At 40.8% G+C, this 72,089-nt stretch overlaps 3 protein-coding genes, 1 long non-coding RNA gene and 1 other non-coding gene across 5 annotated transcripts in view; 4 read left to right on the top strand and 1 right to left on the bottom strand.

The window, feature by feature from the left end:
• The first annotated feature begins 17,022 nt into the window (after positions 1–17,022).
• LOC141640708 (uncharacterized) lies at positions 17,023–17,949 on the top strand. Its single transcript, XM_074449392.1, has one exon. It carries the CDS (start codon positions 17,023–17,025, stop codon positions 17,947–17,949), a length of 927 nt encoding a protein of 308 aa, XP_074305493.1.
• Positions 17,950–31,936: 13,987 nt separating this feature from the next.
• On the bottom strand, positions 31,937–35,269 carry LOC141640707 (uncharacterized). Its single transcript, XM_074449390.1, has 5 exons — positions 34,698–35,269; positions 34,289–34,580; positions 33,832–34,057; positions 32,555–33,201; positions 31,937–32,440 (listed from the first exon to the last, which is right to left on the bottom strand). Exons 1-5 carry the CDS (start codon positions 35,267–35,269, stop codon positions 31,937–31,939), a joined length of 2,241 nt encoding a protein of 746 aa, XP_074305491.1.
• Positions 35,270–36,308: 1,039 nt separating this feature from the next.
• On the top strand, positions 36,309–36,415 carry LOC141645033 (small nucleolar RNA R71). The gene has a single exon (XR_012544628.1). It is a non-coding gene; the product is annotated as a small nucleolar RNA R71 (small nucleolar RNA).
• Positions 36,416–42,086: 5,671 nt separating this feature from the next.
• On the top strand, positions 42,087–50,020 carry LOC141642668 (glutamine-dependent NAD(+) synthetase-like). Its single transcript, XM_074451529.1, has 14 exons — positions 42,087–42,326; positions 42,740–42,992; positions 43,133–43,438; positions 43,734–43,957; positions 44,102–44,205; positions 44,295–44,429; positions 44,905–45,073; positions 45,621–45,756; positions 46,333–46,471; positions 46,972–47,148; positions 47,450–47,623; positions 48,439–48,534; positions 49,301–49,429; positions 49,526–50,020. The coding sequence occupies exons 2-14, from the start codon at positions 42,799–42,801 to the stop codon at positions 49,748–49,750; spliced, it is 2,208 nt and encodes a 735-aa protein (XP_074307630.1). The 5' UTR covers positions 42,087–42,326; positions 42,740–42,798; the 3' UTR covers positions 49,751–50,020.
• Positions 50,021–71,895: 21,875 nt separating this feature from the next.
• The window catches only part of LOC141629458 (uncharacterized), a 1,598-nt gene continuing 1,404 nt past the window's right edge, over positions 71,896–72,089 (top strand). Inside the window, exon 1 of the long non-coding RNA XR_012537287.1 lies at positions 71,896–72,000. This is a non-coding gene — a long non-coding RNA (uncharacterized LOC141629458). The remainder of the gene's footprint in view (positions 72,001–72,089) is intronic.

Here is a 72,089-nt window from a genome sequence, read left to right as displayed (position 1 = left end):
AACCATCAAACCCGAAGTCTGTGGAGAGGCTCGTGCCAAACAAGAGTAAGGCCGATTCCTAGTCCATTTCCTCAAGTAGTGAAGGCCCTTGATACAAACAAGAGTAAGCATCATGGTATGGATGACGTCAATCGCTATCCATCCTTAGGCCCAAATAAGAATTGGGACCGTTTAGACGGGACGATTGGTCGAATGGGTTGGGTTGGGCCTAGGAAGGCCGAATTTAAACGGTCTAGGAAGACCGAGTTATGAAAATCGACAATTGTCTTGTACAAACTTATTCCCTAACCTTGTTCGAGTTTCACCCTAGCTACACGTAAGTGTATGATCCCCAGCGGAGTCGCCAAACTGTGGACAGCGGGCCGCCCACGGGGGCGCTTGGTGCGAAGGGGCTCGAAAACAAGCGTTTGCATTTTGTAAGGAGTCGCCACCAATTTTTATGGGAAATTGGAACCGTTCGAATACCTCGTGTCATGTCAAGACACAAAGTAGTGACATGAACACTAAGCAATCGTTACCCTTAGCATTCTATGTCTAGAATGACTCTCGTGGATGCCAATGAACACGGGTGCTCACGGAGATCTGGAGTAAGGGGTGAGGGTACGTATTAGGAAGCTCTTTTGATCGAACACCTAATCCCGCCCGCCTCGATAGCGGCCTCTACTAATGATTAGGGAGTTTATTCGCACTTGATATATTGTCGGCTATATGCATGCTATGCAACATCCATAAATTAATCCTAACATGTGAGAATTAGACTAAGTTGGTGAACAATTAGTTTATCATGCAATTTGGTCGAAGTAGGATTTAATGTTGATTTACATGTGGAAACATACAAACAATAAATGAAACAAAATAACGATAAATTGCAATAAAGGAAATTACATTAATTACAACGGATTAGGCGATTTATGTCGAAAATACCTTTAAAACGGATGATTTGAGAAAAAAAGAATAAAAGAAAGAACTAAAAGAAATTACGAACAGGAATTAGCGATATTACGAATATTAGTAGATTAATACGTAAACTAATTAATTACGTCAAGGCAGAAAGGGGTTCAGGGACAGAAATCACCCTGGAACAGGCGCAGCAGACACTGCGCCCTTTGGAAGAGGCGCAGCAGTTGCTGCGTCTGTTCCAAGGGTGAGTTCTTTGTAAGTGGCTTAACCGCAAACCGTTAATGTTAATGGGTAATTTTAATGGATTGATTGCGATATTTGACTCGGATGAAAGTTATTAGCATATTAATTACATATGATTAAAGTCGTAAAAACAAGAAACATGAATGAGACGGAAATAAACGGATTAATTATGTGAAGGGCCGATGTTAATAAATGATTAATAATTACAAACTAAACGAATTATTAACTAAACGTGACGAATGATGACGAACATGGATGCAAATATATCAATGACGAACCTCAGAAACCCAATATGAACAGATTGAACTTCTAAAATCCGGGTTTGAATATTAATGACGAAAACCCGTAAATATTGATTATTTAGGATTTAAGTCGGAATAATGATGAATTAAAACATGTGAATGAATGATATACGACATACATGTGAATAATATACTATCATGATGAACGAATTAACAGACGAAGCAAAACAAAAGAAATATTTTGATACGAATTACAGAGGACGGAGGAAGAAGAAAAGAAGCAGGAACTGCGGCAGCCTCACGAAGAGGCGCGGCAGTGCTGCGCTCCTTCAAGAGGCGCAGCATTCTTTCGCGTCTTTTCTCTTTGTCTCTCACTGGAAATCCGTAAAAGGGTTTTAAAGACGGTTTTTAGAAATCGGTTTTAATGGTGTGTTCGACATAAATCTTACAATTGTTATGCGATAAACAAAATACAATAAATAAAGGGAATTATACACCCTCAGACTTACATGTTGACGAAACGAGAAGAACTAAGAAGATCGATTAGTGATGCTCGACGCGAATGCAAGGAAAGAGTGCCCTCGTAAGAGGAAAACGATTGAACAAATTGATTAATTAGGTTGATTAAGTGTAGTGGTCAAATTGGTCGGTCATGCAACGGAGAGGCTGGTACCGGAAAGATCCGAGCTTACGTGGTCGAATGTTCAAGCACGTAGGCGCCAATTAGTAAGAACAAAGTCTAGAATGCAAAGGGAGAAGAGAAGGGCGGACACTCGCGTGAGAAATATGAGGAACGAAGGCTCCTATTTATACTAATCACACGAAGGAATAGGGTTTCGGAGACTCTTTGGAAGTGAATCTCGGAAAGATATAAAAAAGATACGTAAATCATGCAAAGAAGGGCCTGGGAAGAGGCGCAGCAGCCCATCGCGTCTCTTGGAAGAGGCGCAAAGACTGCTTTGCGTCTATTCCCAGGAGGTTTCCTCCCGTTTAAGAAAGATTTCCGTGTTTTAGTTATGGTAGGACGGATTTAATTCGATTATCTTTTGAATATTACGGGATATTATTTGCCAAAAGATAAAATTTGAGAAATATGGAATAGAAATATCCGAACATTCCGAACATTCTCGACTCGGGATTTTACAAATCGAAAAATGGAGACGGTTTTTGACCGGACTCGAATGTACTCTAATTATCACAAACGACCGTATCGGGACGTGGATGACAACTAAGAGGCTGACATTAATTTTTGAGCAATCACTTGACGATAATCTTACGAACTGTCACTAATCGTTCCGCGAACCAAACATGCGGCCCAATCATCACCGGGTGGCTTGCGAGGGGTGCAGAAACGAGGTGTCTACAACGTGGAAGCAGATGCCTTAGCAACTCTGGGGGCAACATTCAAACCAACAGAACTATCCAGCATTCCAATAGCACACATGCTAGAGCCTTCCATCCATAAGGCAGAAGAAATAGATAAGGGAGAACTGGAGGATTCACAGAACGGGGAAGGAGTCCAGGCAGTTATAGAGGAAGGCAAGAACTCTCACCCAATCGGACAGCCGCTTGACCAAACAGCCGAACAGGCAGGTGACAGGGATTAGCGCACACCTTACCTAGACTGGCTGCGTCATAGCAAGCTACCGGATGACAAGAAAGAAGTGAGAGCTTTCAGAGTGAAGGCCTCGAGGTTTATACTTATTAACGATATACTATTCAGAAAATCACTGGCAGGACCCTACTTACGGTGCCTGGAAAAGAAAGAAGCATAGTCTGTGTTGCATGCTCTCCAGAGTGGTGAATGTGGAAACCATGCAGGGGGCAGGAGTCTGGCAAATAAAGCCCTCAGGCAGGGATACTACTGGCCTACAATGAAGGCAGATGCAGCAGAGTACGCACGCAAATGTGACGCCTGCCGACGCTCAGGACCAATGATCCAGCAGCCAGCAGAACCCTTGCATCATATCATTTCTCCCTGGCCATTCATGGCATGGGGCATGGACATAGTAGGACCTCTGCCAAGAGCCACATGAAACAGGACGTGGATGTTAGCAATGACAGATTACTTCTCCAAATGGATAGAGGCAGAAGCATTCACAGAAGTAAAGGACAAACAAGTCATTTAGTTTATAAAACAAAACATCATTTGCAGGTTTGGTATCCCATCAGAAATCATATATGACAATGGCTCACAATTCATTTGCAACGACACCGAGGGATACTGTGGCAGGTGGAACATCGCCCTAAAAAAGTCAGCACCCAGGACCCCAAAATCCAACGGGCAAGCTGAATCCAGCAACAAAATCATCATGGACAATCTGAGAAGGAGGTTACAGGAGTTAGGAGGAAAGTGGGCAGATGAATTGTCACTGGTGTTATGGTCAGACAGAACGACACCAAAGATAGCAATAGGCCAAACACCCTTCAACCTGGTGTTTGGCGCAGAAGCAGTCATCCCATCAGAGGTTCTAGTTCCCACTCACAGGTATGAAAATATGACAGGGGAACTGAACAATTCAGAGATGGTCAGAAGCCTGGACACAATTGACGAGCTGCGAGCAAGCGCAAAAATACGTCTGGCTGCCTACAAACAGTCAGTGGCCAGGAGTTATAACAAGAATGTGAAAGTCAGGCTCCTGGAGGTAGGAGACCTGGTTCTCCGAGAAGTGTTTCAAAACACTAAGAATCGAAAAGCAGGCAAATTCGCCTACAAATGGGAAGGACCCTACCAGGTAGAAGGAGTTGTTGGCCATGGTGCATATAGACTGATGACTATGGACGGTCAAATCATACAACGCCCATGGAACATACTTCACCTGAAGAGATATTACTTTTAATAATAAGTAGACTTTAGCCTTCGGAATAATGTACTATGAAAAGCCAAATCATTTTGAAATTAAAATAAAAATCCGGTAGTAGGCATACTGCCAATTTCACTCCTATTTCTGGTACCTCTAACTATTTTAATATTTTAAATTGCTATTAGATAGTGTGGTCTGGCAGCGTCCTGGGACCACAATTGCTCTGGTACCCCATGAGATGGCGACAGGTACTTCACATCATTTTAGTAGATTTTTCTATTTTTCGACTTCTCTAGGTACATCACTCTGAATCCTAGTGCCTATGGTACTTTGAAAGGATATCTAGCAGGACTGTCAACTGCCAACCCGGGGTGACAAGGCACATGGCACTACAACATGCCTAACCTATTTTCTCCATAAGGAGCACCCTCACCAGGCGGACTGTGGAACATACGAAAGGGAGCCTGGTTGACAGCTAAACACACTTACCCAGCTACCCCTGATACCACCCCCTGGACGTAGCTCGCTCTAATCACAATTAATAAGGGCCCCAGCATGTATGCACAAACATGGAATGTGTAGGGATCTCTGCGCTACCAGAATCCTGCAGCGTTCCATCGGTCCTAGAATGACGATAAACTTGCCTAAATTACCCCCTGTTGGCTTTAAACGTGATGCACACACCTTGCGTCATGAACAAGGTTAAGTAGCCCAAAACTGCGGCATACGCCTAAATCAGCCATCAGCCTGACACGGCAGCTAGATTAGTCTGGATCAGTCTCTTCAGGCTAACTAGGCTGGTCTAAATCAGCCTCTTAGGTTGACACGGCCACTCCTCCTTACATTGCGGCATATGCCTAAATCAGCCATCAGGCTGAAACGACAGCTAGCTGAGTCAGAAAGTCAGCCTTTTCAGGATGACGGGACTCGCCTAAATCAGCGAGCAGGCTGACACGACAACTTCCTAAACTAAGGAAACTAAAAAACGAGCACACAAAATATAAGCTGAACTTACCAGAAATTAAGGCAAGGGGCATTCCAAAATATGGCCAAGATACGGCCCCCGAGTTTAACCGCCACTTTGGCGGAGCAACCAAAAGAGAGTTTTAAAACTTACAGGTCTGCCACCTCTGGGCCAGACTGCCAAAAAAGTTCATTAGAACATAAAAATACTTAATTATCGGTCACACTAATAACCTCCACCTCTGGCACATCCTCTGCCTGTTAACCTCCTGTTTCCGGTACCGCACCATCTTGCACACCCCCAGCCGCCATAGCATCCAAAGCTCCGTCAGCAACATCCTGGGACATTCCAGTATCTCCACCAGCAGCTTGCTCAACCAATGCAGGAGAATTTATCTCCCCAACTTCAGGCATCAGCGCACTCAGATCAGGTTGGGTGGGATCGAGCATCTCCTGCTGTTTCTCCTCCTCCTCTATAGCTTGCTGGGTGGGAGCCTCGTTAAGAGCAGCATGCATCCCGCTGATGTTTCCCCGCCAGGTAGCATAAGCAACAACATTGGTGGCCAGGGAGATCAGCTCGCTGATCTTCTCATCAGAGCGCTTGAGGGAGTCAGAGAAAGTGCTGCACACCTCTTGAGTGCGAGCCAGCTGATCAGCCCCTTCCTTCAGCTTCTTCTTTGTGACAACAAGCTCAGTCTTCAACTCCACCACGCGCTCCTTCAGATCAGACCGCTGCTGCGCCAAATCGGCAATGTCCCTTTCAGCTTATGGTTTTTGGCGTTGGTGGCACGACTGGTGGTCTGCACTATATTGATCATCTTCCTATTATAGAGTGCGGACTGGAGGGTCTAGGGCAGGAAAAATCAGAAGTCAGAAAGGAAGTCAAAGGGCAGAATCTAAATAAAAGCAAACAAACAGGTAGAAGATGAAGAGCATTCACCATGAAGGCATTGTGCACGTCATTCTTAGCCATCTCCTCTGGGGAGAACTCTGAGAATGTCTCCTTCAGAGGAGGGAAGAGCAGATGGTCGATCTCCGGCCAGTATGGTACCTTATTCACATTCCCAAAACCCTCTGGAAAATGAGTAGTAATGCCTCCGCTAGCTGAGGCACGAGGACTGACAGGAGGAGTAGGCGGATAACGAGACAACGGATCAACCTCCAAGGGCTCGGGTACAGCAGAACTGGAATGCGTAGGAGGGGTCTGGAAGGAAGCAGTAGGAGCACTCCTCTTGGAGGCGGATGCCACGTCAAGGCTGGTAGAAGGTCTCTTCCTTTTTGCGCTTTGGAGGATGATTTCTAAAGGATCAACTTTTGAGCTTGCAAGCAGATGTAATCTCAGGCGTCAGGACGACTATAATATTAATAAAGTTGCAAACTGAAACGATTGTGGTAAGCTCACTAGAAGACATGCTGTGAGCTGACTAAAGAGGGTTGGCAGAGGAAGCGGGTGAAAAACCAGGAAGCAGGTCAGGGAACTTTCTCTCAGATTCAGAGATACTGAACAATTTGCTGCAGGCGGGGATCTTGGCACCAATGCGAGTCAGGTCACAGGGGCCTGCACGAGGACGATAAAGTAAGCTAGTAAGAAGTGAGATAAATAAATCAGGTGACAGGGAGGCTACTTACTCGAAGTTATAACCCATTTCTCGAAGATGTAATCGGCAGGCGGCCATGCGAAGTTATTCGTAAAAATGAAATCCTGGATGAGTTTGGGAAAAGGAAAACGGATGGCATATTTAAATGGGTACAGATAAAAACAAACCCATCTGGGACGAAGGGCATCGGCTTTCTGACCCGGTTCAGGGATGACAATATCCACCCCGTCACCAAGACCAAACAAACCCTTGACTGTGGGAATGTCAGCAGCAGTCAAAGCAGTCGCAGTCGTGAGGATAATTAAAGAGTCCCCGAGAAGGAAAGTTTGGGTCAAGATTGCGGTCGGCGGGTACAGGGGTTGATGAAGATTGTCGGGTTTTACCCATGGTGAAGAAAGAAAAAATGGAAATTAAAGAAGAAAAGGGGAAGAATACCTGCTGAAAGTGGCAATGGGGAGCGGAACAGTGAAAGCCGGCGAGGAAAGAAGAGGAAAGATTGAGGGTTTAGAGAGGGTGAGAGATTTTAGAAATAATTTTGGAGTTAATGGAAGTACAAATGACAGCTTAGGGTTTTAGCATTCGATTACGTAAATTCCTTGCTCGACACCTCGAAGCGTACTTCACAAGAAATTTGGGGCAAACTGTTTGGGCTAAAAATAGCACAATAAAGAGAAGGCCCACTTGATAAAATAATGGATCATGAGAGGAGTGATAAGGAGGGCAAGAACCCGTAATTGAATAAGGCATTGGGCCGGCATGCACGCAGGAGAAGGCTGGAGCCCGTCCGAGAAGGCATCTGGAATTAGGAAAGGGGGGGTCAGGGAGATTTTAGGGAGATCAGGGAGAATTGAGGGAGACGATCAAACATGGAAAGAGTTATTATGGAAGTTATATTCCCTTTCCATAATCGAGGTAGGAGACGTATAGGGTTCTTACCCTATAAATATCCAAAGGAGCAATCAAAGGAAGGGATTCATATTCACATACGCACACATACATTCATCCAAAATCCTAACAACACAAAACTTCGTGCTAGCAAGATTAGCATTAACGAGACAATTGTAATCATCCTCTCATTCAAGCATAGTACAATATTTGGCAGGGTACCATCCCTCCCGCGGTTGTTCCCACATTGGGTTTTCCGCGTCACCAAAATCTTACGTGTCAATTTACATTACGTACTTTATTTCTTTATTTAAATATCAACATACGAACAAGCATAGGATCAACCAACGAGTAAGACCGCATTGACCCGAATCAATCAACTCGGTAAAAAATACCTAAACAATAATAATTTGTCAACTTTAAATCCGACTTAAATCCCTTATAACCAATATTTGCGGGTTTGCGTCATTAAAATCAAATCCGGATTTTAGAGATTCGATATGTTCAAATCAAGTCTCCGGAATTCGCCTTTTGTATATTTTCATATGTTTATCACAATCTTTCTAAATAGTTTAACATAAATAAACTTAGTAAGTTTGTTTTAATTTGTATTAATTTGCATTAATGATTTATGATTAGTCACAATTAGTTTCAATTCATTCTTTATCGTTTTTTATGACTAATTCACATGTAAATAATCTGTTAAATCACTTCTACTTGAGTTGGATATCAATAATCGATCATTGAATCACCAACGAACATTAACAATCTGCAGTTCCGGCTTCACAGCCAGAACTCACCTCAGGAACAGACGCAGTGACCAATGCGCTTCTTCCAAGGGACGCAGCATTGCTGTGCCTGTTTCTGGGTGATTTTTGTCTCTGAACTTCCGTTTTTTTCTTTGACCTAGTTTGTTAGTTTACGTATTAATCGACTATTAATCATAATATCACCGCTAATCTGCCCGTTTTCTAACCCTAATTATTTTCTTATTTTTCCTTTTCTTTTCTCAAATTATCCGTTTTAAATGTATTTTCGACGTAAATCATTAATCCGTTGTAATTATGTAATTCTATTGTATTTTATTTATTGTTTCTTTATTATCGTTTGTTTGCTCTCATATGTAATCAACCTTAAATCCCTACTTCAACCTAATGTATGCTAAATTACATGTTCACCGACTTAGCTAATTCTCACATGCTAGGACTAATTTATTGGATGTTGCATTGCATGCATATAATCGACAACATATCAAGTATAGATAATTTCCCTAATCATTAGTAGAGGCCGCTATCGAGGCGGGCGGGATTAGGTGTTCGATCAAAAGAGCTTCCTAATACGTACCCTCACCTCTTACTCCAGATCTCTGTAAACATCCGTGTTCATTGGCATCCACGAGAGTCATTCTAGACATAGAATGCTAAGGGTAAACGAGTTCTTAGTGTCTATGTCACTACTTTGTGTCTTGACATGACGCGAGGTATTCGAACGGTTTCCAATTTTCCAAATTAAATTGGTGGTGACTCCACAAATACAAACGCTTGTTTTCCCAAGTGCCCCCGTGAGCCCCTTCGTGTCCACAGGGGGCATTACCTAAGTCAATCTCTATTTCATCCCTTATTGTCCTGTAGTACAAGTTAATGATGTTCTTGATCAAAATTAAGGATGGTTTTTCTACTGATGCAGTGGAGACTGATAGGCGTTGGTCCAAACTTCAGTATTTTGGTTAAGTTATTCTATTAAACGATTTTATAGTAAGTAGGGGCAAATGCACGAATTATTTTTCACGGTGCCCTAATTTGGGGTGTCCCTTCAAGTGCATGCACAGGAGATATTTGTTAAATATTTTTTCATGTTTCCGATTTCCAAGGACCCCGATACTGATGGTCCGATTTAAATTATGAGGTCCGGTCTTATCTCTGATCTGTATTACTGAGTGAATACCTCTAGGTTACGTTGGTAAGAAACTAGCAATTTGTGGTTTTTTGTTTACAATTGCTTTAGACTTAAATTTCCTAAACCAATTCCTCAAACAGTCAAACATAATCTACCCCAGCCCATTTAAGTCAACTTCTTAGGATAGACAATTATTTAACATAAACCAACTTCATTTATACATTTTAAGATATCATTCTTTCGATGTATTTAGTTCATTATGATGCCCTTTGTACGAGTATGATTTATTTATATACATAATGTTTGCCCTCAATTTATATTTTTAGTTAGTTTAATATTTTGGTCTATGATGTCTTTAGACCATCAGCTTGCCCTCATCTTGGAGATAATATTCGGAGAATATTTCGATATTATTAGTTAGCATAATATTAGCACTAGGGCAGAGTACGGATCGGGTATTTGATCCAAAGTGCTAGTTCGGATCAGATATCCATATTAAAAATCCTGAAATTAGATATCCAATATCCAAACCAAATGTTTCGGATATCCAATGTTCGGGTATCCAAAACAATTGGATCGGGTGCGGATATCCATCGGATATCCATACTTTTGAATTTACTTTAAAATTAAGTTTGAAAAACGATTATATTCGTATAGTCTTACATGATGATTTTCTTTAGTATTCTTATTCCAATGTTCTCAACATAAAATTTAAGTACCACCAAGATATTTTTCTAATATTCTAAACATTAATTAAGTTGTTATATCAAAGAAAATTTTATTTTCTCGAAATTATACTAGAAAACTATAGTTTCGGATCAGATCGGATATCCAAATGTTTTAATTCTAATATCCATATCAAAACCAAAACCAAAGATTTCGGATCAGATATCCAAACCAAACATAACTTTCGGATCGGATATCCAAACATTCGGATCGGATACAGATCGGATATCTGATTAGTTTGGATAATCGGATTTTTTACTTTGCCCTAATTAGCACATAAGTATATTATTTCCTGTATTTTAGGAATACAATTTGTGTATAGGACGGAAACAATCAGTTTTGATTCCGTAGCATATTCTCGACTAGGTTGTATATATTGACAACTAATTGTGCAATACAACTAACTCAAAATTCATATTCAATATAACGTTTATTTAATTCTTTATGGTATCAGGTTAAGGTTTCGACATTCACGAACCCTACACCATGCCAGGCAATGAAATTGTAACGCCTCCTACGCCGCATATCACCAAACCGGTCTATGCTCTTTCCAATTCCGATGGGATCTCAGCCAAGATCACTCATGTCGAGCTGAAAGGCTCTAATTATACGGAATGGGCAAAGGGTTTTCGCAATGGTTTGGGGGCTAAAAGGAAGCTCGGTTTTGTTGATGGTTCTCTCAAGAAGCCTTCGGAAGACTCGGAGGATCTGGAAGATTGGACCACGGCTAATTGCACGGTAATAGCTTGGATTTTTAATACAATCCATCCCACAATTCGATCGTCGGTTACATATCGTGACACGGCAACCGAATTATGGAACGATATTCGCACTCGCTTTTCTCGTGGGAATGGCATCAAGATTTATCATTTAGAATCTGAAATTTCGGATTGTAAGCAGAAGGACGACGAATCCGTGATGGATTTCTATGGTCGCTTAAAGAATCTTTGGTATGACGTTAAAGATTATGACGCCTCTTCCTACTTGTGATTGCTCCGGTTGTCGGTGCAATATTTCTGTGAAATTGCAGAAACGGCGTGAGACTCGACAGACTCGTCAATTCTTAATGGGTCTCATTCCGTTTTATGCCACTGCTCGTTTGGGTATTTTGGGTATTGATCCTTTACCCTCGCTAGATGATGTGTACTCTCGAATAACCCAGGAGGAGGAAGTTCACAACGTTACAAAGGCGCCTCCTCCGGCCATGGCGTTCGCAGTGCAAGCTGATGGGCAGGGGTCCGGTGCTAAGCAGGGGAGGCCACGACTCAAATGTTCTCATTGTAAGAAACCGGGTCAAAGTGAGACACACTGTTGGGTGAAGCACGGGTATCCCGAAGGACGAGGGCCACGTTTTGGTGGTGGGACTTCAACGGCGTCTGTTAACACCAGCACGATGTTTGGTGAGACTACTGTCGATGCTAATCATGTCCGCCTCAATGGTAAGCCTACTGTCTCATGGATTGCAGATACGGGGTGCCTCTACACATGTTTGTGGTGATTTTCTCTTGTTAGAAGATTGTGTTTCTATCACACCATTGGCAGTAGGTCTTCCTAATGGTGCTTGTCTCAAAGCCACGCATCGAGGACGTGCACGACTTAATGCTCAACTCGTTTTGCTTGATGTGCTTTACGTTCCCGATTTTACTTGCAATTTATTATCAGTTTCTCAATTGCTAAATTCGCAAAAATTTTGTATACAATTCTCTAATTCTAATTGTGTAGTTATTCAGGACATTACTTTGCAGACGAGGATTGGTGAGGGTGTACTCGCGGATGGACTCTACCATTTGCCCATGGATACTCCAAGACGTGTTAATGCAATAGAAGATGCTAGCAATATCGATCTTTGGCACCAACGGTTAGGTCATCCATCTTTCAAGGCAATGGAGTGTTTCATTTAGGAATTTTAAGCATTTTATGAGCAATCATAAACATTGTGAAATTTGTTTTCAGGCGAAACAACCTCGGTCCGTTTTTCTTTTAAGTACCAATAAAGCAGCTACTTTGTTTGAACTTTTGCATTATGATGTTTGGGGTCCTTATGATCCGAATCAAGCTTGTGGTTCCCGCTATTTTCTTTCCCTTGTTGATGATTTTTCTCGTAGTGTGTGAGTATTCTTAATGAAGACCAAAGATGAAGTACCAAAACTCATGAAAGAATTTTGTGCACTAATTCTGCGCCAATTTAATTCCAAAATAAAAAGAGTGCGGAGTGATAATGGGACGGAATTTAAACCATTTCCTTATTTTCGTGAGCAAGGTATAATTTTTGAGACTTCTATGGTTAAAACCCCACAAAAAAATGCTCGGGTTGAATGTAAGCACCGTCACATTCTCAACGTGGCGCGGGCTTTACGGTTTCAAAGTTCCTTACCAACTGATTTTTGGGGAGAGTGTGTTTTGACGGCCGCCCATTTGATAAATAGGACACCAACTCGAGTCTTAGAAGGGAAAACACCGTTTGAATTGCTTTTTGGTAAACCGGCTAATCTTAATTTACTTCGTACTTTTGGTTGTTTGGCATATGCTAAGAATTTCAATCCAATTGATAAGTTTGATAGTCGTAGCCGAAAATGTGTTTTTCTTGGCTATCCTTTTGGGAAAAAGGGGTGGCATTTGTATGATCTTGAGACGGGTTCCTACTTTCAGTCGCGAGATGTTAGTTTTATAGAGAACAATTTTCCTTATGCGCACCAAACAGAGGAGGGTTCACTTACTTTTTCTTCTACTGATGGGGAAATAGTACCTGATGATGAGCCACAGGCTGTTCCTGTCAGTCCGCAACTGGTCCACATTGGGACTGGGTCGTCTGCCACTGGTACGGTGCACGGGAGTGTTGAGAATGGGTATAATTCCAAACCCATTGAGCATGTACAACTCGACACTACTGCTGATGCTACTGACGAAATTACCGCTGGCCCTGATTGTAATTCGCAGGAAAATGGGTCTGAGGCAGAGGTTATTCTTGGGCGTGGCAAGCGCGAAAAAATTCCGAATAAAAATCACCAGGATTTTGTGAGTTGGGATTGCATTGACACGTCATTGGAAGAGTCACCCACCGCCAATTCTGTCTCAGGTAGTGCTTATCCTGTAACTCAATTTGTGAATTATGAAATTTTTTCCCGTACACATCAACATTTTCTTCCAGCTTTAACTAAGGATATTGAGCCTAAATCCTTTAAGGAAGCAATGGGCGATGCTCAGTGGCGTAAGGCTATGGCTGGGGAAATCAGCGCTCTTGAATCCAATGATACTTGGACCGTGTGTGATTTGCCTACCGGCAAAACTGCAATCGGGTGTATGTGGGTATTCCGAATTAAGCACAAGTCCGATGGCTCTGTGGAATGGTTTAAAGCACGACTTGTGGTACTTGGTAATCATCAAGAAGGAGGGATCGATTTCACTGAAACGTTCGCTCCCACTGTGAAGATGGTCACTGTGCGTACTTTTTTAGCCGTCGCAACTATTAAGAAATGGGAGTTACATCAAATGGATGTGCACAATGCTTTTCTTCACGGTGAATTGTCAGAAGAAGTATACATGCGCATGCCGCCTGGTTTTAGTAAAGGGTTCGAGGGTAAAGTTTGTCATCTTCGCAAGCCGTTATACGGCCTCCGTCAAGCTCCGCGGTGTTGGTATGCTAAACTTGCTACAGCTTTATCTTCTTATGGTTTTATTATGAGTGATTCCGATAACTCTCTATTTACTTTCCGCAAAAATAGAGTTGAAATGCACATTCTTGTTTATGTCGATGATTTAGTTATTGCTGGAAATGACTCAAATGCTATTTCACAATTTAAGTCATATTTGAGCAAGTGTTTTAAAATGAAAGATTTGGGGAAATTGAAGTATTTTTTGGGACTTGAAGTCGCCCATAGTTCGAAGGGTTTATTTGTTTGTCAACGGAAATATACCCTCGATCTTTTAGCTGAAACAGGTCTTCTTGGCTGTAAACCCGCTAGTGTTCCCATGAAGAAAAACATCAACTTGCTCTTGTTAAGGATGCTCCACTTGAAGATGGCGCTAAGTATAGGCGATTAGTTGGTAAGCTTATTTATTTGACACTCACTCGACCCGGCATATATTCGGTTCATATTTTGGCACAATTCATGAAAAAACCGGCAGCCATTCAATGGGACGCCGCGCTGCGAGTTGTTCGGTATTTGAAGGGGAAACCGAGTCAAGGAATTGTTTTTCGGGCAGATTCGGTTTTATGGCTGGAAGCTTATTGTGATGCGGCATATGCCAGCTGCCCTCTTACTCGTCATTCCATTACAGCTTATTTTGTGTGTTTGGGTGGTTCACCTATCTCTTGGAAGACGAAAAAGCAAGCCACGGTCTCTTTGTCTTCCACCGAGGCTGAATATCGCGCCATGACTGCCGCGACGTGTGAGATATTGTGGTTGAAGGGTCTCCTCGACGGGATTGGCATTCATTTTCCTCAACCCGTTCGGCTACACTGCGATAATCAAAGTGCTATGCACATTGCTAACAATCCGGTCTATCACGAGCGCACCAAGCACATCGAGATTGATTGTCATTTTATTCGAACCCACATTCGGAATGGTGTTGTTGTACCTTGTTACGTTCACACTCAATCTCAATTGGCGGATATCCTAACTAAAGCTTTGGGCCGACCACAGTTTGCGGTGTTACTCGACAAGTTGGGCATTTCCGACTCCCATGCTCCAACTTGAGGGGGGGTGTTGGAGATAATATTCGGAGAATATTTCGATATTATTAGTTAGCATAATATTAGCACATAAGTATATTATTTCCTGTATTTTAGGAATACAATTTGTGTATAGGACGGAAACAATCAGTTTTGATTCCGTAGCATATTCTCGACTAGGTTGTATATATTGACAACTAATTGTGCAATACAACTAACTCAAAATTCATATTCAATATAACGTTTATTTAATTCTTTATGGTATCAGGTTAAGGTTTCGACATTCACGAACCCTACACCATGCCAGGCAATGAAATTGTAACGCCTCCTACGCCGCATATCACCAAACCGGTCTATGCTCTTTCCAATTCCGATGGGATCTCAGCCAAGATCACTCATGTCGAGCTGAAAGGCTCTAATTATACGGAATGGGCAAAGGGTTTTCGCAATGGTTTGGGGGCTAAAAGGAAGCTCGGTTTTGTTGATGGTTCTCTCAAGAAGCCTTCGGAAGACTCGGAGGATCTGGAAGATTGGACCACGGCTAATTGCACGGTAATAGCTTGGATTTTTAATACAATCCATCCCACAATTCGATCGTCGGTTACATATCGTGACACGGCAACCGAATTATGGAACGATATTCGCACTCGCTTTTCTCGTGGGAATGGCATCAAGATTTATCATTTAGAATCTGAAATTTCGGATTGTAAGCAGAAGGACGACGAATCCGTGATGGATTTCTATGGTCGCTTAAAGAATCTTTGGTATGACGTTAAAGATTATGACGCCTCTTCCTACTTGTGATTGCTCCGGTTGTCGGTGCAATATTTCTGTGAAATTGCAGAAACGGCGTGAGACTCGACAGACTCGTCAATTCTTAATGGGTCTCATTCCGTTTTATGCCACTGCTCGTTTGGGTATTTTGGGTATTGATCCTTTACCCTCGCTAGATGATGTGTACTCTCGAATAACCCAGGAGGAGGAAGTTCACAACGTTACAAAGGCGCCTCCTCCGGCCATGGCGTTCGCAGTGCAAGCTGATGGGCAGGGGTCCGGTGCTAAGCAGGGGAGGCCACGACTCAAATGTTCTCATTGTAAGAAACCGGGTCAAAGTGAGCCACACTGTTGGGTGAAGCACGGGTATCCCGAAGGACGAGGGCCACGTTTTGGTGGTGGGACTTCAACGGCGTCTGTTAACACCAGCACGATGTTTGGTGAGACTACTGTCGATGCTAATCATGTCCGCCTCAATGGTAAGCCTACTGTCTCATGGATTGCAGATACGGGTGCCTCTACACATGTTTGTGGTGATTTTCTCTTGTTAGAAGATTGTGTTTCTATCACACCATTGGCAGTAGGTCTTCCTAATGGTGCTTGTCTCAAAGCCACGCATCGAGGACGTGCACGACTTAATGCTCAACTCGTTTTGCTTGATGTGCTTTACGTTCCCGATTTTACTTGCAATTTATTATCAGTTTCTCAATTGCTAAATTCGCAAAAATTTTGTATACAATTCTCTAATTCTAATTGTGTAGTTATTCAGGACATTACTTTGCAGACGAGGATTGGTGAGGGTGTACTCGCGGATGGACTCTACCATTTGCCCATGGATACTCCAAGACGTGTTAATGCAATAGAAGATGCTAGCAATATCGATCTTTGGCACCAACGGTTAGGTCATCCATCTTTCAAGGCAATGGAGTGTTTCATTTAGGAATTTTAAGCATTTTATGAGCAATCATAAACATTGTGAAATTTGTTTTCAGGCGAAACAACCTCGGTCCGTTTTTCTTTTAAGTACCAATAAAGCAGCTACTTTGTTTGAACTTTTGCATTATGATGTTTGGGGTCCTTATGATCCGAATCAAGCTTGTGGTTCCCGCTATTTTCTTTCCCTTGTTGATGATTTTTATCGTAGTGTGTGAGTATTCTTAATGAAGACCAAAGATGAAGTACCAAAACTCATGAAAGAATTTTGTGCACTAATTCTGCGCCAATTTAATTCCAAAATAAAAAGAGTGCGGAGTGATAATGGGACGGAATTTAAACCATTTCCTTATTTTCGTGAGCAAGGTATAATTTTTGAGACTTCTATGGTTAAAACCCCACAAAAAAATGCTCGGGTTGAATGTAAGCACCGTCACATTCTCAACGTGGCGCGGGCTTTACGGTTTCAAAGTTCCTTACCAACTGATTTTTGGGGAGAGTGTGTTTTGACGGCCGCCCATTTGATAAATAGGACACCAACTCGAGTCTTAGAAGGGAAAACACCGTTTGAATTGCTTTTTGGTAAACCGGCTAATCTTAATTTACTTCGTACTTTTGGTTGTTTGGCATATGCTAAGAATTTCAATCCAATTGATAAGTTTGATAGTCGTAGCCGAAAATGTGTTTTTCTTGGCTATCCTTTTGGGAAAAAGGGGTGGCATTTGTATGATCTTGAGACGGGTTCCTACTTTCAGTCGCGAGATGTTAGTTTTATAGAGAACAATTTTCCTTATGCGCACCAAACAGAGGAGGGTTCACTTACTTTTTCTTCTACTGATGGGGAAATAGTACCTGATGATGAGCCACAGGCTGTTCCTGTCAGTCCGCAACTGGTCCACATTGGGACTGGGTCGTCTGCCACTGGTACGGTGCACGGGAGTGTTGAGAATGGGTATAATTCCAAACCCATTGAGCATGTACAACTCGACACTACTGCTGATGCTACTGACGAAATTACCGCTGGCCCTGATTGTAATTCGCAGGAAAATGGGTCTGAGGCAGAGGTTATTCTTGGGCGTGGCAAGCGCGAAAAAATTCCGAATAAAAATCACCAGGATTTTGTGAGTTGGGATTGCATTGACACGTCATTGGAAGAGTCACCCACCGCCAATTCTGTCTCAGGTAGTGCTTATCCTCTAACTCAATTTGTGAATTATGAAATTTTTTCCCGTACACATCAACATTTTCTTTCAGCTTTAACTAAGGATATTGAGCCTAAATCCTTTAAGGAAGCAATGGGCGATGCTCGGTAGCGTAAGGCTATGGCTGAGGAAATCAGCGCTCTTGAGTCCAATGATACTTGGACCGTGTGTGATTTGCCTACCGGCAAAACTGCAATCGGGTGTATGTGGGTATTCCGAATTAAGCACAAGTCCGATGGCTCTGTGGAATGGTTTAAAGCACGACTTGTGGTACTTGGTAATCATCAAGAAGCAGGGATCGATTTCACTGAAACGTTCGCTCCCACTGTGAAGATGGTCACTGTGCGTACTTTTTTAGCCGTCGCAACTATTAAGAAATGGGAGTTACATCAAATGGATGTGCACAATACTTTTCTTCACGGTGAATTGTCAGAAGAAGTATACATGTGCATGCCGCCTGGTTTTAGTAAAGGGTTCGAGGGTAAAGTTTGTCATCTTCGCAAGCCGTTATACGGCCTCCGTCAAGCTCCGCGGTGTTGGTATGCTAAACTTGCTACAGCTTTATCTTCTTATGGTTTTATTATGAGTGATTCCGATAACTCTCTATTTACTTTCCGCAAAAATGGAGTTGAAATGCACATTCTTGTTTATGTCGATGATTTAGTTATTGCTGGAAATGACTCAAATGCTATTTCACAATTTAAGTCATATTTGAGCAAGTGTTTTAAAATGAAAGATTTGGGGAAATTGAAGTATTTTTTGGGACTTGAAGTCGCCCATAGTTCGAAGGGTTTATTTGTTTGTCAACGGAAATATACCCTCGATCTTTTAGCTGAAACAGGTCTTCTTGGCCGTAAACCCGCTAGTGTTCCCATGAAGAAAAACATCAACTTGCTCTTGTTAAGGATGCTCCACTTGAAGATGGCGCTAAGTATAGGCGATTAGTTGGTAAGCTTATTTATTTGACACTCACTCGACCCGGCATATATTCGGTTCATATTTTGGCACAATTCATGCAAAAACCGACAGCCATTCAATGGGACGCCGCGCTGCGAGTTGTTCGGTATTTGAAGGGGAAACCGGGTCAAGGAATTGTTTTTCGGGCAGATTCGGTTTTATGGCTGGAAGCTTATTGTGATGCGGCATATGCCAGCTGCCCTCTTACCCGTCATTCCATTACAGCTTATTTTGTGTGTTTGGGTGGTTCACCTATCTCTTGGAAGACGAAAAAGCAAGCCACGGTCTCTTTGTCTTCCACCGAGGCTGAATATCGCGCCATGACTGCCGCGACGTGTGAGATATTGTGGTTGAAGGGTCTCCTCGACGGGATTGGCATTCATTTTCCTCAACCCGTTCGGCTACACTGCGATAATCAAAGTGCTATGCACATTGCTAACAATCCGGTCTATCACGAGCGCACCAAGCACATCGAGATTGATTGTCATTTTATTCGAACCCACATTCGGAATGGTGTTGTTGTACCTTGTTACGTTCACACTCAATCTCAATTGGCGGATATCCTAACTAAAGCTTTGGGCCGACCACAGTTTGCGGTGTTACTCGACAAGTTGGGCATTTCCGACTCCCATGCTCCAACTTGAGGGGGGGTGTTGGAGATAATATTCGGAGAATATTTCGATATTATTAGTTAGCATAATATTAGCACATAAGTATATTATTTCCTGTATTTTAGGAATACAATTTGTGTATAGGACGGAAACAATCAGTTTTGATTCCGTAGCATATTCTCGACTAGGTTGTATATATTGACAACTAATTGTGCAATACAACTAACTCAAAATTCATATTCAATATAACGTTTATTTAATTCTTTACCTCAATTTATATTTTTAGTTCATTTAATATTTTGGTCTATGATGTCTTTAAACCATTAGCTTGCCCTCTTCCATATCGAATTTGGAGTACACTATATTTCCATTCGGTATTTCACGTCTTATAATTTAATAAAAAGTACTGAAAATCACAAATACATGTAAGGTTTTATATCAACCTCATAAATATTCATTTTGAACGCAGCTACAACATTATGGAATTTGAGTATCAATTAGCACAAAGAAAAAAAAAATCTCATTATCTATTGATTTTCGAGGATTTACAATACACTTGCCCACATTTGACTCTATTTATATACTCCCTTCCATACAGTCTTTTCTTTCCTATTTCCGTTTTGGAATTATTCATGTTTTTTTTTTCCCTCTTTCCTTTTTTAGAATTTTTTTGTGTTTGAAATTCAATTACATGTGAGAAAGTGAAGAAAAGGCTGAATAGGAGGGATTGTATTGAAGCAATAAGTCTTTTTTTTTTCAGACGGACCAAATATCACCATTTTTTTAATAGAATAAACTATTCGATGACAAAATGTTATAACCAAGTGGTGTTAGTCCAGTGGTAGCTGGACTAAATGCCACCTTGGATTACGAAAATCTCACGTCACCACCGTAAAAGCCACATAGACCTGTTTTCAACGGTAGTGTCAACACACGCAGACATTAAAGGCCACGTAGACCTGGACTAAATGCCACCTTGGATTACGAAAATCTCACGTCACCACCTTAAAAGCCACGTAGACATGGATTAAATGTCACCTTGCATTACAAAAATCCCACGTCACCATTTTCAATACATACCGTGGACCTAGTTATCGTTGCCTACCCACAATCGACATATACCATGTTTGCCCGTCATTTGTTAACACCCCCTTTCTTACCTTCTTAATCGCCTCTAATCTAGCTTCTTTTAGCCAACCCACATGAATTTACTACCTACACAACCTCCAAAAAATCATCTTCCCCCAATTTGACCTTCACACAGTTGCCGAAGATAGCCAGTTCGGAGAGTCCTCTCGACGCAGCCGTTGGTTTAGGATTCTATTCAGCCATAATGTGACATGCAAATAATTTATTGTGACACAACTCATCTATACATACAATAATATAAAAAAAAAAAAAAAAAGTATGTAGAGCATCTAAGTAAAGGACATGTGACATCATCTCATGCTAGCACTAAACTCTTTTTACTTATGTCTACATAAACTTCCATCTTCCATCTTTACCTATTATTTAATTATGTATTTACATTAGTAGAAGTTCAAGAGAATGGAAAACTAATTAAGAACTCATTAACACATAGTTAAAGAATCTTTATATTAATTTGACAAATTTTAATCTCATAGATTCATATAGTTAATTTACTCATTTTTATGTTTTAATATTGGGGAAGGGGAAGAGGCATATCAAAATCTTTAATGTCTTCAAAAATGTATAAATATACAAGTTTTCTCCCTCTTTCAATATCATATTCTCTTTGCCAATATTTTTGTTTATTAGTTTTTTTTTAATTAATATGTTTATATTTCCATATGCTAATTTAGTTTGACGAAGTTATATTTATCATTTAAAATGTTTTAATATTCAATATAGTATTATTTTACAGTTCATTGTCGATATGAGATTTTAAGTTACTAATAAAAGAGTTTGGATTTGCAGGTTTACTTGCGTCAAGAGTTTCGACACTTGCAACTAAGCATTTGATCCATTTGGCCCTCATTTAGGTTAATATTTTTGGTTTGATTAATTTGATTGCCACTAATAAATGCTAAATTTTGTGAGTTTCGTTTAAGCAGAAACATGTATGTACATTCATGTTGAGGTTCTACTTAAAATTCCATTGTAACAATGCGAAAGTGTAACAATTCTCAAACTATCAACTAAGGGTATTTTCTTATTATATATGTGAGTAATTAATTTAGGCGATGGTTTATGCTCTTGTAACTTTCATTCCCTTATTCATGACTTCCAATCTAACACATTTGGTTTATTATAGCTTTATGGTTTCCTATTCTTTTCACTTGGTTTTTAATTTTCTAATACATTTCATGTAAATAATTCAATTTTATAAACAATGTCTTGCCATTTAAGTCAAAATATTTGTATTTTTAATGAAGTTTTGAAACATAAATTGGTGATTAAATTTTCATTAAGGTGAAATTTGTTGTAAACTTGACTTTGTGATATTAATTGATATTTATATGTTTATCATTCATAGATATATATGTATAAAAAAGTGACTCTTACTCTACAAATATGGTGGATATTAGTGCTTATTGTTGTTTGTTTCTATTAGCTTTTCATATTCTATCAATGGACAAATATTTGTAATGCATATGAGCACTAAATTAGGCCAATTCCGTACCTTATGAATTTTGGAAATTTTAACCCTCTCACGATTAATTTTTCTCTATTATCCCAACTTAAATTTTTAAATCACAATTGTTGTAAATCATCGATATTAAGATTGTTGGTTTTAAATAGAAAAAATAAGAGAAAATAATTTCCATGAACATACAAAAAAAAAGAATTAGTTTTGTTGCCAAGTTAGATGAGTTACAAATGCGTATTTTACTACATTTCTCTTTGTTTATTACAATTTAAACTTTGGAGCAAATTAAATAACACTATTAAACCAATTTTATAATATAGAAGTCTCACGAATTATTGGTAGTTATAATTTGGTATTCATAAATTTTGACATAATTGCATACAAAATTATTAATGTATTCACCTTTTAATTAATTATTCATGCATCTCAACAAATACCATGATCTAAACTCGGGATGGCGGGGAAGAGCATAAAACGGTTGACCACAGGATCCGAACGACGACAATTTAACCTTGGCGAGATCTAATGCTCAGGCAAAAAACAAGACTAGCAATAGAGAGAGCAAAAATAAAGAACGACTGTTGTTTTGTGTTGGTTTCACCGACAAAGATACAACCAAATTTTAAAATGAAAGCGGAAATTCAAAACCGGGTTAGTTCTCATAAGTCATAACCAACCAAAAAGCATAAAAGGAGAAAATAACGACAAAAAAATAAAACCAATTGGGCCTCAAAAATGGACAAAAACGGGAAAATTGAAAAATCGAAACAAAGGCTTACGAAAGGAAACTCAACAAAGAAACTTAAAACAAAAAAACCCGTGATTCTCACGGGTCCCAAAACTAGTTGACTTTTAAAAGTGGATGAAAAGTTTGAAAGTGATTGAACTCAGTAGTTTTTTTTTGCACATAAAGCGCCTACGACTTGTGAGTTTAGTTACAGAAGAGAGAATTAAGACGACTGTTAAAACTTAACAGTATATAATTATGATTGTTAGGCTATTCAACTATCTTACAAAATTTATCCGAGAACTATCAACATGCTCTCGGATAGGTGTAAACATGGTTGCCACAGATGCTTCGATCAAGAAAGATACGAGACGATTCAATGATGTAGCAGTATTATAACATTGTATTTGTCCATTATAATTTAATTTAGGTTTATTTCGGAGTACATATACCCCGTGTAACAGCTAAATCATTTTTATAAAATGTCGTACATTTACTGAAAACATAATCTTAGAACTTATATATTTGATCTATATATGCTCGTGCAATTTTGCACGGGTCCTAAACTAGTAATTTATAAAATACACTGCCATAAGTCACACACAGAGAATAACAACTTGTTTACATATTTATCCATTATGTTACCAATTTCAATATGGTAACAATTTATTAAAAAATGATAACATTACTTAACATATACAATGTCATTTGTAATATAGTGATGGGTAAGTTTTCAACGGTAGGGTCAACACACTTACCACCAACAAGAATAACCCAATTTAGTCGTAAATCGGGGTCGAACACGAAGACGGCGGGGGTTTCCACTTAGTCTAACTAAGAGTCAAGTCTAGTCAAAAACAAAGAAAAAGGATTTTGATTTAACTACTTGACGCAACTAAACAAAGTATTATGAAGTATGTGTTCGATTGATTAAAAGACTAGGGTCTTCGGGGTTACCTAAATGAACTATGGGCGACAAGTCGATTAAAATAGTCTAAGGTGAGGGTTTGTCCTAGAGGCGGTTACCAACTTTCATTGAGCAACAACTATTTCAAAACATGCAACAAGACCACCAACAAACTTTCATTCAAAGGAGGAATTAAGCTACTAAGACAAAAGGCACAAGCTTTCACTTACACAATTCGTCAAACACCTTGTATGCAATGCTAAGAAAGACAAATTCCTACACAAAAGACTCAAAACTATCAACTAATCATGCCCACTAATCCTATTTAGGCTCCCCCTAAACCCTAGAAGGGTAACTACTCACTCATGTTGGAATTTATCATGCTAATAAGAGATGAAGAGCAATTAACATAAAGAGAAGACATGGAAATGATTATAGCAATTATAAGAGACAAAACAAAATGTAAACAATTGAATAACAAGTAAATAAGAGAAGAGATATACCAACAAAGTAAAGATGATTGCTTTGATTGAATAATATGAAGGAAAACCTCCAAAATCTCCCAATACAATCTTCAAAAACCAAGTGTAAACTATTGATTCTCACTAATACTAACTAATCTTACTAAGTAATTAATAATTATTAAGGAAAGATTAAAGCTTGATTAAGGAAAGATTACAATAAAATATGGAAAGTTTTCAGATCTAGGGTTATATCTCGAAAATGAATTAAGGAGGGCGTATTTATAGTTTACAATTATTTAGCTCAAAAATTATAAGGAAGTTCAAAATGCGGGGATAAGGAGTCTGAGCCGGTCAACCGGCCGGCGGTTGACCACCGGCGGAAAACCCGCTGGAACTTTTTGGGTGCCAATTAAATCATCAGGTATGGCGAGCCGGTGGACCGGCCGCCGGCTATGGACCGGCTCCACTCAGCCGGTTAACCGGCTGCCGCCTGGCCGGCTTGGAAACTTCCTTCAGCTCTTCAATCTTCAAAGCAAGTATAATGGGACTCTCAGCCGGTGGACCGGCTGCCGGCCGACCGGCCGGGAGACCTACTTCTCTTCACTCTTCTTCTCTACGCAACCCTTGAAAGTTCATTAGCTAGCTCCCTTAGCCCTCTTCCTTATGCAAAATCTGCAGTGAGGCACACAAATCTCATAGTACGGGCTAAAGCTACAAAATGGGGCTAAAAAGGGTCAAAACCCGCATGTGATCGGGAAATATGCATAGAGAAGAAAGGTGAAATTGACACAAAATGGGAACTCATCAACCTCCCCACACTTAACTCTTACTCGTCCTCGAGTAAGTCCTAATTCAATGCAAAAGTCACTACTATAATAGATATGGAGAGTGGGTGCACAATATAAGCATCACTCAACTACGCTACTACCTAAGCCGATAGAGTATTAGTGCACTCAACGCCCCTTTAACTCGCAATTTGACACTCATGAGGGGAAAGTGCCCTATTGCAAGGCAAGTTGGGTCTTTATACAAAATTTTTGACACATCCAACAATTAAGCATGGATCAACATCATAGATGCATCACAAAAAGTCAAACCGCTTTCCTCATCTAAGCGGCCGTTTTGCCTTGAACAATTAAAGGTTTTGGTCGGGAGATACCGTCTCATAGTCTTGGCGGAGTGTCAATGCCCTAATGGTGGCTCAAGCAACCTCAATGTGACAACCAAATGCCTAGGAAACAAATTCAAAGGCGGGAAAGGGGGAAGCAAAGCCTAACCTTCGAGAATTACATGACACACACAAGATTCGACCAAATCGACCCATGACTAAGGGGACCTAGACCACCGACTTCCTCACGGTTTTCACTAGTCTCTCATTTTCTTTTTAGAACGGGTGATTTTTGTGCAAAAAGTAACCAAAATCACTCAACTACTCGACTCGTGAGATATGCCCGCAATCTAACATGGAATCCTCTCCTACAAGACCATTAATGAGATGCAAAAAAGGTGAATATGCATAAAAGAAACAAGGGTTGTAACGGGGCTAGGTGATGGGTCGAAACGGGGTTGGTGTAATCACCTTTTTGGAAAAATGTGGAGGTCCACATCAAGAAGTTACCAAAATTTCATTTCTTCCACTTTATTACAACAAATTAGTAACGTCTACACCCTAACAAAAATTGGTTTCCCGAATTTATGCAAACATTGTGAAACCCGACTCACTTTGGAAAAACACAAAAATTATCACCTTATTGCAAATAATGAGTAACGTCTACACCCTAACAAGAAATTGGCTTGCCAAAATCAAGCAAAAATTGTGTAAACTCGACTCACTTAGGAAAAACATCAAATGCCCTTTTATTCTTGCAACGCCTTTTTCTACTCCATTGATGAAGGAGTGTTGCTTGGCTTTTTCTCATCAAACAAAGTAATTGTGCAAATTTTTTTACTTTTTCATTACATTTTTCTCTTTTTCTATTTTCTTTTCTTTTCTCTTTTTTTTTTCTTTTCTTTTCAAAAACCTCTTATTCAATCAACCAACCAAAATAAGAACCATTATTTCAACTCAAGTCATCAACTAGGATTCAAAAACACCCTTCTTCATACAACCAACAACATGTAAGCAACTTTCTTGATAAGGGAAGGTTGTTTATGGTATGTAGCTAGTTTTGTAGGTGCCAAAAGAGAGGTTCAAGCTCAAAAGGGGTTAGCAAAATAGGACCTAGTCTAAAGGGTCGAAAAATAGGCTTATTTGGCAATGTGAGGTTCAAAAGAGAAATGCAACTAATTGTTTCAAAATATGCACATAAATGAACATCTCATGGTCTAAAAAGGAAAGGACGCCATGCTTGTGCGTCGTGATGTGACATGCCACGCAAGGAGCCTACTCACGCCTAAGGGAGACCGGGTATGGATGTACCGGTCCCAAGGAGGCTCTAAATCTCACATTTAAGTAGTTATGTCGAAATCCAGGCCTAGTCTACGGTCTTGGTCTCACATAGTGGTCAAAACTCTCCGGTCTAGTCTCATTTCCCGGGTATTTGCAAGCAAACACCCTAACAAGGAGGTCACAAGGTGCAAGCCACTAAGAGGGGAAAGACACGACATAGACAATATCATCATAGAGGGTATCATACTCCCTTCCTAAACCAAATTTTTGTTCAAAAATTTATATACAAACTCAATGCAGCAAGAAGGGAACGCAACATATATATACATGTGAAACAAATGCATGCGAGAAAGGGAAATGAACATAAGGTAACCATGCAACAATTTTGACTAATCCTAGCAACACATCAACACCAACAATCCACAAGTTCCCCGAGGGAACATCCAAGGCACAAAATCCCATTCTTCTTCAAATATACAAGATACGAAAAGAAAGAACGGTAAAGGAGTAAGAGATTAGAACGAGTTTACCAAGCGGCTTCTAGCTCCTTTTTGCCTCAAACGGTCGATGTATATGCCAAAGGTTAGCCAAACATATATATACAATGCAATATTTTAGAAATTTTTTAGAAATTTTTCAATTTTTAGGCATTTTCTTGCTTTTTCTTAAATTTACAAGTATATAATGATATGAACAAATATAGACAATATTCACAAAGTGGATATTTCCCTCCCCACACTTGAAGTTTACATTGTCCTCAATGGAACAAAGTATAGGGAGAGAATAGGAAAAATAAACAACATATTTTTGGTGGTTTTTGAATTTTTCGAAATTAAATAACATGTTTTTGGAATTTTTTTTATTTTGAAAATTAAGATGACATATTTTGTTGTTTTTTTGAATATTTGAATTTTCTCCCCAAACTTATTTATTTACATGAGTTCCAAAGGGAAATAAATGTGTGGAGGAAATTTAAAATTAAAATGCATGTTTTTTGGGTTTTTTTTAGGCCCTCCCCACACTTATTCATATACATGGGAGGGCAAATTGGAGAAAATAAAAGAACTTGTTTTTTGGATTTTTGAAATTTTTGAAAAGAAATAACATATTTTTGCATTTTTAAAATGATGGAATTTCCTCCCCACACTTATTTATTTACATATTTCCAATGGAAATAAATGTGTGGAGGAAATTAGGAAATGAAATACATGTTTTTGTTGATTTTTTTTTATTTTTCAAATTTTTAGTGGTTTTCAAATAAGAATGCAATGCATGATCTAATCTATATGCAATATTGAAATACGATGCAAACTATACTATATGGATGTAATAACTAAATGTGACAATATTTTACAAAATTGAAATCTAATGCAATATAGATGAATGCAACTATATGCCTACTAACTAGATGCATGCGAAAAATTAAACATGAATGAGAGAATTTGGATAAAAGGGAGAGAAATCATACTTGGCTTTGGATTTTTCAAGGTGGGAGCAAAGAATAAGGCTCAATCAAGATCCGAGCCATAGTCCACTAGCTCAGCATCCGGGTTCTCATCGTCATTATCATCTTCATCTTCATCATCATCAACGTTAACCACACATTTACCTTTACCACGACTTTGATCATCAAAGCCGCCTTGATATCCATTGTCTCCAAAACCGCTTCCACTACCATCATAATCACTTCTAGGAGCATCAAATCCGCTCCCGCCATACTCATCATTTCCCACATCAAAACCACTACCTTCATAGCCGCTTATTTCCACCCCGAGCATACCTCCACTACCCCCTTGTCCACCACCACTACCAACATACCCTCCTAGGTTGGCATGAGGGTCGTATGGAGCATCCACATTGACGTTGGTGTGGTAGCCTCCCGCTCCCCCGTGGCTATCATACCCTCTCCCATAACCACCGTAGCCACCCCCTTGGTTGTAGTCATATCCTCCACTAGTTTGGAAGGATGGGGAGCTATAGTAGTCGGGGTTTAAGTTGAGGCCTCCATGGATCCCCGGATGAGTGTACCCTCCATCCGGTAGGTTGAAGTAGGAGGGGAAAGGGCCGTCGGGTGGGACCTTACGTCGGGAAGCGTAGTCTTCATAGAGGGGGTAGTTGCCGAGAGCTTGATCCACGTAGATTCGATCGATTTTTTGGTGTGCTCGGCCTAAGGAGTCGTCGACTTTTTCAAAGCGTTTGTCGACGTGGGTGCGGAAGTCTTCTAAAGAGGAGTGCACCTTTCCAATCCCAAGGTTCATGCCTTCCATGAGTTCCCATATCTTCGGATCAATGGGTGGGTATTGGGAGGGTTGGGCGGAGGAAGAAGTGCCGGTTTCGGGTGAGGCATCATAATTGTAAGAAGATTAAGTAGGTCCTTGTGTATTTCTTTTGTAGGAGAGAGTGCTACGGGCCACTTGCCGTGTGGTAGGGGCGGCGGTGCTTGCAATTGGAAGGAGATAACGTTCCTTGTCCGGTTCAAGAGTAACCAAATCGGCATTGGGGAGAGCAATAGAGGTCAAGTTCTGCCTAATCAAGAGGTAAGTCTTCTTGTCATTGAAATCATACTTGGTAAAGAAAAGGGAGCTCAAATGATTACTATCAATTATGGTGACCCCTTGTACCGGTTGATTCCGTGATTCCACAAACCCCACGGTCTCTTTAGCAATTTGGGTTATCAAACCCCTTACCACGATTTGTGAATTGTTGCGGATATTGTTGCCAAGCTTTTGAAGTATCAAGAGATGAGCAATATTGATTTGATACGCTGCGGGGCGTTGCCTAAGGTAGCTCCCGAGTATGTAGAGCTCGTCGGAACGCATATTGTGAGGCTCATGCCTCCCAAATATCGTCCAACCCATAGAGCGGTGCCATGTTCGGATAATGGGGCTATGAATATGGTGCTCCTTCATCTTAGGCTCATCTTTAATATTCTCACCGGAAATCGCTTTTCACAATTCTTGTTGATCATACCTAGTCGGGGGAAAGTGGCTCCCCGTACAAGGCAACCCAAAAATTCTTCCAATTCGCTCAAGAGTCACTTGAATAGTCTTGTTCATTAACTGGAAGGAGATACCGGTTATTTTACTTGTGTTCTTATTTTTTTCCACCTCGAGGGAGGACAAAAATTCAAGTGTGATTCTAGCAAAGGTTTGGCGATATAGCTTATACATAGCTCCCATCCCGACCCCATTAAACAATTTTTCACACTCGGTATCCCAACCTAATTTTCTCAAGGTATTTCGGCAAATAAATTTAGTAGGGATGATTTCACTAGATTTTAGGTGGGAAAATCTTACCTTGTGTTACTCGGAAATGAATTGAACCTCCGGAAAGGTCGGGTCGCGAGCTATCTCTGATCCACTAGTGCTAGCATCCGCCCTAGTTCTCTTATTTGGTGCCATTAATCCCCAAAATCCAACTAGCCTTACTAAACCAAATCAAAAACTCCAATTTTTTCACCAAAAAGGCTTAAAAGGACAATTAAACCTTAAATAAAGAAAGCTAGAGTGAAGAACTTACCAAAAAAAAGGAAGATGGATTTTCGGATTTTTTAAACCCTAGCCTTGGAAGTGACGATTTTTTGAGTTTTTTTGGTGTTTTAATGATGAAAATGGAGTTTGGAGTGATATTATATGGTTAAAAGGAAGCTTTATCACAAAAAAATGGAGGATTAGATGATGTTTTTGATGATTTAAGCATAAGTAAGTGAAGAGAAGATGAAGAAGGTGTGTTAGAGTTTGAAGAGAGAGAGGGTGATTTTGATAAAGTGAGGAAGAAATGAGAGGTTGGGAAGAGTTAAAGGAGCACGGGAGGGGTCTGGGCCGGTCTGGGGACCGGCCTGGGTTCCTTCAAAAAATTCGATTTTCTTCAAAAGTTACAGCGGGTTTTGTGCCGGTCTGGGGACCGGCGGCCGGTTGACCGGCCTGGAACCCTATGACCTTTTTTTTCGAAATTTTTCTAAGTATAGATGTGACTCTCAGCCGGTGAGCCGACTGCCGGCCGACCGGCTGGGAGTCCCTTCTTCGTCATTCTACCCAATCTACTACATCACCATGACCCTCAGCCGGTGAGCCGGCTGCCGGCCGACCGGCTGGGAGTCCCTTCTCAATATTTGCAACCAAAAAGTTACAGCGGATTTTCCGCCGGTCTGGGGACCGGCGGCCGGTTGACCGGCTGAGATCCCCCTTTCTCATTTTCCCCACTTTGCTAACTTGAATCTTCCCCAAAAGTTACAGCGGGTTATGAGCCGGTCATAGACAGGCGCCTGCCCACAGGCTCAGACCCCCTTGGGAATACTTACGATTTCAAGCATCAAAAATTTATCAATGTTGCACAAATAAAGAATCAACTCTTCCAAAGTCGGTTACATTCTCTCCAAACCTCAAACCAACTCCATCTTGCCAAGTACGATCCCTTCAATTTTCTCATTTGCTAACTAAAATGCATGCTATGTACAAGTGGTGGTTCTTGAGGAACTCCACCAAACCAAATCACCTTCAAGAGTTTCAATTTGCCCTCTCCTCGGAGAGGGGTTCCCCGAGATAGAGCACTTTAGTTATCACCGTCATAGTAGCGCTTGATTCTTTGAACATTAACCCTAAAGGTTCCTCCTTCCTCCCTCCAAAGCTCAAAGACACCATAGGGGAATATCTTCATCACTTTAAAGGGTCCCGACCACCTTGATTTGAGCTTGCCCGGAAACACCTTGATCTTGGAATTGAAAAGGAGAACAAGGTCTCCAACACTTATCTCTTTCTTCATGGTCTTACCATCATGCCATTTATTCGTTTGGTCTTTATAGATTTTGGAGCTCTCATAAGCCTCCAATCTCAATTCCTCAAGTTCAGTCATTTGGAGAAAACGTACTTCTCCGGCGGCATCAAAGTCAAAGTTCATCTCCTTAAGAGCCCACCAAGCCTTGTGTTCTAGCTCAACCGGCAAATGACAAGCTTTCCCGTACACAAGCTTATATGGGGTGGTGCCAAGGGGTGTCTTGAAGGCGGTTCTCAATGCCCATAAGACATCCGGGAGCTTTTGTAACCAATCCTTCCGGCTCTTATTTGTGACTTTCTCCAAAATGGCTTTAATTTGGCGGTTAGAAACCTCCACTTGCCCACTAGTTTGAGGGTGGTAGGCAAGGGCGGTTTTATGCCGCACTCCATGTGATTCAAGTAGAGTTTTGAAAGTACTTTTGCGAGAATGAGATCCGCCATCACTTATGACTACTCTTGGTGTTCCGAACCTTGGGAAAATCGTGCCTTTGAAAAGCTTCATCACAACCTTGCTATCATTGGTGGGGGAGGCTACCGCTTCAATCCATTTGGACACATAATCCACCGCGACCAAGATGTATTCGTTTCCACAAGAGTTGGGAAAGGGTCCCATGAAGTCTATGCCCCAACAATCAAAAAGCTCAATTTCCAATATATTAGTCAAGGGCATTTCACTCCTCTTCCCAATGTTCCCAACCCTTTGGCAAGCATCACAAGATTTAACCAAGTAGTGGATGTCTTTGAACATGGAGGGCCAATAAAATCCACCTTGGAGGATCTTGGCAATGGTCCTAGAGGTGGCCAAGTGTCCCCCATAGGCGAATTGTGAACTCGGTCGACAATCTCCAAGCCCTCCTCTCTTGAAACACATCTCCGGAACATTCCATCCCCACACTTGCGGAACAAATGTGGGTCATTCCAAAAGTATCTCTTAGCATCATTCCTCAACTTCCGCCTTTCTCTTTGTTCCATTTCATCCGGCAAGAAACCACTCACAATGTAGTTTGCAAGATCCGCAAACCAAGGGGTTTTGATGCTAACTTCCATGAGTCCATCATCCCGTAACCATTCATTGATGGGTCCACTCTTGTCTTGTATCCCATGATCTTCAACGGTCAATCTTGATAGGTGATCGGCTATAACATTTTCCGATCCGGCCTTATCCTTAATCTCTAAATCAAATTCTTGGAGAAGTAGGACCCATCTCAAGAGTCGGGGCTTTGCATCTTTCTTAACCATCAATTGTCTCAAGGCGGTGTGATCAGAGTAAACCACCACCTTAGACCCAACAAGGTATTGCCGAAATTTTTCAATGGCATGAACAATAGCTAACATCTCCTTTTCGGTTGTAGCGTAGCCACATTGTGTTGGGTCAAGGGTCTTGCTTGTGTAGTAGATCACATGATGCTTTCTATCCACCACTTGCCCAAGCACCGCTCTAACCGCGAAGTCCGAAGCATCACACATTATCTCAAAAGGAAGGCTCCAATCCGGGGCCCGGATTATGGGAGCCGTCACCAATGCGTTCTTCAACCTATGAAAAGCCTCAAGACAAAATTCATCAAACACAAAGGTGGCATCCTTGAGGAGTAATGAGGTTAATGGTTTTGCTATCTTTGAAAAATCTTTGATGAAACGCCTATAGAATCCGGCGTGGCCTAGAAAACTTCTCACTCCCTTTACATTGGAAGGAGGTGACAAGTTCTCTATAACGTCAACCTTAGCACCATCAACCTCAATACCCTTACTAGAGACAATGTGTCCGAGTACAACCCCTTCCTCTACCATAAAATGGCATTTTTCCCAATTAAGGACGAGGTTGTGCTCCTCGCATCTTTTCAAAACATTGGTCAAATTCTCAAGACCATGATCAAATGAGTCTCCATGGACACTAAAGTCGTCCATGAAAACTTCCATACTTTTTTCTAGAAAATTAGAAGAGATTGCCATCATGCACCTTTGAAAGGTGCCGGGCGCATTACAAAGCCCGAATGGCATCCTACGGTAGGCATATACTCCTATTGGGCAAGTAAAGGTCGTCTTCTCTTGATCATCCGGGTGGATGGGAACTTGGAAAAACCCGGAATAACCGTCTAAGAAGCAATATTATGCATGGCCCGCGAGCCTTTCTAGCATTTGGTCAATGAACGGAATCGGGAAGTGGTCTTTTAGGGTGGCGGCATTGAGCTTGCGATAGTCAATACACATTCGCCACCCGGTCACGGGTCTAGTAGGTAGGGTGTTGCCATCCTCTTGTTCAACCATTTACACCCCCCCTTTCTTTGGTACAACGTGTACCGGACTAACCCATTTACTATCGATTATTTGGTATATAATACCGGCCTCTAGAAGTTTCAACACTTCACTTTTTACCACTTCGACCATCTTTGGGTTAATCCGCCTAAGACCGTCAACCTTGGGTTTACTCCCCTCTTCCAAAACTATTCTATGCATGCACAAACTCGGACTTAAGCCCTTGATGTCGTCAATGCTATACCCAAATGCCCCTCTATGATTTTTCAAGATTTGCAAAAGCCTCTTCTCTTGGGGCTCACTTAGGTTAGCATTGATAATCACCGGGAAAGCCTCCCCCTCATCAAGAAAAGAATACTTGAGTGAGGGAGGAAGGGATTTGAGTTGTACCTTTGGAGGGAGAAAACCCTCCACTTTCTTCAATAGTTCCTCATCAACTTCATGGTTCTCCTTCATGGCCTCATCATGCAAGGAGATTTGAAAAACTTCTTCCATCTCCGCTTCTTCGCGGGCTACCTCATGTACAACCTTTTCTACCAACTCAATAGTGCTCAATCTTTCCATCCTTGGTCCTTTCATCATATTCGGTAGGTTAAATTCGATTCCATTGCCCTCAATTTGGAAGGTTAGCCGCCCATTTTTCACATCAATGAGTACTCCTCCGGTAGCCAAAAATGGCCTACCTAGGATGATGGGAGTATGGCTATCCTCCGGAATATCAAGGACAACGAAATCGGCGGGAATTAAAAACTTTCCGACCTTGACGGGTATGTCTTCAAGCACCCCCATAGGGCGCTTGACGGACCTATCTGCCAATTGGAGAGTCATGGTAGTGGGAGCCAAGTTTTGAATGCCAATTCTTTTAGCAACTTTCAAAGGAATAACACTAACACTTGCTCCCAAGTCACAAAGAGCTCTTGATATAGGAACACCGCCAACCACACATGGGATGGAAAAGCTCCCCGGGTCACCAAGTTTAGTAGGCAATGTGTTAAGGATATGAGCACTACATGTTTCTTCCATAGCCACTATTTCTTGGTCACCTAAAACTCTTTTCTTGGTAAAAATATCTTTCAAAAATTTTGAGTAGGTTGGCATGTTCATAATCACTTCCGTAAAGGGTAGGGTAACCTCAAGTTTCTCAAGCATATCACAAAATTTGGCATACTTGAGGTTTTCCCTACTCTTAATGGCTCTAGAGGGGTAAGGAATTTTAGAAACAAGTTGAGAATTGGAAGATACCTTTGGAGGAGCCGAACTCTTTGTTACCTTTTTAGAATGTGGCAAAGGTACTTCTTCAATAGCTTCTTCCTCATAAGTGAGGTCTTCCACATATCCATCAACATCCTTGTCCACTTGAATCCCTCTTCTAGACAAATCTTCACAAGCCTTCTTTCCTTTCTTGTCTTCACTAGCTTTACCCGACGCTTCAATGGGTGAGCTTTCCTCTTCACCATCCATTTCCAACTCATTCCCCTTGAGATCTTCATCAACTTCCAACGCAAGGTCTTTGTAAGGGTCCTCAAGCTCTACACCGCTCCTCAACACCACCGCATGAGCATGGTGGCTATTTGAGGCATCCTTGGAGCTTTGTCCTTGAGCCAATAGACCACCGGGCGGCCTTTGAGGGTTAGCCATAGCATGAGAGGCCATCCTTGACTCCATTTCCCTCATGTATTTAAGGAAGTTAGCCCTCAAGTTTGCTTGTTCTTGTTGGGTTTCCTTGGCAAAGTTAGCCATCTCTTGACTATGTTGGAGTTGCATGCCCTTTATCATCTTCAAGAGCTCATTTTGAGGGAGCTCTCCTTGGGGTTCTTGGTAAGGTTGGTTGGCTATGGGTAAAGGGAACCCATAGTTATACCGATTGTTGGAACCTTGGTTGTTGTTGCTTTGTCCCCCTTGAAAGTTAGCTCTAGGACCATTGTTGTTGAAGTTTGATCCTTGACCTTGTTCTTGAGACCCTTGAGCATACCCTTGCCCAAATCCTTGATTTGCTTGATTTACTTGATTCCCTTGGTAAAACCCTTGGTTGCTTTGGTTTCCACCAAAATCTTGGTATCCTTGTTGTTGGTTGCCATAGTTTTGGGTTTGATTGTTGCTTGACCATTGGTTTTGATTTCCGGGATTATTTCTTGGGTTGGGGAAAATTCCCCTTGGTTGAGCAAAACCGGGTGGATTGTTTTGGGTTTGTGATTGGAGATGTTGAGGGTTTTGAACATTGGTGCTTTTGTAACTAAAGTTGGGGTGGTTCTTCAAATCGGGGTGGTAGAAATTGGTATTTGGATTGTAGACGTTTGGGTTGTTGTAGGGTGGCCTTGGTGATCTAGGATTGTTGTTATAGCTTTGAAAAGCGTTAACCTCTTGAACATTCTCTTCATAGGCACCATTGTAATTGTTGGCACACAAGTCATATGTATGACCACTCCCTCCACAAAGTTCACAACTTGAACCTTGAACCACTTCCTCCATGGGTGGCCCATGTGAGGTCGCGGTTTGGTGCACTTGATTTCTTTGAAACTTCTCAAATTGCTTTGTGAGCAAATCGAGCTTGGCATTTGTCTCGGAGTTGGAGGAGTTTTCCTTAGGAAACTTCCCATTCCTTCTTAGCATATTTCCTCTAGAACCATAGTTTGCCTCCGAATCTACCATCTTCTTGATCAATGTCATGCCTTCTTCATCACTTAAATGATCAAATCCTCCCCCCGCGGAGGCATTTACGATTTCCTTAGTCCTTGGTAGCAAAGTTTGAAAGAATGTTTGAGTAATATACCATTCCGGTATTCCACGATGGGGACAACTTGCAATCAAGTCTTGGTATCGGTCCCAAGCTTCACCTAAAGATTCCTCGTCTTCTTGTTGAAATGTGTGAATCTCGTTACGGAGCATGGCGGTCTTTGATGAAGGGTAGTATTTGGCCATGAATGCTTTAGCCAAGTCATCCCATGTCGTGAAAGTATCCGGTGGGTGAATGTTCAACCATCGGTCCGCCTTGCCCGTTAAAGAAAACGGAAACAACATCATTCTCAAAGTGTCTTCGGACACCCCATTCTTCTTCATCATTGAAACTTTCCTTTTAAACTTCCGGAGGTGAGCATGGGCATCCTCTTCAATATGTCCCCCAAACAAGTCCTTCTCAACTAACCCGACTTGGGCGGGATACATTTCAAAGTTGTTTGGGCCCAAGGTGCCAAAATTGATGGGGTTACATGAATCATTATGGTTGGGCCGTTTATGATCTCTAAGAGCCATTTGTGGTGGAGGATTTTGCATGTGATGTGGTGGTGATTGAGGTGGGCTATTTGGAATAGGTAAGTTATGAAAGGGATTTTCTATTAAAGTCTCAATTGTGATATTTGGTTAGATTGTGGTTGTGGTATCAAAATTTTGTGGGATGTGTGAGTTGGGTTGGTCAAAGGTTGCTTGAGGGGAATTATTCCTTACTCTCTCAAGAGTCCTTGTCCTCAAGGTTCTAAAAAGCACTTCGGGGTCGGAGTTGAAGAGAAGAGCTTGGTGATGGTTCCTTCTATGCATACACTTGACAAATCGTAAGTCTCCTAGTGTTTTTACACACTAGGGGAAGGCAAGAAATCACACACTCTACAAAGAACACACAACTATTAAAGCAAACTAACAAATTGAGATAAGACTAAAGCAAAGACTCTAAATAAAACTAAGCATAACCTAACGCCATCCCCGGCAACGGCGCCATTTGATGGGTAAGTTTTCAACGGTAGGGTCAACACACTTACCACCAACAAGAATAACCCAATTTAGTCGTAAATCGGGGTCGAACACGAAGACGGCGGGGGTTTCCACTTAGTCTAACTAAGAGTCAAGTCTAGTCAAAAACAAAGAAAAAGGGTTTTGATTTAACTACTTGATGCAACTAAACAAAGTATTATGAAGTATGTGTTCGATTGATTAAAAGACTAGGGTCTTTGGGGTTACCTAATTGAACTATGGGCGACAAGTCGATTAAAATAGTCTAAGGTGAGGGTTTGTCCTATAGGCGGTTACCAACTTTCATTGAGCAACAATTATTTCAAAACATGCAACAAGACCACCAACAAACTTTCATTCAAAGGAGGAATTAAGCTACTAAGACAAAAGGCAGAAGCTTTCACTCACACAATTCGTCAAACACCTTGTATGCAATGCTAAGAAAGACAAATTCCTACACCAAAGACTCAAAACTATCAACTAATCATGCCCACTAATCCTATTTAGGCTCCCCCTAAACCCTAGAAGGGTAACTACTCACTCATGTTGGAATTTATCATGCTAATAAGAGAAGAAGAGCAATTAACATAAAGAGAAGACATGGAAATGATTATAGCAATTATAAGAGACAAAACAAAATGTAAACAATTGATTAACAAGTAAATAAGAGAAGAGATATACCAACAAAGTAAGATGATTGCTTTGATTGAATAATATGAAGGAAAACCTCCAAAATCTCCCAATACAATCTTCAAAAACCAAGTGTAAACTATTGATTCTCACTAATACTAACTAATTTTACTAAGTAATTAATAATTATTAAGGAAAGATTAAAGCTTGATTAAGGAAAGATTACAATAAAATATGGAAAGTTTTCAGATCTAGGGTTATATCTCGAAAATGAATTAAGGAGGGGGTATTTATAGTTTACAATTATTATTTAGGTCAAAAATTACAAGGAAGTTCAAAATGCGGGGATAAGGAGTCTGAGCCGGTCAACCTGCCGCCGGCTGACCACCGGCGGAAAACCTGCTGGAACTTTTTGGGTGCCAATTAAATCATCAGGTATGGCGAGCCGGTGGACCGGCTCCACTCAGCCGGTTAACTGGCTTCCGCCTGGCCGGCTTGGAAACTTCCTTCAGCTCTTCAATCTTCAAAGCAAGTATAATGGGACTCTCAGCCGGTGGACCGGCTGCCGGCCGACCAGCCGGGAGTCCTACTTCTCTTCTCTCCGCTCTTCTTCTCTACGCAACCCTTGAAAGTTCATTAGCTAGCTCCCTTAGCCCTCTTCCTTATGCAAAATCTGCAGTGAGGCACACAAATCTCATAGTACGGGCTAAAGCTACAAAATGGGGCTAAAAAGGGTCAAAACCCGCATGTGATCGGGAAATATGCATATAGAAGAAAGGTGAAATTGACACAAAATGGGAACTCATCATATACTGATTTAAATGGTAACATGTTTAAAATAAGTGCCCCAAAACACAAGTCCAGTTTTATATACAACTTAATTAACAACTGTTTTAAGATCACCATCAAGCATGTCTAAAATAAGTGCATCAAAACCCCAAACTATTGTTTTTTGGCGCGACCTCCTCCTTTTGCAGCATCACCTAGGGTCTTTTGAACTCTTTTTATTGTCATGCGTGTGTAGCGTTGAATGTACTTGGGATCCTCAATGACACGTTCAGGTTCAGTTGTAGACTCATTTGGACAGGAAATATCGAAATATACATTATGTCACCACGTTAAGAGAATAATGTTACCATAATACAACTGGAAGAAATGATGACAAACAGTTGAAAACTGGTTACATTTTATAGTACTCCACAACTTTACTAAACAGTTCACCATGTTGAGAGTTTAATTTTATATGTTACTCCGCACTTTATTTATTTATGTTCCCATTTCCCCAAAAAAAAAAACAATAATCAATAAAACTAAGTTATATCTACAAGTAGCAACAAATATAACCTTTGTAATAGAATATGGAACCACCTCTCTTTAGCAACATTTTCAAAGATATTTGTCACAAGATATACTTCACAAATAGACTTCACAAGTGTAAATTGCCACCAGATATATATAATATGTTACCATATATGCATAAGTCAAAAACAGTCACAGACAGTTGATAATTTGTTACATTTTACACTAATCAAGAACTTCCTTAAGCCGACCACTCTGTTGACAGTTTAATTCTATATATTATCATTCTTAGTTATATGTTTATTAATAATGATCAATCAAACTAAGTTATATCCACAAATAATAACAAAGTGTCCAAGTATATAAACATTATGAACCATATTAAACTAAGTTGAAATGTAATAGGATATGAAACAAACCAAAATTAAAACACCAAAAAATCCTTAAAAATGAAAATACTAGAATTAAAACACCAAAAACTCCAAATTAACAACAAATCCTATTACGATTCTTATGCACATTCAAGCAAAAATTTCAACTATAATCAACAAAAAATGAACAACAACCCCTAAAATAACCACAAAACAACAACACATAAACTGAAATCAAAAATTGATTTTTGAAATTTAAAATACCTTCCTTGGGCTCAACACTTGCATTGATCGTTTTCTATTATTATTCTTATATGGTAGCTTCTTTGTTACAGTTTTTCTTGCAAGAGTAATTTTAATAAGGGTGTTGATTTTCGCAGTACGCATTTTGCTCAACGCTGTACACCTTTTCCCAAATTACCCTTCTCATTTTTTTTTCTTCTCCCCCTCATGTTTCAAGGATCCTCTCTTCTCTTTCATCTTCCTTTTTTTTACTCCACTGGAAATAAAAACAAAAGAAATATATGGTACACATCTTCAGCCATTGATTTGATATCGATGATAAACAACAATCACGACAACATTGATCATAATAGCGGACTTCTGAGTTTCAACGAAGCACAAACTGGAGGACTGCGGGTATGACATCTCCTTCGCTGCCACCGCAAAAACCCGAATTCCAATGAAAGAAGGTAATTTGGAGCATCATCTGGCACAAGTAGAATCAAGCAAAAGCGAGGGGGAAATGGGATTGAAATCTTTGGACGTCTAATTTTAGGCGATAAAAACTAAAAATTATGATTCCACCACCAAGAAACTAATCCTTATCATTTATCACAAATATCAAAACCCTAATTAAAAAACAAAATTACTAAAGAACATAAAAACAAATATTACATTGACCAATTAATTGTATTTTAGAATGTAAATACATCTAATTTAATCAAATTCTGATTCATAATTGAAATTTTTTGTTGTAATTTGATGATTTGTAAGGTTCCGCTATTGAAATATGAGAGAATTAAGTTTTTGGTTTGTTAGTAGTACAAGGGTAGTAAATGGAAAATATACGCAAAAAGTACTGTAATGAGTAAAATATGTACTGCGAAAATAAATTACGTATTATTGTAAGATTTTTCTTTTTTTTTTAGTGATGTTGCAAGGAAGAAGATGAAGATAAGGTGTGGAATGGTTTTAATTTTATGAATTTGGGAGGGTTTCAAAGTGAGAATTTAGAGAGTGTAATTTGGAAATGGTAATCTAAGAGTTTGGTATTTGCATAAGAAGTGTAGTATAATTGAATAATTTAATTACAAATTTTAGTATTAAATATTGAAGAAGGTATATCAAGTACTACACCTAGCTACCTAGTTCTATCTCTTGTTAGCTACTTGTACCTCTTACCCGGTTAATTTCCATATAATGTAGTATGTATCCGACCCATTATAAGCTTGTGACGGATATTACCGTCACAAATAAGAATTTGTGTAGATAGATAGATAGATTGATTGGGAAAACCGGGGAAGTGGCAAATAAGCCCCATACTTTTGACCCTATGTGCAAATTAGCCCCATCTCTTTCTTTTAGTGCAAATCCACCCCATCAGTTATAACTTATGTGCAAATAAGCCCCACACAAGATTTTCAGGTCAATTTCTCGCCGGAGAACAATGACATGATGCCGGAAATATGACTAGGATTAGATTAACTTATTAAAAATATATATATATATATATATATGATTTTATTACTGCAAGGGATAGTCGTTTATACAACAATCTCGGTATTTCTATACATTCTTGCGACCGTTTGTCTGCTCCATTAGACCTATCACTATCTTCATTCCATCACTATGCTCAAGTGTAAGTTGTCTTGAATTGAACTCATTGTATCTATGAAAAATAAGTAAAAACAATAAATCAACTTCTCTAATTGCTATTTAATTTCAATTCTCTAACATAAATTAAATTGTTTCTGTAAAATATAATTATATTAAAAAAAATACCTAAACTTGACTTTTCCCCAATTTTATTTTGAAATCTCGTTTCATACTTGGGGCGAAATTTCAATTACCAAATAAGGATAGACTTACGGGAATTGGGTTTGTAGATTGAAGCAAAATTGATGTGTAAATAAAGAGACACCATTATTTGGGAGCCAAGATATCGGCAGAGAAAAAGAGTTGGGGAATTGGGAAAAAAGTGAGTGAGATTAGAATAGACTCATAGACATGTTGTTTGATCCAAGTGAATGAATGACGGGAAGGGGTAAATGACAACCGGTGAAGAGTGTGAAATTTTTTATTTTTTTAACTCGATCCTAGTCATATTTCCGGCATCATGTCATTGTTCTCCGGCGAGAAATTGACCTAAAAATCTTGTGTGAGGCTTATTTGCACATAAGTTATAACTAATGGGGTGGATTTGCACTAAAAGAAAGAGATGTGGCTAATTTGCACATAGGGTCAAACGTATGGGGCTTATTTACCACTTCCCCGATTGCCAAACTATAAGAAACCCGTAATTTTTAACGGGGGTTACCTTAGTATATATAAACCCAAACTCTCCCGAAAACCAAAGACGAAAGACAATAGGGAGTAAAACGGAAACGCACGGTTGAGAGTTGAGAGGTGTTCCACACATCTGCCAGACTGCCACGCATTGGACGTGGGCACGGAGCCGAGTACACCGTCGCCACCAAGTCGGACACTGTATCTCCACATTTGATTGAAGTTGTTGGCCAATTTGCACACTCGACCCTCTGCCACCATCTCTCAAGGTTCACTTCCATAATTATTGTTCCTCATTTAGGAATTAGGATTGATTACTTAGATGCATTACGATCGTAATGTTGTATAATTGCTTACTTATTCTTCATTCTTTAATCATAAATATACCATATTCCTTGATATCTTTCAAGTATATTACAACTTAATTTGTTTGCCAATTATGTACAAATGTACAATCAAGCATAAGGAAAAGTATACTGTAATTATTAACATGATAACAAATTGGAAAATTATAATTTAAGTGCTACTTGTATATGTTAAGGAAAATGGGAGACTTGTAGTTAGATGTAGCCACCCTGGGATTGTTTCCGTCTTTTCTATGCTACTGTGCTTTCATTTGCTTCTGATATCAATTAAGTTTATTAATTTTTGTATTTAACTTCGGTCGGATTGGTGATTTCAGTTAATGGTTTATTGCGGAATTAACTAAATAAATAAATAAGACGAAAACCAAAGGAGAAGATGAGGTTGTTGAAGGTAGCAACTTGCAACTTGAATCAATGGGCTATGGACTTTGATGCTAACCTCATTAACATTAAGGATTCCATTTCGTTGGCTAAAGCTGCCGGCGCCACTATTCGTCTTGGTCCTGAGCTTGAAATCACTGGATATGGCTGCGAAGATCATTTCTTGGAGCTTGATACTATCAATCACGCGTATTTCTTCTAATTCAACTTCATGAATACTGGTTTAGTTTATATAAACAATAAAGCCCATAACGTTCCTCAAATTTTCTTAAGCCATTTCTTAGTAATAGTGAAAATAACTAATATGATTACTGCTGATGAATTTTTAGATGGGAGTGCTTGAAAGAACTTTTGGTGGGGGATTGGACAGATGGGATACTCTGCAGCTTTGGAATGCCCATTCTTAGTAACTCGGTGCGTTACAATTGCCAAGTTCTTTGTATGGATAGAAAAATCATCATGATACGTCCGAAGATGTGGCTTGCTAATGATGGAAATTATAGAGAGCTTCGATGGTTCACCACTTGGAAAAATAAGTACGAAATAGTGCAGTTTCAGCTACCTCCTGACGTTGCCCAGGCCATATCTCAAACGAAAGTGCCTTTTGGTTATGGATTTATGGAGTTCTTGGATACGTATGTCTCATATTACTGCTCTTTGACTGTGTGATTAGAAATATTTGTTAAGGCAACCCTGTTATGTATAGATTATATATTTTTTTTATAAAGGTCGAGTATATAAAATGAATGTCTACCATATGTCCATTCCATCAATTAACTAATGACATCCTTTTTGTTCTGTTTCCTATACGACGATGGAACATCATTGCCATCTATCAGTAATATATTCCTCTTTTGTAAATGGCTGTCTCTAGATGGTTTTTCCTTCTCTTGGCGCTGTATAAATATTTATGAAGTTGATTTCTGCCAGAATGGTTGCAGCTGAAGTTTGTGAAGAACTCTTCACTCCTGATCCTCCACATGCCGAGCTCGCATTAAGTGGCGTTGAAGTGTTTATGAATGCCAGTGGAAGTCATCATCAACTAAGAAAGCTTGATGTTCGCATGCGTGCTTTTATAGATGCTACACATACTCGTGGAGGAGTCTACATGTATAGTAATCATCAGGGTTGTGATGGTGGCCGCTTATATTATGGTAAATTGTTATTTTTGGTTTTCAGATTTTGATATTTTCATCTGCTTATTGAGAGCTAGGATGACTTCTTGATTGTGATTAAAATTGATGACATAATTAACTGCCAAATTTTAGTCTTTATGATTGATGATTTGATGTTGGCAGATGGATGCTGTTGTGTTGTTGTAAATGGAGATGTGGTTGCCCAAGGTTCACAATTTTCATTAAAAGATGTCGAGGTTGTCGTTGCTCAAGTTGATCTTGACATAGTAAGTGATATTAAGATTTCCTTCTTTTACAGTATACAGTGGTCATAATTTCATTTTGTCTTATTTGGTTCATGATTTCTTTCGGCCAGGTAGCCAGTCTTCGAGGATCCATTAGCAGTTTCCAAGAGCAAGCAAGCTGCAAAACAAAAGTACCGTTTGTTTCAGTGCCTGTTGAGTTATGCCGATCATTCCACTTGAAAGAGCCTCTTTCCTCTCCGCTCAAGGTAGCCCTATAGCTAGTTAGTTATATGGCAAATGACTTCCAAACATTTTCTCAAATTATGAAATCATGGGCGTCAATTATGTATCTTCTCATTGAAATCATTGTTGTGAAGTGACTGCATTCTCCTCGTATATTGGAAGTGAACTGTTACACGACATTAGAAATCTGCTAGTATAAGCTGTTCTGCATGAAATATGCTGCCATTATGATTCAGGAGTAATCAGACTGACAATCTATACACTAAGCGGAGAGGTGTATACATTTTAATGTTAGAGCAATCAAGTTACTTTTCGTAAAACCTATTTTTGGGATAAGCTAATTTTGTATTGAGCAATTACCGTGTTGCTGGGATAATTTTGGTTCTTACTTCTTAGTGCTAACTTCTATCAAGAGAAGGATTTTCTTATTTTACATTTCACTTGTGCAATGTGCGTTCCTCCCATTTAGCGTAAATGAGTTACATTGATGCCTTGTAGATTAGATATCATGAACCGGAGGAGGAGATAGCCAACGGGCCTGCTTGCTGGCTGTGGGATTACTTGAGAAGAAGTGGAGCTTCTGGATTTCTGCTTCCCCTTTCAGGTGGTGCAGATAGCTCCTCAGTTGCTGCTATTGTCGGTTGGATGTGCCAGCTTGTTGTCAAAGGTAAGGTGAAAGCAAACTTGATTCTCGTTAGCTTGCTCGTTAAGTTGCAGCTAGTTCTTCTGATTTCATGCATAATGGCATTTTTCGAGAGAGAATAATGCTGTTTAAGTAAGTGCCTCGAGGGATCCCACAAATTGCTTGCTAGTAAAGGTTAGAATTTAGATGTATGCATCCTTACTCCCTGTGTCAACACAGGGAGACTATTTCCGGATGACCCATAAATCCATAACGGAGAATTGGGTTCACATGGATGACCCGTAATTAGAATTGTGTCAAGAATTGTGTCCATTTAGTGCTACTTGATAATGGAAAGAGGTGCAGCCAATTTGCTAAATTTCATCATAATCTAGGACCAAAGTAGCGCGTTTTTCGATCCATTGGAAATGGAAACATAGTGTCATTTAGAGTAAAGGGAGAAAAGGGCATATGCTTGTTTGCTGCATTCCTTTATGGCTTGCTGGGGGCAATACACTGATAGGTTATTGCTACATGGATTTGGTAGTTGAAACTTGATTGTGTTAAGTGTCTTCTCGTTATGCTTCTGCAGAAATTAAGGATGGAGATGAGAAGGTCAAAGCGGATGCAATAAGAATTGGACAGTATACTGATGGGAAGTTCCCGACTGACAGCAAGGAGTTTGCCAAACGCATATTTTATACAGTATTCATGGGAACTGAAAATAGGTATTCGTCCCAATATTTTTATGGCATCTGTTTTCACTTTTCTACACCCTTGTTCTTACATACATATGCTATCATGCAAGACTGGCTGTTTCAATTTATAAATGCCGTGATAAGATGTTTACTTTGTGAAAAGTGGTTGTTCCGACAACTTCAGAAACGCGTACGTGCTTTGTGTATCATGCACTATGTATGTGTTCCTGAGTTGGTCTTTGGAGATATAGTCAGTATTTATACACTCATATTGATAATTTATCATGTTGTGATAAGATGTTTACTTTGTGAAAAGTGGTTGTTTCGGGCAACTTCAGAAACGTGTATGTGCTTTGTGTATCATGCATTCATGCACTATGCATGTGTTCCTGAGTTGATCTTTGGAGATATAGTTAGTATTTATGCACTCATATTGATAATTGATCTAAGCATCTTTTTCTCAGAGTGAGTCTATGGGATGTTTTGATATTAAATTGCTTCTCGGTCTAGTATTCAACAATATTGGCATTTCTATACTTGGGCAGTCGTAAAGGTAGTAAGGTACTCATGTAAAGCCGTAAATCTCAGATTTAAATATTTATGCAGTTCTGAAGAAACAACATCGCGAGCTAGAAAGCTTGCAGATGAAATTGGAGCATGGCACCTCAACCTCAGCATAGACACTGTCATTTCAGCTCTACTAACATTGTTTCATACCCTAACAGGCAAACGTCTGCGCTACAAGGTAAACAAGAAAAACCCCATCTTCTCTCCACACTCGTATATGATGAATACTTTGGCTGCATGACGTATGTAAATGTTGAATACTTTCTATCATTACATTTGGGACTTTGACCTTGATTACTACTACATTGAACCCGCTTTATCGTTTCCATTTGACTCTCACGGTCAAAGATGTCAGCTCAAATAGTTAACTTCTTTTTATAAAAGTAGAATGTAAAATCTGTTGCATTGTACTTATTAAGACGACAATTTTCATATGATCATCCTTAAAAGTTGGAACATTTTATTGGTCATAGTTAGCATCATTTAACTGTCTAAGTGAAATGAGAACAATGTAAATGAGATGGAGTACTTCAAAGAATGATAGGTGGTTCACTTATTTTTACCGCCTGCAGCGGTATTTACCCTGTTTCACTTATATAGATAGCTGACACACAATGTAGCTTTGTAAAATGCGCTCTTCTTGCCATTAATATTTTCTGCATATTGCTTATGATTCAGGTAGATGGAGGTTCAAATCCTGAAAACTTAGCACTGCAGAACATCCAAGCTCGAGTCAGAATGGTGGTGGCCTTCATGTTGGCATCACTTATGCCTTGGGTTCATAGTAAATCAGGATTTTATCTCGTTTTAGGTAGTTCCAATGTGGATGAGGCACTGCGTGGTTACTTAACAAAGGTAAATTTTAGCAATTTTTTTACAGGCTTTTCCTCTTTGGCATTGAGTTTTCCTCTGTTTATACTTATAGTTTAACAACTTAAATTGTCTGTCTTGCTAATGATGACATATCACACAAATTGTATCATATTTTTTAGGTGCAAAGGATGCCATAATGGCAGTTCTGATGTTGACGGGATAGCCTAGGTCATAAGTACTATCGTTCAATGACTTTATCAGCTAGCTAATCTGCCTAAACAGTATTATTTTGGAAATTAGTAGGGTGAATACATATCTGATAATTCTTCGAATTGTTTCTTAGTATGATTGTAGCTCAGCAGACATAAATCCAATTGGAAGCATTAGTAAGACAGATCTCCGAGCATTCTTGAAGTGGGCAGCTAAAGCAAATAACCTAGGTTACTCATCCTTGGCAGAGATTGAAGCTGCTCCTCCAACTGCAGAACTTGAACCGATACGCTCTGATTATACCCAGGTGACTCTTTAAGAAGATGAATACACATTTAGGTGAAGTTGACTGTTTCAGATGCTAGTACGCTACTAGTTGAATACTTGAATCAAACTATCATTTTTATATATTAACTTAAAGGGAAACATTAACTTAAAGGAGTGGACAGATTTTTTACTTATGACCATCAGGAGGCGTAATTAAGAACTTTAAACTTCTCTGCAAGAGGTTGGCGACTTGGCGTACCTCATATAAAGAAATCCTTGTCTATGCTCACAAGCTCACTATACGGCACCCATTACCTTCTGAATCAGTCTTGCTTCTGTCTTTTGGACTTCCTGGTAATAGCTTAAGCTTTTTTCAGATGCTAAATTTGAAAGTACATTCCGACAAACAGACAAGATAACATCAACTTTTATCCCTCCAAACTAAAATCAGGAGTACCATATATGAAATAGCACCTTATACGAGACAGTTTCACAGTGAGATGATCTGCATTACCCTTGTAAATTAAAGAGATCAAATGTTAAATGATTATTTGGGTTATTCTCGACATTTTCATGCATGACTTACTGATGTTATAAAGGACATGTGGCCAGAATTGTGCGACATTAGCCAGGGACCTTTTTATGTCCGTAAAATAATCTAGATAGCGTAGTAGTGAAGATTTCGGTTACCAGCGGTTTAAGAAACATAATTTTGTCAACTCAAGGGCTGGGGATTCCCTCTCGCCTTTTATGCTTTTCATAAGATGACATTGAATTTTTTCACTTTCACTTCTACTGGTTTTCCTGCATGCACTATAGATCTAGAGTTGCTTAAATGGTTTTCTGTTCTTACAGCTCGATGAAGTGGACATGGGCATGACTTATGAGGAGCTCTCAATCTACGGAAGATTGCGTAAAATTTTTCGCTGTGGTCCAGTATCCATGTTTAAGGTAGGCGATGTCTACAATTTAAGCTTTATAAACTGTCAGGAGATGAAAATAGGCGAAATGTTGCTGAATATAATAAAATTATTAACAAATAATTATCCTGAAAATTTGCACATTGATGTCTTAGACTCTTAGCCACCTAGGACTTCAATCTGTTTTTCCTGCAGGTATAGTATAAACTAGTGACACGGTGAGTATGATTTGATGGGTCTCAAGCTTTCAGTTGTTAGCAAGATCTAGAACCATTTGTCTAGGCTATAAATAATCTGCTCGAATATCGGTTCTTATAAAACAAATATTCAAGTCATATCAACAATTTTCACTACTTCTGCCCTTGCTATTACCCTTGTGGTGGGACCCTTCCCCGGACCCTCGCCTTGCGGGGACGCCATCATGCACCGGGCTGCTTTACACTATTCTAATTAGTGGAGTATGCAACAACTTACCCTGTGCCTCAATGGTTCCCGGCTGTAGGCAGTCTTATCCTTGTTAAAAGCACAAGGGAGACTTCTCTAGCCCCACAACACTCATTCAGAATGATGATGTATTGACACTCTGGTACTTCACAATTTAAGAAGCATAGAGAGTTCAGAAACCAGTTTGCTAAATTCAATCAAAATTCAAATTCAAATCCAAATAATTATGAATCTTTGTTGCCCTTGGAAATAGAATAACTACTCTATTAGTATCTGGAAAATGTTTGCGAGTTGGTGTCGAATTTTTCATCCTAACTCCTGGCTTTTGCTATCCTAAAATAATCTTTGTGCAGAATCTTTGCTTTAGATGGGGATCAAGGATGACACCTGCCGAGATTGGAGAAAAGGTCAAGTACTTCTTCAAGTACTACTCTATCAATCGACATAAGATGACTGTACTTACACCTTCCTACCATGCCGAGGTATCTTTTATATTTGATTAATTTGGTAAAACATTGTTCCCCAGACGAGCAAACTCATTTGTTATAGATCTTTATGTAACGAATTGCTCTCCGCAGAGTTATTCACCAGAGGACAACCGATTTGATCTTCGACAATTTCTGTATAACTCTAGATGGCCATTTCAGTTTCGAAAAATTGATGCACTTGTGGCGGAGATGAATGGTGATAGAGCGCCTCTTCTCAAATCAGCAGACAAAGACAGGCCAAAAGTTGTGCCTGATCTTGTTGGTGGCATGGGTGTTGCAGCGGCCGGGTCAGGAAATCCGAATGTAGGTCTCTAGTTGAAGTGTCGTATCTAAATTACTATGTCTACTAGCCGTGGTAAGTGGGCTAACAACGGCACCAAGCTTACTAAAAACCGGAGTTACCAGTACGCTTTTTGCCTTGTATACATACATACATACATTCATAAAAAAGCATGTGGCACGGTGGCACAATGTTAGGGAGGAGACAAATTCTTGTATCTCAGGATTACTTATTATGAGACGGGTTTATGTTTTGAATAATTTGTTTTCAAATAGAAAAAGATATGACAGAACATTTCATGTTAATCCTTTATATCCAGTAGAGAATGTTCTTGTGACTAACGGGTATTATATTTGTCAAACTGGTCTTGAATACGACCTTGGTATAGCACAAGTATAGGGTACGACTGTACGAGTAATTAGAGTAATTCTTGATTTATTATCAAACTAGTTTATTGTCTGTGCGTTGCACGAATTCTAAAATAATTGCTTAAATATTTAATGTGTAATGATGCGTTTGCGTTTATGATTATATGACCACTAGGTTTGGTGCCCGGCTATGTTCAGGCTACATTTATTTACCATTTAAATTTTATGTTCTATGAAATATGATTCGTTAAATTTGGTTCACACACATTTATAATTTATATCTTGAAATTATGATGAGATGTAAAATTAATCAACAAGTTATGAGACACGTCCACCACTCGCGTTAATATTATTACTTTCATTACATCCCGTGTTAATTCTATTACGTTGACTACATCTTCGGTTATTGTTGTTTCTTTAACTACTGCTATTTTTACGGTTAACCCGTCAGTTTTGTCAAAATCCTATATTTAAATAAATTAATATTTTCCTAAAATCGAATTGTTAGTTAATTTTTCACACTCTCTTCGTTATTCCTGCTGTTATACTTTTGTTCCGGGTGTAATTCCGGAGCAGGATTTGTGACCACGTAAACTTGTTGAATGATGTCTTTGCTTGTCTTTTCCTTTCGCTCTTTCCTGTTTAAGATGAACAAACTGAGGGCTCGGCTTGGTACCGAGCGTACTCACTCCGACGCTCAAGTCAGTAAACTTAAAGAGATTAAGTTGTGTGTTACTTGGCAAAGTATATTGTAGAGAGATAAGAGAGTTTATACCAGATTAATAGTGAGTTTTTGGATGAATTGTGGATCGTTTTCTCAATGAGGATTGAGGAGTATTTATAGACTTTCACCTTTTGTCACGTAGTGGCCAAGTGGCCAAGTGGCTAGCAGGTGGAAAGACTGTTCTACCCTCGGCCGAGGGACCCATGACAGGCCGGCTGGCCTGGTTGACTCCATGCCGAGGGGACTGGATGTGAGTACGCGGATATACCTCCCGGCTGGCTAGTTGCCTAGCCGAGACCCAGTGACAGCCGACAGTCGGCTGCGTCGGTTAAAATTTGTCTAATACGTTGACTTGCTGTCTTTTGGCTTTGACCTTGCTCAATATGTTGACTCGGTCAGCGGGTGCAGAATATGCCCCATCAATTTGCCCCCAGCGTAGTCTATGCCGTGGTATGGACCTTCGATGAGTGTTGAGCGTATTCTGCGCATGTTGAACTTCTTCCCCGGCTTCTTCTTCCTCGGCTTGGTTCTGTTCAGGCCGTACCGTATCCCCCCTCCGCATGGATGTGTAATGGACATCTTATGTGGAAAAGAAAATGGCGCTGGCCGAGACCAAGGTTGAGAGTGTCGTTTGTACTTTTGATTGCCCCGTGTCTTTTGTCTTTGCTTTGTTGATCAGCTGGCCGTTAGCAAGCAGATACCAAGGAGCGTGTCGAAGAAGTTTGGTAACTGTATGTCGATTGACATTCCGTGGCTGCATGCTTGACACGTGGCTGCATGCTTGACACGTGGCTTGGCATTGATTGGTGGACGTTTCATGGGCTTTGCCATGATTGGTCCGCCTCATGGGCTTTGCTCTATAAATAGAGCAGTGTGCCCCGTTTTTTGACCATCAAACTTCATTTTCTCAAAAAAAAAAAATTTCCTCTCTCTTAGTTTTTCCGAAGAAATTTCTCTCTAGTCTTCAAAGCGTTACTCGGCGTAGCACTTTTTCCAAGGTAAACAAACAAATTTTTTCAACTTTTAATTGTTAAGTTTTTGTTGTCATTATGTCTTCTGCGGATGCTCAACCCAGTACCTCTGCGCCGGGGGGCGAACCGTCGCATCCTGATGAACAGGAGTCACTGGTTGTCACCCCGATAGGGTTTGGGGGTCTCAAGCCGCCTTCTCCTGAAATTGATGAGCAATTTTTGGAGGGTTTTGATGATGACGATGATGAGGCGACCCCTTCTGTCGTAAAGAGGCCGCATTTCTCGTGGCACGGCGACGCTTGTTCGATCGGTCCTGATCGTGCTTGGACGAACAAGTTCGCTAGTTGTTCCGGTTCTGACCTTTTTGAAGATCATTACTCCTTCGGCAGAGGGTATAAAATAATTGTTCCTGAGGGTGATCAGGCCGTCTGTTGCCCTCCCGAGGGTTGTATTGGCGTGTACATCAGACACCTGGAGTATGGGCTCCGGTTTCCTCTGAATGAATACGTTGCTGCCATAATTAAAGCCATGAATGTCACCGTGGCCCAACTGCATCCGTTGGCCATCAGGACGATTATTGGCTTTGTATGGTTATGTCTTTTTAAAAGGGAGGCCCCAACGGTGAACCTATTCCACCGGCTCCACCATCTTCGGCAGACTACCCTAGGTGGCACGGGGTGGTATAGCATACAGACCGAGGCGGGTTATGTTACCGTTTCCAAGTTGACATCTTGCAAGGACTGGAAGGGGCGGTGGGTATACGTCGAGGTTCCGGAGGACTTTCCGCTGCCCCGGTCCTTTCAGAGCCGCGTCAATTTGCGGTGTGAGAATCAAGGGGATCATGACAAATACGTCTCCCGGAATAAGCTTAAGATGGACGCCAAGAAGGTCTATCTTAATGAGGACGAAACGCGGGCAATGAAGCTGTTTGAGGCTGAGAAGGATGGCACGCCGAAGGGATGGATGCCCCCGACGCAGATCGTTCTTCAGGATGAGCCGCTTTGCCACGTCGGCCTCATACCGGCCCTCAGCCAGGGTGAGTGGGGTCGGTATGAGGCCCATCTTTGCTTTTTATGCTTCTGTATTTGAACCTTGTTTTATTTTTTTTGCTTAACTTCTGCTTCGTTTCTTTTGCAGACCGATTTGGCTTGGAACTGCCTATCTCCGTCCTCAAGAGGTTGAGACTTGACGAGAACGGGAGAGTTGTTGAGCTGCATCCTAAGGCCGCGCCACGTGATCGCAGACCGGCCCTCACGAACTTATGGAGCAAAGCGGTGAAGGCACTTTGGATGTGGCGGCTCAAGCGCAGATTCTTTGGTAACGTCTTTGCTACCGGAGACCAAAGACAACGTCTACGGCGGCAACGGCGTCAACTCCAGCTCAATCTTCAATCCCCGTAGTCTAAAAGGAGCGGGTGGTCGTCGATGTTGAAGAGGAGGTCACTGTTGTGGAGGGTCCTCCTCCTTCAAATAAGAGAAAAGAGGCCGAGCTCCCCGCTATTTCTTGTTACAATGAGGCCGGAAAGGAAAGGGACCAGCCACCCTCTCGCCCAAGAAGGCTAAGACTGGTACGGATCTAACCCATGGCTCGGATTTAGCAGGTTCATTGGGCATTCCTGATGACAGGCTTTCTGACATGTCAATGAATGTTGACATGGAGGCTTTGTCTGGGTTTTTTGTAGATCAGTCGTTGCCGGCTGTCGTTCTCACTGAACGGCAGTTGGAGAAGCAGCCTGTGCAGACGGGCGGTAAAAATGCCACCGTTGACTCCTCATCCCAGAAGGTTTCCCCTGCTCAGCTTGTGGCGGAAGGCAGAAGGTTGTCCAAGAGGCTGGGGAGGTGGACTGAACTAGCCGCCAATCATATTATCGAGCAAGAAGAGGTCATGGCTTGAGCTGGCCCTGCGCTTGAACGGCCTAGTCTCGATCTTGCCGCCGCTAAGAAGGAGGCCGAGAAGTCGAAGGAGGACTTCCAGGCCGCCAAAAATGATTTCCTCGCTGAGCGAAAGCTTAGGGAGGACGCTGAGAAGGCGGTCCTAGCCGAGAGGGCCAAGGTTGAGGCTGCATTGGCCGATGCCGCTAAGGCGGGGAGGAGCGGGACAAATTTGAGGGCGGCTATAACGCCGTGGTTGGGCAGAAGGAGAGATGGAAGACCTTGCATTCGGCTGAGGCGAAGGAGCATAAGAACACCAAGGCTATCCTTGCTCTGAGGGAGAAGGACATTGAGACGCTGAAGACCGTCATCATCCATGACATGTGTGCCCAGTACCGGGACCAAGCTGAAGATGCTACCAGGGATGTGATCAAAGAGCTCCTTCCTGAAAGCTCCTTCCCGTGGAAAGATTTTGACCGGCTTCTTGATGAGAAGGCGGCTGTTGCGGAGGCAAAGGCTGCGGAGAAGGCAAAGGCGGCGAAGGCCGCTCAGGAAGCTGAGGCCAAGGCGGCCCGGGATGCTAAGGTGAAGGAGGCCAGGGAGGAAGCTGAGAGGGCCAAGGCAGGCGAAGCTGCCAAGTCGGCTTCTGGGCCGCCTACTGATGGTGATGTTGCTACTGCTGCCAGTGGCGAGAAGAAACAAGCATAGGGAGACGGGCGGTCGTCACCAGATTCACCCGGCCCTTCAGACAGCTTCAGCTGTTCGGAGGCCAACTATTGAGCCTTTCCTCCCTACCATCCTTTTGGCGCTTCAAGTCTTATGTCTGTAACCTTTTGTTGTACCTTTTGTTTTTTTTGTTAAACTTTGGTAGGTTGTGTTTAGGCTATCCCTATGGGGACGGCCGTCGACTTTGTTTTGCCTCACCTCTAAACATTTTTCAATAAAGTTTGTTTATTTTGCCTCCATTCAGTTGTCTTCTTACGTTTCAACATATTGAGTGCTTTTTCGTTTTTACTTTCGGCTTGGCCGAGGCAGTTAGAAGGCGCATCTCAATTGTACTTAAACGTTTTTTAAACATGTTGGCATGTCGGTCGCTTCCTCCTCCACTCCCGGTCTTAGCCGAGGCGGTCAGATTTGCGCTTCCCAACCGCCGTTGTGAACATGTTAGCGTATCGGTCGTTGTGTCCCCGTCACTCCCGGCTTTGGCCGAGGCAATCGGGGTTACGGCTCGACAAATAAGTTCGTATCTGAGACATATTGATCGCTTCCTCTGCCACTCTCGGATTGGCCGAGGCGGTCGATTTGCGTTCTCAACCGTACTTATACGTTCCTAAGCATGTTGGTCGTTTCGCGAGTATCAATCGCCATTTGTAGTGATTGCCGGCTTTGGCCGTGGCGTCTACTCGTGATCGCCGGCGTTGGCGCGGCGTCTACCTTGGTACGACTACGGAGGGGACAAGCATTTCAATGGAAAACCTGGATCACTCTTCATAAGGTATAATCAAGCGTTGGGGTGCCCACAATGGTCTCGGACACCTCCGCCGCTATACGAAGTATTTCCTTAGGTTGTCTGTGTTCCAATGGCTCATTAGAGGAACACCCTCCATGTCCGTCAGCCGGTATGTCCCCGACCTCATTTCTTCAACCACCTTGTAGGGTCCTTCCCAGTTGGACGTCATTTTACCATGGATGTTTCCTTTGTTGGTTGCGGCCGACTTTCTTAGGACTAGATCTCCTACTCTTAAGTCCCTTTTGTGGACCCTACGGTTATATGCTCTTCTTATCCGGTTTTGATATACTGCCAAGTTAAGCCGTGCCGCGTCTCAACTTTCTTCGACCAGGTCTAGGGAGGCTCTCAGGCCTTCCTCATTTTCGACCGGGTCAAAAGTTTGCGTTCTGAATGTCGGCACCGCTGCTTCAATTGGCAGGACGACCTCGGACCCATAGACTAGGTGGAATGGACTGTATCCCGTTGCTTCTTTCTCCGTGGTTCGAAGTGACCACAGGACACCGGGTAGTTCATCAGCCCATCTTCCCTTTAGATCTTCAACCTTCTTTTTCAACCCGTTCAATATTGTTTTATTGGCTGCCTCCGCCTGTCCGTTGCTCTGAGGGTGGCAGACGGAGGATTATGCAAATTTGATACCGAGCTCCTCCAACCAATTCATCACCATGTCACTCCAAAACTCTCGGCCGTGGTCAAATACCATGACTTGGGGTAACCCAAAACGAGTTATGATGTTTTCCCAAATCACCTTTCTTACGGCCGCCGTGGTCTTGGCAGGTACCGCGACAGCTTCGACCCTTTTGGTGAAGTAGTCGACGGCGACGATCAGGTACTTTCTTCCTCCGGAGGCCGTCGGAAATGGTCCTAATAAATCCATCCCCCACTGCGCAAATGGAAGGGGACTAAGCACCGGTTGCAGGTCTCGGGAAGGAGCATGTATCACCGGAGCATGCATCTGACAATTCTTGCACTTCTTGGTTTTTGCTCTGGAATCCTCAAGCATGGTAGGCCAGAAGTAGCCGGCTCGGAGAGCTTTGTGGGCTAACGTTCTTCCCCCCATGTGATGTCCGCAGATGCCTTCATGAATCTCTGTCAGTATGAGCTCCGCGTCGGCTGGGCCGACACATTTCAAAAGTGGTCTTATCACGGACCTTCTGTATAGTTCTCCTTCGAACACCAAGTACCTTGCGGCGATCCTTCTTATCTTCTGAGAGAGACTGCGGTCCTCCGGTAACTCTTTTGTTAGTTTGTATTTTATTATCGGAGTCATCCACGTCATCTCGGCTTCGATGTCGCCCACCATGCCGACGGTCTCAGTGATGCTTTTAGCATTCCTGATATCCACCAGCACGGTTCGACTGACATTCTTGATGCTTGAACTGGCAAGTTTTGAGAGAGCGTCGGCTCGGTTGTTCTCAGACTTGGGAATGCACTGTATTTGGAAAGATTTCAATTTTGCAGTGTCGGCTTTTACCCTTTCCAGGTATCTCACCATCCCGTCGTCTCGAGCCTCATACTCTCCTCTGATTTGATTGGTCACTAGGAGTGAATCTGTCTTCAACACAATATGCTCCGCCCCGCAGACTCTAGCTAACTCGACCCCGATTATCACCGCCTCATATTCGGATTCGTTGTTTGAGGCCGAGAAGGTAAACTTCAAGGCGTACTCAAACTCGTCCCCGTTAGGGTGGTGATAAGGATGCCGCTTCTCGAGTTTGTTTGCCGTGGAGGACCCGTCGGTGTATACTTCCCACACACCGGGATGTGATTCTTCTTGGTATGTGCACTCGGCTAGGAAGTCTGCAAGTGCTTGCCCCTTTATCGAAGGCCTCGGCTTGTACTGAATGCCGAAGCCCGGATAGCTCCACTGCCCATTTGATAAGTCGGCCGGATTTTTCGAATTTTTCTAAGGCTTTCTCCAATGGCTGGTCGGTTAAGACCTTCACGGGATGTGCGTCGAAGTAGGGTTTTAACTTCCTTGCGGCAATGACGACGGCGAAGGCCGCTTTTTCAATCAGTGGGTAATTTCTTTCGGCGGGCGGCGAGTGTATGGTGATAAAGTAGATTGGGTGTTGCTTGCTTATTTTCTTCCCCGACAATTACGGACCGACCGTGGCCGAGGTAATCGCTAAATATAGGTATAGCGTCTCCCCAAATAGTCGGCACCGGACGGGGTCGGGAGAGTTAGTAGGTGGGCTTTCAGTTGTTTGAAAGCCGCACTCTGTTCCTCCCCCCAGCAAAAGTCTTTATTCCCCTTCAACACTTTAAAGAATGGGGTGCTCTTGTCGGCCGACCGAGAGATGAAGCGGGCGAGAGCCGCCATCCTCCCGGTCAGCATCATAACCTCTTTTCGATTCCTCGGCTCCGCAGTCTAATATTGCTTTGATCTTCTCGGATTGGCATCAATTCCCCCCGGCGCCGACAAGTACGCCGAGGAACTTGCCGGCCCGGACACCGAAGTTGCATTTCATTGGGTTAAGCTTCATCTTATATTTCCTTAGTGAACAAAATGTTTCGCTCAAATCGGCCAAGTGCTCGCCGTCAGACTTGCTTTTTACGATAGCATCGTCGACGTAAGCCTCGATGTTTCGCCCTTTTTTATCTTGAAACACTTTGTCCACCAGCCTAGTGTAAGTTGCGCCAGCGTTTTTCAAACCGAACGACATCATTTTATACATGTATGTGCCGTGTATGGTGATGAATGCGCACTTAGGCATGTCTTCCTCGGCCATGAATACCTAATGGTACCCTGAGAAGGCGTCTAGCAGGATCAGCATAGTGTAGTCTGCCGTTGCGTCAATTAAACTATCTATTCGAGGCAAGGGATAACAATCTTTAGGGCATGCTTTATTAAGATTTGTAAAATCAACACACATCCTCCACCCCCCTGATGACTTCTTCACCATTACAACATTTGCTAGCCACTCAGGGTAAGTACAAGGCATGATAAAGCCCGCCTCTAATAGTTTGTCTACCTCGGCCTTGATGGCCTCATCCTTCTCGGCCGAGGAGTTCCTCATCTTCTGCTTGACAGGGCGAGCGGTGGAGAGTACGTTCAGCTTGTGAACGATCACCTCCCGGCTCACGCCTGGCATCTCGGCGGCTGAGTACGCGAAGACGTCTTTGTTCTTCCTCAGTAGGTCTAGGAGATCAGCTCTGAATTTTGGCTCCAGGCCGACACCGACAGTTATGGTGCACCCTGGGTCAATTTCCACTTCCTCGGTTTGGGCACCTTCGACCATGCCGACGTTGTTGGTGCTCATCGGATCACCCTCCTGTTGTAAGGATGGGCTCTTCCCTTTCTCTGATTTTTTCGCCACTTTGAGGGATTGCATGTTGCACCCCCTGGCAGATACTTGGACATTGACTATTTCGTCTCTTTCGTCCTTTGAGACGAGCTTTTGCGCTCCCCCCCCGGTCCGAGACATACATCAATGTCAGGGCCCGGATGGACATCACTGCGTCGGCCTCACTCAAAGTGACTCGGCCTATAAGAACATTGTAGGCAGACGAACCATCAATGACCACGAACTCGGATAAAACATTCTTGGCCGCATCGGCTTGGCCAAACATCACCGGCAGTCTGATTGACCCCGGGGGTACCAGGCCGGCCGGAGAAGTCAGATAGCGGGTTGGTGCGAGGGGCTCGGTCTTCAATCTTCAGACCGAGATTGAGAAAGCACTCCCTGAACATGATGTTTGTGTAGGCTCCTGTGTCAATCAGGCACATTTTGACCAAGTGGTTGGCTATGTCTAAGTGGACTACGAGCGGGTCGCTGTGCGGAGCGATGACTCCTTCGTAGTCCTTCTTTCCGATGGTTATATCGGGGACGGTGGAAGCGGGGATCGCTGTTTTGGGCACAAAGTTGATGGCTTGGTATAGCTCATTCAGGTGCCGTTTGTGCCCATTAGCTGACCCACCGTTCTCGTTTCCTCCGATTACAATCTGGATCACTCCCATCCTCTGGAATACTGATTTTATGTTCGCCCCGTCGGAGCTTGTTTCTGGGCCTCCAGCTACATACTTGCTGAGGGCCCCCTTTCGGATTAGCTCCTCGATGGCGTTCCTCAGATGCCGACAGTTGTCGGTCTTATGGTCGGTTTGGCCGTGGTAGTCGCAAAACTGGCTAGTGTCGCCGTCCCCCCTCGCCTTGGGGGCCTTGCCCATTTCTGCCCTTCATTCTTGCTCAGGGCAAAGACCTCGGCCGGTGATTTGACCAGGGGGTGAGACCGCTGTACCGCTTCTGGGTGTATGGTCCCGAACTCCCCCCGGCGCCCGCCGAGTTCTGTTTCCTATTGAATCTTTCAGGCCGTGACCTATTCATGTCACGGCGTCCTTCGTCTACATTGTCCCGGCGGCTCCTCCTCTCTGGGTGCCCAGCTTCGCTGTGGCCCACCTAGGTCTTGTGATAGTCCTCCACCTTTACGGCTCGATCGGCCATCTTTCTGGCGGTGTCGAGGTTGAGATCCTCGAACTTGATGAGCTCATTTTTGAACTCGCCTTTCGGCAGGCCTTTCATCAGTGCGAAGGCCGCCAGTTCGGTGTTCAGCTCACGAATCTGCTGAACCTTAGCATCGAACCTCTTCACATAGCTTCGGAGGGACTCGTCCTCCCCCTGTCGGATTGTTAGGAGATCCGAGGTTTCCACGGCCCTTCTCTTGTTGCAGGCGTACTGGGCTATGAAGTTATCTCTCAGGTCGGCATAGCAGTATACCGAGCCATTAGGTAGCCCCTTGTACCATCTCTGGGCCATCCCATGAAGGGTTGTTGGGAAGACTCGGCACCATACCTCATCAGGCTGCTCCCATACCGACATGTACGACTCGAAAGCCTCGGCATGGCCGGTTGGGTCGCTATCCCCTTTGTATGATAGGGGCGGCAGCTTCAGTTTAGTCGGCACAGAGACTTCGAGGACATAGGCACCGAGGGGCTGTCTGACCACGTGTCGAATGACACGCGGCGATCGGCTCCTCGCAACCTTAGTCCGGCTTCTCTCCGTCTGGCGGGAAGGGCTTCTTGTTGTCCGACTTTGGAGAGTCGGACTTTTTTCTTCATTTCTTCGGGGGTGGCCTCGTTGTTGCCGCGGCGACGCTGTCCTCCCGCGAGTGGGGGATGGACTTTGGTCTGCCACTGGCACCACGGGCTCCGCCGGCGTCCTTGCATGCCCAGCTCCTTGTATTACTCCGGTCAAGTTGTTCGGAGTCACTTTGTGGGCCCTGGTCACTGTGGAGGCGCCGCGCCCGTCCCCCGTGACAGAGTAACCGGCGTACCACCCATCAGGTCCAGGAATAGCTTCAATTTGGCCGCATCGACCACATGTCCCATGACAGTGACTTGGCCGGTCGGCATCGGTGTTTCTGGCTCTCTTGGCATTCCGTACTTCACCGGCTCAATGACTCGGCCGGTGGGGGACTGCCCAATCTCAGAACTAGGGAACGCGTCATCCTGGTAGAATGCGGTTTCGTCACTCACAATTACTTCTTGTTGTTTTGACATCTTCTTAGCATTTTGAATGGTTTTTGGTTTTTTTTTTTGTAAGGTAGGTGACCAGCTTTTAGTATGTCGTTTCCCCACAGACGGCGCCAATTGTTCCGGGTGTAATTCCGGAGCAGGATTTGTGACCACGTAAGCTTGTTGAATGATGTCTTTGCTTGTCTCTTCCTTTCGCTCTTTCCTGTTTAAGATGAACAAACTGAGGGCTCGGCTTGGTACCGAGCGTACTCACTCCGACGCTCAAGTCAGTAAACTTAAAGAGATTAAGTTGTGTGTTACTTGGCAAAGTATATTGTAGAGAGATAAGGGAGTTTATACCAGATTAATAGTGAGTTTTTGGATGAATTGTGGATCGTTTTCTCAATGAGGATTGAGGAGTATTTATAGACTTTCACCTTTTGTCACGTAGTGGCCAAGCGGCCAAGTGGCTAACAGGTGGAAAGACTGTTCTACCCTCGGCCGAGGGACCCATGACAGGCCGGCTGGCCTGGTTGACTCCATGCCGAGGGGACTGGATGTGAGTACGCGGATATACCTCCCGGCTGGCTAGTTGCCTAGCCGAGACCCAAGTGACAGACAGTCGACAGTCGCGTCGTTAGGGTCATCTAATACGTTGACTTGCTGTCTTTTGGCTTTGACCTTGCTCAATATGTTGACTCGGTCAGCGGGTGCAGAATATGCCCCATCAACTTTCATTACATGTGTTGTGACTACTATTACTTTCACTTCTCCCGCCGTCATTATTTATTCTTTCACTACTCCCGGATTTATTATTGTTAAATTTTACTACTTGCGTTGCTGCTAGTATGAATTTCACTACTCACGTTGTTATTATTGTTGCTTTTACTACTCACATGTGTGGTTACTTTAGTTGATTATCTAGTTGTATTAGAGTTATATATTTAAATAAATCTAAAATATTAGAATAAAATATTATTTAAGAGGAATCATCATTATTTACTAATTAAATTACAAATCTAATGAATTATAGAATATTATATTTTTTAGAAATCTAGATTAATTTATTTACCTTTTAATAGTTTCTAAAATATAACATACTTAAATTATATGTGCATGTTAAATAATTAACATCTTTATACTAATTAATATCATAAGCGGAGCCTGTTTATATTAAGGAAACTCGCTATATTCTTATGTTCTCTAAATTTATACTTCAACCAAAACTATATAATATTTACATCGAAGTCCCTTGTTCAGGTTCATCACACGACGCTATGATTAAAAACTATATAATATAATTAAATTGTATAAATTTATTCATTTACATAGAAGTCCCTTGCTTTCTGGAGTATATATATATATATATATATATATATATATATATATATACACTACTATTGGTGCCCAGCTTCGCCCGGGCTACCTCTACTTACCATTAATTTTTTTTCATTAAATAAAATTACTTAAAGTTGCATAACCCATAAATTTATCATTAATATATTTTTCTATGACATATCCTAAAATTACGATGAAATAAATTTTGAGACAAATTCACTACCCCGCTATTAATATTTTACTCTTATAGTCATATTAATGAAACAATAGTAATAATATTTCACTACTTGCCTGCAATCATTGTTATTTTCACTGCTCCCGCCGTAATTATTGTTACTGGCACTACTGCCGCATTAATATTGATAATTTCACTACTCCCGCCGTAATTATTGTTACTTTCACTATTGTCACATTAATATTGATTATTTCACTACTCACATTGTTGTTTCTACCACTATCACTAATCTCGCTGATAATATTGTTACTTTTACTATTCAAATGAGTGATTACTATCATATAACTATATCCAATGTTACTACAATTCTTTTTTTTTTTTACTAACGAATTACTTTTACTACTTAGGCATGCAATTTTAAGAGGATTATATATTTATATAAATATATTACATATATGCATTAAATCAAATCGAAAGAATTATGCAATATTATATATTATGGAATAATCTAACTTGAATTATTTATAACCTACTTATATTATATTTTTGTATGTTAAATAATTAACATCTCTATACATCTAATAAAATATAAAGTTTAATAAAATTGCATACATTTTAAATTTAATATATAATTTTATGATGATAATAATTAATACCATAAGTGTGCATGTTTATACTAATTAATATTTTTATTTTAAGGAAATTGACCATCTTATAGTCTTTTATAAATATTAAGGAAAATTACCAAATATCTTCTTTCTTTTATTCTCCTTGAAATTGACCATCTTAATTAATTATTTTATTTTAAGGAAATTGATCATCTTGATTAATTATTTTAGTTTAAGGAAATTGATCAATTATTACCATCAACTCTATGCTTTATTTGTATTTTAAATCACTTTACATTGCATTACATTCATATAATATGTACATGTCTTCTCTCTATTAATTTGATCTTTGTATCTAAAGTATGATAAATGAAATATACATGTGGTATATACCCTTAAACTTCTTATATCCCTAATTTTTCGACCTCTCCTCCACTTCTCAATCACGCGTTTGATATCCTTTGTTATTGTTAATGACTATTGAAACGTTACTGACAATGAGTTTAATTTGTGTTTTTTTCATCATCAAAAATATTCCTGTTACTCATTTATTCGCTTTAACCCTTTTCTGACTATATCAACTTAAGCTCTAGGTGCTCCATTACAAGTTTTTATTTAGGCCTCTTTTATTTTAAAGAGTGCTATTATCCTCACCATATCCTTTTTTTCTTGGCTCAATCTTAAATGATTATGGTTTACTCATACTCAGAACCGTATTTCTCTCTTTTTTTTTTGTGGCTTGATTGGTAGTGTAACACCCCCAATAACCAATGAGTCTTAACAAGACCTTTCCTAGCAAGTAAGGGCGTCACCATCTCGGTTGCTCGAGGTAAAGTATATCAGATTTGCAATAAAAGACCAATTAAAGCTTTATTAATGTAAACTCGTTAAACTGATAGAAAGCCCAAACCATACACTAGCTACATTGGAAAGTACGAAAGAACTAAACTCAGACTATCTGGACTAAGCGATCTCAACGCCGACACACTCCCTCCATGGATACCAGCTAAGCTCCCCGCTATCAACACACCTGATAAGATGCTATCTAATCACCATTTGACGACAATTTTATGAATCACCGCAGACACACAACAGAAAGAAACACAACACACACACACATGGTCAGTCGACTATACAATCAACAACAAGTCTACAATAAACAACCAATCCAAAACAATCAAATCCTGTAACAATTATCAATCTCCAATTACAAGAACAAGTACCCGAACCGCAGCCCGGACACGACTACACCCCACAGTGAGTAGTCCTTCCAGGTTACCCATCGCAATTGGTAACCCACTCAGCCAATGGTAGACCGCAGCCACGCCAACTAAAGCCCGCTCATCGCAACGAGCGAACCCAAATCATTAATGTGCACATCTATCTTGTGACGGGAGTCACAGGGGACGAACATAGGGATGAAGACCATCTCCCGACAATAACTTCACAAACAATACTAGCAATACCAACAAATACCAAAATACCACAACGATACTATATCAACGATAATCATAGAAACACCACACCAACTCACAATTAACTATATAGAAGAATTGAGTAGGGAAACCGATTGCTTCCTTGTACAGTTTAATTAGAGATTTTCGCTTATTTGTTTTCGTAAATATCATATTTCCTTAGATGTATAAATAGCATAGTATAACATGTACAAAAAAAAGAACTTCAATCAATTCAACTATGATACAATTTTTATATATCGATTCCAATATATCGTGAGAAAACTCCTTGGTTGACGGCAGCACAGTACCATTCTCACAAGTTTGAACTTGAGATGTGTCCATCACAAGGTCCGTTTTGGCAGTGGGTTGAAGATAAAAGGACGAGTTAGTTAACCTGTATACCTAATTAGAGTTAGCATTAGTTAATTATTTACTACTCTTTCTGTTTCGGTCATATGTTTATCTATTTCATTTTGGATATCTCGGTCAATTATTAACCTTTTTATTTTGGAAATGTTTTTAATGAACAATTTGATCATTTACACTTAATTTGGTCTACTTATCATCAAATAATTGACCTCTCTTTTTCCCTTGGTGTTTGTAACAAAACCAAAAATAATTAAGTGACCGTAATGGATGGAGTATAACTAAGTCCACTATATAAGGAGAAAGAATATTTTACATTAGATGTACTACCTCATACTTAATGATTTTTTGAGTTTTTGAGTTTTTGTGTATTTTTTTTTTAGTTTCATGAAGTTTATAAATTACATTTTATTTTATGATGTCAAAAATCAAATTTTTCTGAGTTTATATGTACTTTTTTTGAGTTATAATGTAATTTTTTGAGATTAATGTTTAAGTAAATGAACTCAAAAACTTTATAATAAAACTCAAATTTTTTAAATTAAAACTCAAAAACTTTATCTTAATACTAAAAAAGTATACCATCTAATGTACTACATCAAATGTATAATTCACTTACTGCTATATAAGTCAGATTGTTTTACATAATTATTATGTTTGCAATAACAAGATTATTCTCTCTATCAATTTCTTACATGCTTACTCTATATTCATCTATTATTGAAATATACACTCTGTCCTGGTCAAATTGTCCTTTGATTTTGGCAAAAAGACCGAGGAAAAAGGAGGGGGTCAATTATAAGATGACAAGTGGAACAAATGAGATCGAGTGAAGGATCAAATTTTATTTATCAAATACAATTTTAAAATAGAAAGTACAATAATTCCAAAATAAAATAGGACAACAAATAAGTAAGACGGGAATCATTAACTCATGATCATCAAGTTCCAAATCTCAATAAGATTATTCTATCCCACTAATGTTATAGCTAGTCTTGCTTGGGACGGACTAATCCCGTCACAAGCTTGTGACCTCTCATAAAAGGGGAGGAGGGGACAAGGTGGGGCACCCCCATGTGCTTCCCACTCACCTCTCAATGAGTATTTTGTAAGAGAAAACGGTATCCGTCACAAGTTTGTGACGGATATCGCCGTCACAAGTTTGTGACGGATTAGAATTTGTGCTAATGTTAAGTAAAAGAGAAATTCTTCTTGTATAGACAAGCATACATTTAGAAGACATTATAAATTATATGATGGTGGGGTGGTCATTTTTGGATCGGTATTTTTTTTTTTGGTGTAAATTGGGGTGTTTATCGTCGACAACAGTGTATAATTCCCTCGCCGTGGCTGATCAAAGAGTTTGCTCCATTTCCATGGACAAAGATCGAACCCCTGACCTCATGGTTAAGGGATGAAGTGAACAACCACTACAACAAACCCATTTGATTATTTTTGGATCATTAGTACAAATTATTTCTTGGTTTGCTCCATTTCCATGGACAAATTATTTTATGGCTGATCAAAGAGTTTGCTCCATTTCCATGGACAAATTATTTTTGGATCGAACCCCTGACCTCATGGTTAAGGGATGAAGTGACATTATCCTTTCTTCAAAGAAAAATAAAAATAATACACACTATAGTACAAATTAAGATCATTTGATTGCTGGCATCTTGGAGGAGTTGCGTGGTCTTGCAAGTTTATTTCATTGCTTATGTTTTAATTTTATTCCGAGACAACTTAATAGCGTGGCTCATGGTCTGGCTCGGCAGGCCATAAGAATGTAAAACCTTCCTTTACAGCTGTCCAAAAAAAAAAAAGTACAAATTAAGATGTTGTGTCACTATTAATCAAGTTGATGGGGCATATTCTGCACCCGCTGACCACGTCAACATATTGAGCAAGGTCAAAGATATCCACAAGCAAGTCAACGACTTAGACAGCCTAACCGACGCAGCCTGTCGGCCTGTCTCTTGGGTCCCGGCTGGGACAACTAGCCGGCAGGGCACACATCCGCGAACTCATATCCAAGACCCCTCGGCGGCGAGTCAACGGGGCCCGCCGCCGCCATAGGTCCCTCGGCCGAGGGTAGATCAGTCTTTCCACCTGCTAGCCACTTGGCCACTTGGCCACTACGTGACAAAAGGTGAAAGTCTATAAATACTCCTCAACTCTCATTGAGGAAAGGATCCACAATTTAACCTAAGAATCACTATTCATCTGGTAATATCTTCCTTATCTCTCTACAATATATATACTTCGCCAAGTAACAACAACTTATCTCTTAAGTTTACTGACTTGAGCGTCGGAGTGAGTTCGCTCGGTCCAAAGCCGAGCCCTCAGTTTGTTCATTGTTTCAGGAGACCGAAAGGAGGATTCAACCAAAGACGTCATTCTACAAGCACGGGTGGTAACAAATAACTGCTCTGGAATTACACCCGGAACACAAGTATTAATAAATCTCTTTTAATACGGATATATCTGCCTTAAGATTAAAACAAATTAACTAGTATATTACATGTATAGATACCATAAGTCTTTTGCTAATATTTAGGTATTTTATTTTTGTCTTTTCTATACAAGTGGTATATTACTTAACCTTTTTTAAGCTTAAAACCGATTTTTTTTGTCTTGAATGAAAATTTGTGAAAAGCATATATACGTATATGGTTCCATACTTCCATGAGAAGTTGTTGCTTTTTTTTTTTCTTAGTATCAATATCACAAGTTTACCAGATTAAACTTTTAAATCAGTATCAGTCCTTACTAGGTCCTTCCATTTACTTCACAACTTCATTTCTAAAAGGGATGTAAACGTTAATGACAATATTTGGACTAACACAATTAACCTTACTAATAGCGTTGGGTCTAAATTCTAAATCTCATATTTATACAAGAATTGTGTACTACGGAGTATAACAAATTCCTATGAGACGGGATTGCATACAAGTGTACAACAGTCTTATTTCACGTTTTACCTTCCACCCTCCTCAAAATAATAAAAGAATTTAAAAGTAACTTAAATCGATATATGGAAATAAAAAAACGGCAGTTTGTTTTCGAATTACTCCATAAACAAAGTTGATGAATTAATACGAAGTAAAACTCTAACAGTATATAGCTTTCTCTCTAAGTAGAAATATGATCATTGATTTGTTCCATCAAAGAAGCAAGATGATGCCGATGTAGAAAGATTAGAAACTCCCTATAATACTATTTTAGTCAGTGAGTGTGATCAAAGTCACAAGACAGAATGGAGTACCAAAATGTCCCAAGAGTTTAAGTCAATATTCGTCACGGATGCGAGTAACCATCATCAACATGAACGTCTTTGCCCGTGACATTTGCGACAACCATGTGAACATCTTTAGTCTTTACATGAATATGCTCTATTGCTCTCATGCATTCATCTCCGTCTTAATTTCGAACGAAAAAGATCCGTCTATAAAATTAAAATTTGTCATTATTTTGAATTGCAATTTACCCTATTCACCTATTAGATGGGTAGAATTTGCCATTATTTTTATAGATATTAAAAAGTGGTATCTTGAGAAGTTAAAATATAATGTCGAGTAGTTAAAAACATCTGTATGAAGTATTATCTACTCTTTTTTCCTGGTCATTTTATTTTCATTTGTTTTTGGCATCAGAGTGAAGAGGAGGGGACTATTTGTGATTGTATACTTGTATTTCGTCGATTACCAGTGGACAATAATATTATTTATGATCAAATTGAAGAACTTCCCATTTCAATATAAGAATATAATATCCTGCTTAATGAGATGCTAAAATATAAAATAGGTTAACAAATAAACTAGGGATTACTTCCTCCATTTTTATTAATCAACACATTTGTTTTTGGCACAATAATTAAGAAAATATTTTTTAAGAGTAATGTGATAAAAAGAATAGGGAAAAAGTGCTAAAAGAAAAAACAAAGATAAATGGGATGATTAATAAAAGGGTAAATTGATTATTAATTAATCTCTTATATATCCACTTTTTAAAACTTACTATCATATATAATATTTTCTAAACCTTAACCTCATCCAACAAATGTAACCCTAATCAAAATTTTCCTCCCATTAAAAAAAAAATTATTCTCTCTAAAAAAAAAAGAAACACTCTCTAAAAACCCCAACCTTCATCAATTATATGCGGGGCTTCCACCGATTATTAATTGATCGATGATACGCCCCAAAATTGTTTCAAATTTCAATCAATTGTATGGATATCTATCTTCTATTTAATAAAAGTCTCCCTTTTGGTGAGAATCGTTTTTCCGTCCCTTATTTCAGGGGTTTTCCATTCATTTGTGGGTTTAGTCTCATCAGTAATATAGTCCAGAGTAGTTCGTTGATGGTTCGTAACGTATTCTTTCAAAGGGTACAAGTGATTGTCAACGATCTTTAAAAACAGTCAGAGGTAAATTTTATTTCATAATAACGAAGGATCCCCTCAAAAGTTACATGAAAATAGCGAATAAGACGAGCCGAATTGTCAGATCATATTTTAAGATCCCTAGTTTATAAGAAACTTATTTTTCTTTGGTTTCCATTAGATTGGTTTTCGATTATACCTATCCTTTGTAAGTGCCGTATGACGTTCTATTCATGAATTGTCCTTTACTTTCAAAAAAGAAAAAAAAAATCCTCCAATTTAATGAAATTTCGGTAAAAAAAAAAAAGAGAATATTTTGGCGTTGTTTGGTAAAAAGCATATATATTGGCTTAAGTTCGTAGATTCCGACCAAAATAGTATGTTGACTAATCAATCTACTAATTTGATGTGTTTGGTAAATGACATATTCTAATAGCATATTGGTCGGAATCTACTGTTTTTCAATATGCTGCTAGTAGTGTAGATACCTCGTTTCTACACCTTCCGGCAACCACCCAGTAATGATTAGGCCACATGTTCATCAAGTGGAAAGAACTGACTACGGTGAGACTTTTGCACCTGTTGTTAAAATGGTGACAATACGAGCCTTTCTTGTTGTGACCACTGTCAAAAAATGGGAACTGTAACACCCCCATATTCAGAGGAGCCTTAACTAGGCCTTCCTTAGCATATAAGAGCGTTACCATCTCGGTTGCCCGAGGTAAGTAATCATCAAAAGTCGATAAAAGAACATTTATAGTTATATTACATGCATTACAACCAACTTAACAAAATAAAGATACAACTCGTGAGCTACACACTATCTCTACCAAAACTCGTGAGGACTCATCCCGCCAGAACTCCAGCTATCAACACCTGCTAAGACTGACTGCTCACCATAAGGGATCACGGCAGACACATAAAACAGCAAGACAACCACACAAGGTCAGTACTGAGATAAGACATGATAAAACCAACAACACCTATCAACACAACACAGTACAATCGACCAACACACACAATCACACCCACTCCAATCAATCTCCGTCACCGACTGTCCACTGGACCAGTCCTGCCAGTGGGGGACCGCAGCCGTACCCACCAAATCCCCGCTCATCATACTGAGCGATAACCCTGTCCCATTAATGTGCACATCCCCTCTCGTGGCGGGTTCCACGGAGGGCGAAACTAAGGCGTGAAGCCACTCCCGCAAGTGACTCCACTCAGCCGAGGACGCGCCCCGAGAACCCGAGACAAATAATCATAGACAGCTGTAATACAACAACAACCAACAAACTGTACACACCAACCGACTACCTCATATACGCTGCCACACAACACAACCACACTACAACAACCAAGACACAATAACCGACACACTAAACCATCCACAGGAACTGAGTAGGCGAACCTACCTTTAAGCGACTGCAACGATTCCATGCCCACACACGCAACATCCAGCAACCAAGCAACACATATATATATATATATAACACAACCATCTATCACTACCAAGCAAAACCTAACTGCAAAGACAAGGATACGGATGATGATGACGACATACCTACAAGGGGAAACCTGGCAAAGGACCGCTACCCGACTCAAGTTATGCTCTCCTAAGGCACAAGGACCTTCAAAGGCTTCCATGGAGGTTATATGGTGAAGGGAAGGGAAGGAGGCGACCTAAAGATATGAAGAAATGAGGCGGAAATGATTTGCGGATTTAACAAACCGCGATTATAAACCCTCGCTGAAAACACGGTACTCGATCGAGTGGCCCACCTACTCAATCGAGTGTCCCCTACTCGATCGAGTGTCCCCTACTCGATCGAGTATCAAGGCTACTCGATCGAGTAGCCTCTACTCTATCGAGTACCACACCTAACTCAAGGCACATGATAACTTTGGTACGCACTTCTAAGGACTATTACCCCTCCCAGGGTCAGTCAACGCTGGTCAACGGGTCTCTAAATGGGCGGGTATTACAGTCTTCCCCCCTTAAAAAGAACTTCGTCCCCGAAGTTCAACTCACCTATCTCAAAGCACAAGACACGGGAACACAACGACATCACTACTCTTTCGACACAGGTCACTACTCCCCGGAAATACCATCCCCCATTTCATCATCATCAACTGTCTAACGCTCCATATAGATCGACTTCGACAAACTACTTCTTGAAATACCAACCTCACAGCATGAACCGGCACAACTAACGATTACCCAACACATTACTAGATTACACTTTCATTAACAACAACCATCAACACGAAATAAATCACATTAATACCACTATGTTATCCAACGATACGATTCTATTCCAACACATGACATCATAACTTGTCCCTTTATGACCGTCTTTTAAAGCACACCATCAATTTTACTTCAACACACAAATTATTCAACGAACCAAAGCAAACAATTACAACTTCATGCAAGAAATGTAACCAAAGTGATAGAAAACTTTATAAACAAACAACAAAATAATTACCATGTCGGCCTCTTTATTTTGCGACATTACTCTTCCCCTCTAAAAGGAATTTCGTCCCCGAAGTTCACCACCAAAACACTACACATGTTATGTACTTACTTACGTTTTGACACACATATATCTAACCCATATCATTCCTTATTGACATTACTCATTAGCTACACAACCATTAAACCATAAAACACATGCAAGCATATACGAATAACTAGCCAACGTCAAGAGTGCATGTTTATATCATTTGCATTTGTATATATGGAAGGACACACTTCCGGTGACACTACAACAAGTTTATTATTAGATGGCATTTATCTTACGGCATAAAGTAGAAATGCCACCTTAATTATACCTATAGTGGCATTTACCCTGACATTTGATATAAATGCCGCCTGATATTATTTTCGGCAATTCCCGCGCACAAATTCACTCTCTGGCGCCCAGTTCTCGAAACACCTCTTTAAAAAAAATTTCCTAACCTTATATTCTTCTCTCTTCCCTTGTAAAAACCAAAAACGCTAATTGACTCATTCCATCGGTGAGAGAGCAAAGGAAATACATAACCTTAAGTCACAATTAAAGGTATGTTTGTTTATATTTAATCAAAATTAAAGATCTGCTACCCACATAAGGTTTTTTGATTTTGATTAGAGTCTGAGACTTTGCTTTGA

The sequence above is a fragment of the Silene latifolia genome, chromosome 2 (genome assembly GCF_048544455.1).
Source record: "Silene latifolia isolate original U9 population chromosome 2, ASM4854445v1, whole genome shotgun sequence".
In the NCBI taxonomy this organism is placed as follows: domain Eukaryota; kingdom Viridiplantae; phylum Streptophyta; class Magnoliopsida; order Caryophyllales; family Caryophyllaceae; genus Silene; species Silene latifolia.
This window is presented reverse-complemented; position numbering and strand designations above follow the sequence as displayed.

Coding starts and splice junctions, on each gene's coding strand:
- LOC141640708 (XM_074449392.1), top strand. CDS start 17,023: ATGGTTAAAACCCCACAAAAAAATGCTCGGGTTGAATGTAAGCACCGT.
- LOC141640707 (XM_074449390.1), bottom strand. CDS start 35,269: ATGGCTAACTTTGCCAAGGAAACCCAACAAGAACAAGCAAACTTGAGG. Junction 34,581..34,697: donor AAGAGTAGGGAAAACCTCAA/GTATGCCAAATT, acceptor TACCAAGAAAAG/AGTTTTAGGTGACCAAGAAA. Junction 32,441..32,554: donor AATACCTTGTTGGGTCTAAG/GTGGTGGTTTAC, acceptor TTAGAGATTAAG/GATAAGGCCGGATCGGAAAA.
- LOC141642668 (XM_074451529.1), top strand. CDS start 42,799: ATGAGGTTGTTGAAGGTAGCAACTTGCAACTTGAATCAATGGGCTATG. Junction 43,958..44,101: donor TGGTGGCCGCTTATATTATG/GTAAATTGTTAT, acceptor TGATGTTGGCAG/ATGGATGCTGTTGTGTTGTT. Junction 49,430..49,525: donor CACCTTCCTACCATGCCGAG/GTATCTTTTATA, acceptor TGCTCTCCGCAG/AGTTATTCACCAGAGGACAA.